The sequence below is a fragment of the Paramisgurnus dabryanus genome, chromosome 1 (genome assembly GCF_030506205.2).
Source record: "Paramisgurnus dabryanus chromosome 1, PD_genome_1.1, whole genome shotgun sequence".
NCBI classification, from domain to species: domain Eukaryota; kingdom Metazoa; phylum Chordata; class Actinopteri; order Cypriniformes; family Cobitidae; genus Paramisgurnus; species Paramisgurnus dabryanus.
This window is the reverse complement of record NC_133337.1, coordinates 5152823-5224911: the sequence shown is the minus strand read 5'-3', so window position 1 is coordinate 5224911 and position 72089 is coordinate 5152823. Positions and strand designations below refer to the sequence as shown.

The 72089-nt window shown below is 39.1% G+C and overlaps 1 protein-coding gene, 1 long non-coding RNA gene and 1 pseudogene across 5 annotated transcripts; 2 read left to right on the top strand and 1 right to left on the bottom strand.

Annotated features, from left to right (window-relative positions):
- Positions 1 to 15506: 15506 nt before the first annotated feature.
- LOC135729771 (uncharacterized) lies at positions 15507 to 35956 on the bottom strand. Of its 2 annotated transcripts, XR_010525759.1 has the most exons (7): positions 35833 to 35952; positions 17412 to 17511; positions 16997 to 17110; positions 16827 to 16896; positions 16654 to 16719; positions 16441 to 16553; positions 15507 to 16346 (listed from the first exon to the last, which is right to left on the bottom strand). It is a non-coding gene; the product is annotated as an uncharacterized lncRNA (long non-coding RNA). The 2 variants fall into 2 exon arrangements; XR_012337668.1 differs by lacking the exon at positions 17412 to 17511 and having other exon boundaries at positions 35833 to 35956.
- Positions 35957 to 39943: 3987 nt separating this feature from the next.
- On the top strand, positions 39944 to 68959 carry adm2a (adrenomedullin 2a). Of its 3 annotated transcripts, none has more exons than XR_010537326.2 (3): positions 39944 to 40053; positions 40599 to 40838; positions 51063 to 51208. XR_010537326.2 is itself a non-coding variant. In XM_065274014.2 (3 exons), exons 2-3 carry the CDS (start codon positions 40744 to 40746, stop codon positions 67177 to 67179), a joined length of 501 nt encoding a protein of 166 aa, XP_065130086.2. In that variant the 5' UTR covers positions 39944 to 40053; positions 40599 to 40743; the 3' UTR covers positions 67180 to 68959. The 3 variants fall into 3 exon arrangements, 1 of the variants encoding a protein (XP_065130086.2); XR_010537325.2 differs by lacking the exon at positions 51063 to 51208 and adding an exon at positions 47050 to 47222; XM_065274014.2 differs by lacking the exon at positions 51063 to 51208 and adding an exon at positions 66774 to 68959.
- Positions 53389 to 64298, top strand: LOC135729825 (protein disulfide-isomerase A3 pseudogene; annotated as a pseudogene).
- Positions 68960 to 72089: the final 3130 nt, after the last annotated feature.

Below are 72089 nucleotides of genomic sequence, written 5' to 3'. Positions count from 1 at the left end.
ATAAAATTCAAACAGTTATATCTCTGCATCAGAACATCATAGAGACACGGGGGTTGGACCGTTTGACTAGTGACTCAGAGTGTAATCATTATGGGATGCCAATTTTTTCCCTAGCAACCAAATACAGTACCCTAGCAACAGAGTAAACAAAGCCTTATATCTCCGCACCAGAACATCGTAGAGACACGGGGGTTGGACCGTTTGACTAGTGACTCGGCGTGTAATCATTATGGGATGCCAATTTTTTCCCTAGCAACCAAATACAGTACCCTAGCAACAGAGTAAACAAAGCCTTATATCTCCGCATCAGAACATCGTAGAGACACGGGGGTTGGACCGTTTGACTCGTGACTCGGAGTGTAATCATTATGGGATGCCAATTTTTTCCCTAGCAACCAAATACAGTACCCTAGCAACAGAGTAAACAAAGCCTTATATCTCCGCATCAGAACATCGTAGAGCCACGGGGGTTGGACCGTTTCACTAGTGACTCGGCGTGTAATCATTATGGGATGCCAATTTTTTCCCTAGCAACCAAATACAGTACCCTAGCAACAGAGTAAACAAAGCCTTATATCTCCGCATCAGTACATCATAGAGACACGGGGGTTGGACCGTTTGACTCGTGACTCGGCGGGTAATCACTATGGGATGTCAAATTTTTCCCTAGCAACCAAATACAGTACCCTAGCAACAGAGTAAACAAAGCCTTATATCTCCACATCAGAACATCGTAGTGACACGGGGGTTGCACCGTTTGACTCGTGACTCGGAGGGTAATCACTATGGGATGTCAAAATTTTCCCTAGCAACCAAATACAGTACCCTAGCAACCGAATAAACAAAGCCTTATATCTCTGCATCAGAACATCGTAGAGACACGGGGGTTGGACCGTATGACTCGTGACTCAGAGTGTAATCATTATGGGATGCCAAAGTTTTCCCTAGCAACCAAATACAGTACCCTAGCAACCGGATAAACACAGCCTTATATCTCCACATCAGAACATCGTACAGACACGGGAGTTGGACCGTTTGACTCGTGACTCAGAGTGTAATCATTATGGGATGCCATTTTTTTCCCTAGCAACCAAATACAGTACCCTAGCAACAGAGTAAACAAAGCCTTATATCTCCGCATCAGAACATCGTAGAGACACGGGGGTTGGACCGTTTGACTCGTGACTCAGAGTGTAATCATTATGGGATGCCATTTTTTTCACTATCAACCAAATACAGTACCCTAGCAACAGAGTAAACAAAGCCTTATATCTCCGCATCAGAACATCGTAGAGACACGGGGGTTGGACCGTTTGACTCGTGACTCAGAGTGTAATCATTATGGGATGCCATTTTTTTCCCTAGCAACCAAATACAGTACCCTAGCAACAGAGTAAACAAAGCCTTATATCTCCGCATCAGAACATCGTAGAGACATGGGGGTTGGACCGTTTGACTCGTGACTCGGAGGGTAATCACTATGGGATGCCAATTTTTTCCCTAGCAACCAAATACAGTACCCCAGCAACAGAGTAAACAAAGCCTTATATCTCCGCATCAGAACATCGTAGAGACACGGGGGTTGGACCGTTTGACTTGTGACTTGGAGTGTAATCACCAGTGGATGCCAATTTTTCCCCTAGCAACCAAATACAGTACCCTAGCAACAGCGTAAACAAAGGCTTATATCTCCGCATCAGAACATCGTAGAGACACGGGAGTTGGATCGTTTTACTTTTGGCTTGGAGTATAATCATGTATGGTCCCCAGAATTTTGCCACGGCAAGCACCACTCACATTTTCTTCAGGAAATGTACCTATCTAGTTAGTGGTGCTTGCATTTATGCAAAGCATCACTATTACTATCTTGCATACTTATTATTATTATTATTCTTCTTTTTCTGGACACTTTTTTGGCGCGTAACTCGTCCCGCACGCTTTGTCGTAGACCCATAAATTAGGGCTCAAATCGACCGGCTTATTGAGGAGAGGACTGCTATGACTTTTATAAGCGATCGGGTGCAGGATTTCCGAAAGGGGGGCGAAAAACCACCCAAAAAATCCCATTGACTTAACATTGCGCCCAACTTTGACGAGTCATAGCTCCGCTCGAGGATTTTGTAGAAACATGTGGGTTATAACATTTGAAGAGGGTGGTAGGCTCTTTAAGAACATGGATCACAATGGGGTGTAAGTTGTACCCCTGGGGTGTAAGAGGTGCCCAAAAGTGCCCCAATGAAAAGTCAATGGGGCAAAATCCCATAGACTTACATTGCAAAAATTTTGACGGGTCATAGGTCCGAGCCAGGATTTCATAGAAACATGTGGATTACTACATTTGAAGAGGGTGCTAGACTCTGTCAGGACGTCCCCCACAATGGGGTGTAAGGTTACCATAGCAACCATTTTGGGCACCCTAGCAACCTATACCATAGACTGCCATTATAAAATGCCTGGATAGATATCTTTGCACCACAGTGTCATAGAGACATGGGGGTGGGCTCATTTTACTCAGGCATCCAATCAGTCTCTCAGGATCCTTACAGACTTACTAAGCCACGCCCCTAGCAACCACTTTTGAGCACCCTAGCAACATAAAATACAAACAGTTATATCTCGGCATCAGAACATCGTAGAGACACGGGGGTTGGACCGTTTTACTTGTGACTAGGGGTGTAACAATTGGGCACATCATTGGCCACTCCCAAGCCACGCCCCTAGCAACCAAATTTGAGCACCCTAGCAACCGAATAAACAAAGCCTTATATCTCCGCATCAGAACATCGTAGAGACACGGGGTTTGGACCGTTTTACTTGTGACTCGGAGTGTAATCACTGGGCACATCATTGGCCACTCCCAAGCCACGCCCCTAGCAACCAAATACAGTACCCTAGCAACAGAGTAAACAAAGCCTTATATCTCCGCATCAGAACATCGTAGAGACACGGGGGTTGGACCGTTTTACTTGTGACTCGGAGTGTAATCACTGGGCACATAATTGGCCACTCCCAAGCCACGCCCCTAGCAACCAAATACAGTACCCTAGCAACAGAGTAAACAAAGCCTTATATCTCCACATCAGAACATCGTAGAGACATGGGGGTTGGACCGTTTGACTCATGACTCGGAGGGTAATCACTAGTGGATGCCATTTTTTTCCCTAGCAACCAAATACAGTACCCTAGCAACATAGTAAACAAAGCCTTATATCTCCGCATCAGAACATCGTAGAGACACGGGGGTTGGACCGTTTGACTCATGACTCGGAGGGTAATCACTAGTGGATGCAATTTTTTTCCCTAGCAACCAAATACAGTACCCTAGCAACAGAGTAAACAAAGCCTTATATCTCCGCATCAGAACATCGTAGAGACACGGGGGTTGGACCGTTTGACTCGTGACTCGGAGGGTAATCACTAGTGGATGCCATTTTTTTCCCTAGCAACCAAATACAGTACCCTAGCAACAGAGTAAACAAAGCCTTATATCTCCGCATCAGAACATCGTAGAGACACGGGGTTTGGACCGTTTGACTCGTGACTCGGAGGGTAAACACTAGTTGATGCCATTTTTTTCCCTAGCAACCAAATACAGTACCCTAGCAACAGAGTAAACAAAGCCTTATATCTCCGCATCAGAACATCGTAGAGACATGGGGTTTGGACCGTTTGACTCGTGACTCGGAGGGTAATCACTAGTGGATGCCATTTTTTTCCCTAGCAACCAAATACAGTACCCTAGCAACAGAGTAAACAAAGCCTTATATCTCCGCATCAGAACATCGTAGAGACACGGGGGTTGGACCGTTTGACTCATGACTCGGAGGGTAATCACTAGTGGATGCAATTTTTTTCCCTAGCAACCAAATACAGTACCCTAGCAACAGAGTAAACAAAGCCTTATATCTCCGCATCAGAACATCGTAGAGACACGGGGGTTGGACCGTTTGACTCGTGACTCGGAGGGTAATCACTAGTGGATGCCATTTTTTTCCCTAGCAACCAAATACAGTACCCTAGCAACAGAGTACACAAAGCCTTATATCTCCGCATCAGAACATCGTAGAGACACGGGGTTTGGACCGTTTGACTCGTGACTCGGAGGGTAATCACTAGTGGATGCCATTTTTTTCCCTAGCAACCAAATACAGTACCCTAGCAACAGAGTAAACAAAGCCTTATATCTCCGCATCAGAACATCGTAGAGACACGGGGGTTGGACCGTTTGACTCATGACTGAGAGTGTAATCACTAGTGGATGCCATTTTTTTCCTTAGCAACCAAATACAGTACCCTAGCAACAGAGTAAACAAAGCCTTATATCTCCGCATCAGAACATCGTAGAAACACGGGGGTTGGACCGTTTGACTCATGACTCGGAGGGTAATCACTAGTGGATGCCATTTTTTCCCTAGCAACCAAATACAGTACCCTAGCAACAGAGTAAACAAAGCCTTATATCTCCGCATCAGAACATCGTAGAGACACGGGGGTTTGACCGTTTGACTCGTGACTCGGAGTGTAATCACTAGTGGATGCCAATTTTCTCCCTAGCAACCAAATACAGTACCCTAGCAACCGAATAAACAAAGCCTTATATCTTCGCATCAGAATATCGTAGAGACATGTGGGTTGAATTGTTTTACTTTTGGCTTGGAGTATAATCATATATTGTCCCCCGAAATTTGCCACGGCAAGCACCACTCACATTTTCTTCAGGAAATGTACCTATCTAGTTATTATTATTATTCTTCCAACCAAATTTCCGCAATTAATACGGCTCGAACCGCTTAACTTAGAAACTTCATTCAAACTCTCAAACGTCCGGACTATTCGGGAATAGTGTGCTATGACTTTTATAAGCGATCGGGGGTACGGTCTTCGCCCCAGGGGCGAAAAAGCAGCCGAAAAATCCCATTGACTTAACATGGAGACAAACTTTGACGAGTCGTAGCTCAGACCTAGAATTTCACAGAAACTTGTGACTTGCCACATTTGAAGAGGCTGGCAGGCTCTGTAAGAACATACCTCACAATGGGGTGTAAGTTGTACCCCTGGGGTGTAAGAGGCCCCCAAATTTCCTCATAGACTTATAATGGGGCAGGAATCATGCCCATATAAGGAAATAAAAACGTCCCAGATGGGATATCTTTGCAGCGCAGTGTCGTAGAGACATGGGGGTGGGCTCATTTTACTCAGGCATCCAATCAGTCTCTTAGGATCCTTATTGAGCTATTAAGCCACGCCCCTAGCAACCATTTTGGGCACCCTAGTAACATTTCCCATAGACTGCCATTATAAAATGCCCAGATGGATATCTTTGCAGCACAGTGTCACAGAGACATGGGGGTGGTCTCATTTTACTCAGGCATCCAATCTGTCTCTCACCATCCTTATTGAGGTATTAAGCCACGCCCCTAGCAACCAAATATGAGCAGCCTAGCAACATAATAAACAAAGCCTTATATCTCTGGATCCCAACATCATAGAGACATGGGGGTTGGGTCTTTGGGTAATATTAGCTTCATGCTAGCTTCATGCTAAGTCATACTAGCTTCATGCTAGTTTCATGCTAGCTTTATGCTAATTTCATAATAAATCTTGCTAACTTGATGCTAAATCATGCTAACTTCATGTTAAATCTTGTTAGCTTCACGCTAAATCATGCTAGCTTCATGCTAATCATGCTAGCATCATCTTAATCATGCTAGTATCATGTTAATTTCATGCTAAATTCAAGATTAACTTCATGGTAATCATGCTAACATCATGCTAGCTTCATGCAAATTATGCTAGCTTCGTGCTAATCATGCTAGCATCATGTTAGCTTCGTGCTAATCATGCTAGCTTCATGCTACCTTCGTGTTAATCATGCTAGCATCATGCTAGCATCATGCTAGCTTCGTGCTAATCATGCTAGCTTCATGCTAGCTTCGTGCTAATTATGCTAGCATCATGCTAGCTTCATGCTAATCATGCTAACATCATGTTAGCTTCATGCTAATCATGCTAGCTTCATGCTAACTTCATGCTAATCATGCTAGCATCGTGCTAATCATGCTAGCATCATGCTAGCTTCGTGCTAATCATGCTAGCATCATGTTAGCTTCGTGCTAATCATGATAACATAATGCTAGCTTCATGCTAATCATGCTAGCATCATGTTAGCTTCATGCTAATCATGCTAACATCATGCTAGCTTCATGCTAATCATGCTAACATCATGCTAGCTTCATGCTAATCATGCTAGCATCATGCTAGCGTCATGCTAATCATGCTAGCTTCATGCTAGCTTCATGTTAGCTTCATGCTAATCATGCTAGCATCATGCTAGCTTCATGCTAATTATGCTAGCATCATGCTAGCTTCATGCTAATCATGCTAGCATCATGTTAGCTTTATGCTAATCATGCTAGCTTCATGCTAACTTCGTGCTAATCATGCTAGCATCATGCTAGCTTCGTGCTAATCATGCTAACATCATGCTAGCTTTGTGCTTATCATGCTAGCATCATGCTAGCTTCTTGCTAATCATGCTAGCTTCATGTTAGCTTCATGCTAATCATGCTAACATCATGCTAGCTTCATGCTAATCATGCTAGCATCATGCTAGCTTCATGCTAATCATGCTAGCATCATGCTAGCTTCATGCTAATCATGCTAGCATCATGCTAGCTTCATGCTAATCATGCTAGCATCATGCTAGCTTCATGCTAATCATGCTAGCTTCATGCTAATCATGCTAGCTTCATGCTAGCTTCATGCTAATCATGCTAGCATCATGCTAGCTTCATGCTAATCATGCTAGCTTCATGCTAATCATGCTACCATCATGCTAATCATGCTAATCATGCTAGCATCATGCTAGCTTCATGCTAATCATGCTAGCATCATGCTAGCTTCATGTTAATCATGCTAACATCATGCTAGCTTCATGCTAATCATGCTAGCATCATGTTAGCTTAATGCTAATCATGCTAACATCATGCTAGCTTCATTCTAATCATGGTAGCATCATGCTAGCCTCATGCTAATCATGTTAGCATCATGCTAGCTTCATGCTAATCATGTTAGCATCATGCTAGCTTCATGCTAATCATGCTAGCATCATGTTAACTTCATGCTAAATCTTACTAGCTTCATGTTAGCTTAATGCTAAATCGTGCTAACATCATGTTAAATCATGCTAGCTTCATGCTAAATCATGCTAAATCATGTTAACGTCATGTTAGCTTCATGTTAAATCATGTTAGCTTCATGTTAAATCATGTTAGCTTCATGATAAATCATGCTAGCTTCATGATAAATCATGTTAACTTCATGATAAATCATGTTAACTTCATGGTAAATCATGTTAACTCATGCTAGCTTCATATTTCATCATGATAACTTTTTTAAATCATGCTAGCTTCACACTAAAACATGTCAACAGCCAGGTAAACTACTAGACTAAGTTTCTTTTACATTTCTGTCAATCAACTTTTTTGCATTTTCATGCACTGGTAATTCCTTGGGAATTGCATTTCTAGTTCATTAATAATAACCATAAGTCCAGTGGCGAACCGTGGGTACTTCAGCTGGGCCTTCAAAATATGCATTGAAGTGCAAATGCCTCTCCATCCATAATACTAGGCTATTCGTATTTCGTTAAATCATATAGTGAACGTGTAAAAATTCTGAGCACGCAAAGTTAAATTACAGAATGGGCATTGTCTGCCTTTAAATGCAGTTTTAAAGTTTAAAATTACTTTAATCTAACTGATAAACACAAATACAGATTCTGCTGCTCTGTAATGACAGGGGCTCTGTAAATTTGCATTTAACAAGCTTAAATTATGTTCTTTTATTTATTTTTTATTTTTTGGAAATATATATATATTTAGCTGTAGGATACCTTAATCTTTTCCATAAGGGTAAATATAGCACCCTGCGTTCTCAGTGCACCTCCTTGTGGCTTATAAATGTTGTTATAAGATATCCAGGGCTCGCAAAATCTCTAGCCCGAGCCCCGAGGTCCCGGGGCTATTGGGAATTCTTGTCGGGCTACCAAAATGTATCTCCGCCCTGCCCATCGGGTATAGCGAGGTAAAAAATATTTGAATGTTTTCGCATTCTCTCAGATTTAGTTAGGAAATTATATTGTATGTAATTCGGCGTCGTCTGTCAGTCATTACTATCCTCACGTAACAAGTGAAACTGTCAGGAAGTAAAAGTATAATTAAACCCATTATTTTTCTCGTGTTCGCGTCATATGCACAGGCTCCTCTGCACGCGCTTCTCCCATCTGTGCTCTTCACGAGTACGCGCTTAAGTAATTTCGTTTTTACGTCAGCCCTATCAAGCTAGCCACAACGTCAATCACGTTTTCCGCCATTTACCTCAACCACTCTCACCGCAGAAATTCGGGCCATTAGACTGTATTAAACTTAATATTAACGGTCTATGATCTTCGTCTTTGGTGTTTTACGGCAGCTCGCATTCAGGCTTACAATGTTTTGTTTTTTGCCCGCCCACTTGAAATCAAAACGTGATTGGTCGATTTGCCCGTCACTCTCCACACCAAAACACATAGCTTGGCCTTCCCAGGGGGGCAGGGTTTCATATTTTATTGAAGCAGCCCTGGGCACCGCCATTAGCTAGCGGACCCCCACCTGCTCTTAGCATTCCATTGACTCCCATTCATTTTGGCGTCACTTTGACAGTGAATAACTTTACATCTGAGGCGTTTAAAGACTCAATTTGTGCATCAATTATTTCTAAAGAAACACGAAAATGTATAAAAGGCTCCATTACCTTGTATCTTACGTTATGGCCCAGTAGAAGCAGTTTTAGTAAAACTATGCTAACGATTGCGTCATAACCACGCGACTCTCTGTCGCACAGTAGAGAAATTACCATATGGACAGGAGGAGAAGCGCATGTAGAATATGGCGTACTGGCGTTAAACTTTAAAATAAATAAATACTATGCAAAATTACAAAGTATTTAATCAGAATACTAAATATAGCTACTTAATACAAAATGTACTCCTGTTCACGCTCGCCGTTTCTGCAAGATTCGGTGGGTGATTCAGATTTCTCTTGGCACCGCTATTAGAAGACTTACAATTGTCCGGCAGGTTGCTCACGTCACCAAGCTCAGTTTGAGTCTGCGCAGTACGCTCGACCCCCCGGAAGTGTGAGCTTCTAATTGGCTTCACTTGTCTCCGTTGAATCCAACGGGGTCGCTGTGTCCATTTCTTTTACTGTCTATGGGCCTTCCCTGTGATTCATGAAGTCCTAACCAATGAATGAGCCAGATAACCGGGCCTTAACAGAGACAGACGATTCTGATTGGATTAGATGTTTTCATGACATGAACCTGACAGTAAGCTTAACGTTAGAACATAGATGAGAGAAAATATATTACATGTATTGTATTAAATTGAATTAAATAGAAATTTAAAAATGTAAAAACATATTTTTATTGAATATTATTTATTTGTATTATTATAATAAAAAATCTTTTTATTAATTTCTTTAGGCCTTCTCTGAAGGCGTAGAAGGCCCTGAAGGTTCCCCACTGACGAAGTCCAATTTCGGCGGGAACATCCCGTGGACTAGTAAATTAACTACTATAACGAATACATTCGCAACTAACAGAAAAAAACCCGATTTGGCATCGTGCTTTTTTGTCATACCACTTTGTATATGTGAATAAAATAACGTTATACGTTTACATTGACTTATATTTCCTTACCTCTTCTTTCTCTGAAGCATTTTCTCGTGTGATACGCAAGATCTCGCAGACAGCCGTTAAAACAGTCCAGTCTCGTGTAATCTCGCGAGATTACCTCGCTACCTGTATATTCAATTATTTGTTACATTTTTTTATAATTTCATCAATTTTATAAAATGAGTTTTTAATTTTTTTTCTGAATGATTCACATATTATAAAACATTATTTTATTGTCTCTCTGCAAACATTTACTTCACTGTTGTTTCAACGTTGTTTCAACGTTGAACAAACAACTGACCTAATTTCAACCAAATTTCAACGTTGAAGGTCGGTCATATGCCCGCTGGGTTAGCACATGTTAACAACAGTGGCGGCTGGTGGGGGGCGCCAACACACTCAAAATCAAACTTTTACTGTAGTAATTCAGTACTCTTAAAAGCCATTTATCAGGTGATGAGTATCAGGCTACTTAGCTAAAATGCTGAAAATGTTACAGTTGAAATCAAACGCACAAAATAAATGTACTATGAATCTGTAATGAACTAATATCAAGGTAATCATTCACACACACACGCACGCAGACACACACACACACACACACACACACACACACACACACACACACACACACACACACACACACACACACACACACACAGAGGTTGCGATAGACTTTTTCAATCTCCGTCATTTTTTTGATAAACAGCGTTGTAAAGAGTCCTTCACAGTCAGTTATTATCCGTCATTTCATGTTTTATTATTTTCATTTTCGTTCACATGTCCATTTCTAATCATAAACTTACAAGACGAGCATACAAGTTAAATGTGTTTATTCGTTTGTTTAGAGAACAGATAAACGGAGACCGTGCATCAGTTAACCATCACATGAAGCAAATTAATTAATGTTTTTTTTCTCACAGTGACAGCGGAGGCAATAAAACACGGAGCTTTATGCTGAACAGGCAAATATGAACAAATCAAATAACAAAATACTACTGCGATTAAAATATCAATAAACATGTAAAAATCTGAATTGAACTAAACTCATCTGAAACCATCTTGTGTAATAAACGCATGAAGGCAGATTAATGCAGACTCTTGTCATTAGATTTTGTATCTTTACCTTAGACAGGCGTCTTGTTGCAGCACTCCTGTGGTGTTTAACTTCAGCAGCCATGCGCAGACCAATCAGTGTATGACATCAAAATATCGCGAGAATGTTTAGAAACCAGGGCGTCATTTGAGCAACACACTGCCACCAACTGGACATAAATAGGAATTACATTCTCAAGTTGAGTTGTATGGGCAATCTGCCAAAATGGCGTTCAGATTTTTCTTTATTCTGCTTCAATTTTCTCCGTCAAAGACTTTTCGTTTAACACGACACAAGCTCAAACGCGCCACAAAAGTTCATGTCCTGCACGTCTATCACGCATTCAGACTTTAAAACAGCAAACAGGGAAAAAATAAATAAAACTCAAGACTTACATGATATCCAGCTAGCCAACTCCGTTTGCCATGAGAAGTGGTGGAGCACACAGACTGCCATCATTTGACTCCGTTGGTCGATCTGGTCCAAGGTTCTTAATCCTTTATTTATTCATCAATTAAATACCTTGTATAGGGTGATTTTGTAAGAATAAAAACATATTTTTCTTCATTTCAAGATATTTCACTTGCTTTCACTGATCTGTACTGTAGCTATCAGTTAACACAGCAATCTCCAACGCGGTTATGAGACTCTGAGAACGATCCAATCACAGGAGGTAAAAAACATTAAAAGCAATATTGATTCGCTTACAACATAAGAGGGAGTGTTTGGGTCCTGCGCCCCAGGGCGGATCCGAAACCACCCACTTAGAGCTCAGCCTCAGGTCACATGTTTTTACCCTTTTTCCTGACCTACATAGACACTCATTAGGGGTGCGCCCCAGACACACAAACATGACACACACACAACAAACTCAGTTTTGATTTTTAATTGTTTTAAATAAATTATAACATGACTAACAGTGAGATAGTACAACTAAATGATTTTATTTTGTATTAATTTGCACTATATGTTTAACTTTTTGGTAACATGTTAAAGTAGCTTTCCTCTCTGGCCAGCTTTAAGGGGACGGCGCCCCAGCGCCCCCTAGTGACCAGCCGGCAAAAGCTACATATCCCAAAGTAAACGATGATGCAAGTTATTGTCTCCAACGTAAATCTCTTTTCTAGGACTACAACAAACACACGGATTTTAATATTTATTTATAACATATATTTTATATTAGCTTGGCTTTCTTTTATGTATGTTAACATTGTACACAATACTAAACCAGTAAATAAAAAAATCAACAAGTTAAACAAAAATTTTTCAGTAGACTAAAAGGAACCTCTTCAGATTGTTTTATCCATTGTGGTAGGGATGCACCGATACCACTTTTTTGGAATAGGAGTACGAGTACGAGTACTTGCATTTCAGTACTTGCCGATACCGATACGGAGTACTTAATAAAAAACATGATTTAAATTTACAGGTAACAGCTTTAGTCATATAATTTAACAAAAAAAACAAAGGACTAGTTTTCCAGTTTGTTGTAAACTCTGCCTCTTTGGACAACACAAGAGGCATTAACCCCTTACACGCCGCTCAAACATAGACATTTCTCAGACCGTGGTATCGATTCCAGGTATCGGGGGACTTTTAACGAGTTCTTTTGAAAATGTGGTATCGAGGTCGATACCCGGTACCAGTATGGGTATCGGTGCATCACTACATTGTGGTAGCCCTTGCTCACAAAAAGGTTGGAGACCCCTGAACTAAAGGATGTAAGGAATTAGATAAGCAAACCCTCCCACAACACAACTCCTTAGTTTTACTAATGTTCAACTCCAAAAAGCTTTCTTAAAACCCGAGAACCTGACTCTGTCCATTTCTAGCCAGAGATTTTGCATTTGTTATACAAGCAGAAACACTCAAAAAAAAAAAAAAAAACAACAGTGCAAAATAGTACATGTAATCATATAGGGAACAATTTTAGCGCAATAGCCAACCCAACAGCACCTATATAGCATCTTTGTAGAACCATTAGTGGTGCTAAAGCATGACTATTCAACATCTACCCAGGTTCTTAGGAGCGGTTTAGCAATTAAAATTTAATGATTGTGAGCAAAGAAACCATTTTTAGTGCTATTTAGCACCGTTTTTTAGAGTATGTCATCAGCATATTTTAATATGAAATACCATTGACATCAGACTTAATCTTAATCATGTATATGAAAAATAAATTGGTGATAGCACACAACCCTGTGGAACAACATTGCTGTATTGACAACAATGCTGTTAGAATTAAATCCAAACATTTTAACATGTTGAGGTCTTTAGGAAGTCCTAGTTCCATAGAATAAAAGCTGAATTAACCTTAAGGGCCCTATTTTAACGAGCTAAGTGCATCGTCTAAAGCGCACGGGGCACGGTCTAAATGGGCGTGTCCGATGCCACTTTTGCTAATTTAACAACAGGAAAAATGGTTTGTGCGCCGAGCGCAGGGTCGAAAAGTGTTGTACATATTTTTCTAATGAGTGAAGGGTTTGTTTTGGGCATAACGTGCAATAAACCAATGAGAGTCTTACCTCTCATCCCCTTTAAAAGCCAGTTGCGCTGGCGCTGTGCGTAATCCCTATTTAGATAACGGACCTTGTAAACTGAAAAACTAAGCGGAGGAAGAAGACCACCAGTTTAAGAATAATGTTAAATAATTGGGTTGTTTTCATTTTTATTGATTTTTTTTTAATTAAAACCTTTAAAAGCCTTTTTCTTAGTCATAGAAGTACAAATAGCAGGCTTTGAATTGCTGTCCTAAATGTATTGATATCCTACATAATCAATATAATCTCCTAAAATAATTTGCAAATATGCAAGAAAAGGTTTGTAGATAAAGGATTTACAAACGTGCAGAGAGCCGAAGCGTTTCAGCCCTAGAACAGCGCCATATGGGATTTTTTACAAAGCATTGCTTTCTCATCTTACCATATCCACAGGTACAGTGTCATCATTTACAATAAATCCGTAAGATAGCATTTAAAAACATTTAAAAATAGATGCATTTGTTTAAAGCAAAGCATTTATTTACTTACCAGGCTACAGGTGAAGCAGCTCTTTGCGCTTTCTAACGTCTCATAATTAGTCCTCATTTATGTCCAAGAAACTCAATAATAATCTTTAACATTTCAATCCTTTAATCTTTCATATTTAAAAGTGTTTTTTTGCTGCTGTGCATTCATGTATGGGATGAGCAAACCCGAGTTGTCGTCCCGTTTGTAGGCGCATATTACTAATGCGCTCTTTAAATAACAAAAAACATATTGCGCCATTGACTTTAGACCAGGTTTTTGTTGGTCAATGGCGTAGTCTATTTTAGTTGCCTCAAAATAGCAACGCGCCAACAATGTGCCTGAACACACCTCGTTTTCAGACCAGAACGCCCATGGGTGCAAAAGGGGGCGCAAATGCATTTGCTATTTAAACAACGTGGCGCTAAACGTGAAAATGATAATTGCGCAGGGTGGAAACTAGCAAAAGACACTTGCGTCACGCATTGCGCTGCATTGCGCCGGGTGTAAGGTAGAGCCCAAGGATTCTAAAGACTTTCTAGTAATAAACAGATTTTAAAAGTTTTTAAAGCACATGTAAAATCCATAAATAAAATACTGATTAGTGAGTTGGAAAGGTCCAGGTTTCTATGCACTGTGTCCAAGAGAGTAAACTGGCAACCTCAAGTTCCCTGTAAGCAAACTGTAACGAGTCCACATAGTCAGTTATACCTTAGTCCTGCAGCTTCCCTGCTTCCACCCTCTCCATACACTTACATGATCTCTGAAAATAACAAACAGTAAATACAATATATCCTACAACAGAAAGATTTATTTAATATTTAAGGACAGCAATGTTTAAGTATTTAAAAAAGTAAAAGACTTTACCTAAACAATTAAAATAAATCTAACTTCTAAAAAAAAATAAGTGACATTAACTTAACTTTTTAACAAATGTTTCATGAATTATTTAGTAGATTTTATGTGATTTTGGTAGGTAAGTTGTTTTTGAAATGAAAGCAAGTCATTTCTTTCAGTTAATATATTATTTGATCCACATTTCATAAGTTAAATTTTTTAAGTTCCTTTATCTTCATTGAGACTTGAGTTATGTCTGGAAATATTGTTTGCTTGCAGTCATACCCTAAGAAACCCACTCAACCAGACTGCTATTCACACACACAGATACATTCTGTCATTATTTACCCTCAGGTCCAAACAAGTTTATTTTTGCTTTGATAATTAATGACAGCCATATTCCCTACACTCTCAGAAAATAAAGTACATAATTGTACCTTTGAGGGTACAATGGCTTGTCACCCTTGGCAGAGGGTACAAAATTGTACCCTTGTGATTTGTACCTTAAGGGACCAGTTTTGTACCTCTGGTGACAATTTTGTACCTTTATTTAACAGTACAAATGTGGACCCTTCAAAAAGGGTACAAAATTGGCTTTGACAGGGTACACTCATTGACCATGGTTTTAAAACTTATACGTATATCTCAATCTAAGTACTGTAAACTTTAAATTATAAGTGCTTATAACTCAATATATTTGTGTTGGTTTAGCTAATTGTTTAGAGTAAAGGTAAATTTTAAACATTAGCATAAAAAATGATAACAGAAAAGATGAAATACACAGTGAGTATATTGAACAATCATTTATTTTACAAAAGGTTTAGATATAAAACAGAAGTGTACTGTTCAGTCCAAATTCACAACATTAAAAACTAATATTACATTTACACTTTACTTATGAAATATATCAACCATTCCTTTATGACTTTAAAGCAACACTATGTAGTTTCCATGTAAAAATGACTTACAGCTCCCCCCTGTGGTTGAAAAGCGCAACAGTGCCTGGTATCAGACACTCTTCTGCAGGCAGGGGGAGGGGCGGGGCTGTGTTTCCTACCCTCCACCGCCACTTTCAGAGTGTGCTTGTAGCAGCTAGGAGACTGCTCAGGTTGCAGCAACAGTACAATTTGTCCAGTTAAAAGTTGTTTTATCACTGAAATAATTTTAGAGACATTATTTAAAAGGTAAAAAAAACTACATAGTGTTGCTTTAACAGACTGTCCAAACAGGAATATTTTAAAACAAAATCAGTGTGCTGTTCCTTAAACCAAACAACATTTAAACATTTTTAACAGACCACATCTGTCCTTGCCAAGCAGTGAGAAAACACACAAATATTTTTTTTTTCACTGATAGAACTGTGGTGTACTCATAGCATAATGAGTAAATGAATAGGTCCATATGGAGTAACATTTCTTTAGTTTTTGTTGTGTTAATAACGGGTGGTAGAGGATAGTCAGTCAGCCTCCTTAATGGTAAAGATCGAAAACTGCTCTGGGCACGTTCATACTTATCTGTGAGAAAACATAAAAATATAAATACATTTTCCAATGACAGAACTGTGGTATACTCACAACATAAATAAATGTGGTTCCTTTAAAGTTTTTGCGTGTGAATGATGGTTGGTCGAGAACAGTCAGCCAGTCTCCTCAATGGTAAAGATCCAAACTTGTGCTGGAAACTTGTGCGCTAAACTTTGAGAAAACACACATAAATAATTTTCCATTTAAAGAACTGTGGTGTACTCACAAAACATAATACATAAATTAATAAATGTGGTAATGTTACCTTTAAAAGGTTTCTGGGTAAATGACTGTTTGGTGGCGATTAGACAGTTAGTCAGTCAATCTCCCCCCTCACTGAGAGAGATTCAAACTTGCGCAGGAAACGTTTGCGCTAAACTGTGAGAAAACACACAAATATGAATTTAATTTTCCACTTACAGAATTGTGGTGTACTCACTTAACATAATAAATACATTAATAAATGTGGTAACGTTACCTTTAAAAGGTCTTGAATGACTGTTTGGATGAGAGCAGACAGACAGTCAGTTTGCGTTAGTCCTTACTGAGAGAGAAAACACATAATATATTATTAATTTTCCACTTAACGTTACAGAACTGTGGTGTACTCACACAACATATTAAATGAATGAATAAACGTGGTAACATTACCTTTAAAAGGTCTTGAATGACTGTTTGGTTGAGAGCAGACAGACAGACAGTCAGTTAATATGAGTCCTTACTGAGAGAAAAACACACAAATATAAATAAATTTTCCACTTACAGAACTGTTGTGTACTCACACAACATAATAAATTAATGAATAAATGTGGTAACGTTACCTTTAGAAGGTTTCAGGGTAAATGACTGTTTGGTGGTGAGTAGACAGTATGTCAGTCAATCTCCCCCTGACTGACTGAGAGATTCAAACTTGCGCTGGAAACGTTTGTGCTAAACTGTGAGAAAACACACATAAATATAAATTAATTTCTCACAAGAACTGTGGTGTACTCAAACAACATAAAAATACATTAATAAATGTGGTAACGTTATCTAAAAAAGGTTTCTGGATAAATGACTGTTTGGTAGAGAGAGTAACGTTAGACAGTCTGTCAGTTAATCTCCCCCTGACTGACTGAGAGAGATTCAAAGTAAACTGTGAGAAAACACACATAAATATGAATTATTTCTCCACTTACAGAACTGAGGTATACTTAAACTACAAAATAAATAAATTAATAAATGTGGTAACATTACCTTAAAAAGGTTTCTGGGTAAATGACTGTTTGGTGGTGTTTAACGTTAGACAGTTTGTCAGTTAATCTCCCCCCTGACTGACAGAGAGATTCAAACTAAACTGTGAGAAAACACACATAAATATGAATTATTTCTCCACTTACAGAACTGTGGTGTACTTAATGCACATTAACCTGCTCATAAAAATTAGTCTGAGGCAATAGTGCTGTGTCAATGTCGCGTTGTCTCGTCGTATACAACTTTACACAAATTACTGTAACCAAATCAGTTTTAAAATGAAGAGTCACGACAAACAACACATTTTTAAAGTTTAAATATAGCTGCAAAGCAGCGATGGCGGGGTCAAGCCAAAAAGGGCACAGAATGAAGTATCAGTAATGACTGTCTTGATTTTAGATCTAAGTTTTCAGTAGATTAAGGCAAAAATAGCAATTTTTCAAATCTTGAGACCACTTGGTGGCGCTGGACCGAAACAATAGATGGTGCCTCGGGTCATGATTGTGATGACACCCACCAAATTTGATATACATATGATTAAGCAATGTTAAGATATAGCCTCAAATGACTTGACCACTGGGGGCACTGCACCGAGACAATAGATGGTGCCTCGAGTCATGATTGTGATGACACCCACCAAATTTGATATACATATGATTAACCAATATTAAGATATAGCCTCAAATGACTTGACCACTGGGGGCACTGCACCAAAACAATAGATGGTGCCTCAGGTCATTGTGATGACACCCACCAAATATGGTGTACACACAATAAAGCGATCTGGAGATAAAGCCTCAAAACTCTTAACCACTAGGGGGCACTGAAAAGTTTACAAGGGCTTTCAAAAAATGTTGCTGATGAAATAGGTGGCGCTGTAACAAAACATTCAATTCACCCTCAATTTACATTTACAAGTTATTAAACATTCACCTATTCATACAGTGTCAGCCATGCGAGAGCCATCCAGCTCATCGGGAGCAGTTGGGGTGTAGATGTCTCACTCAAAGATACCTCAACACTTGGTCAGGTGGAGCTGGGGTTTGAACCACCAACCTTCCGATTTGTAGACAACCTACACTAACCACTGAACCACTGAAAATACAGAAATCAATATGCAAAACTTTTGCAAATATAGCCTCAAATCCATTTCGGCGTGCTCGCCATCATATTTGTTGATGCGCTATACAATAACTGACTGGTCTATCAAAATCTTTTTATGACTTTTTGTCTAGAGTCTAGATTGTGTGTACCAAATCCAAGCCAATCAAACAAACGCTGTAGGAAGAGTTTGAAAAGTTGGTATGCTTTGTAATTGAAAATGGCAAAACGTTTTGGTATCGTTTGACTCGGCATGCCTCAAGGAATCTAACAATAACAATTTCATGATTTTAGACTCAATTTTGCAGTATATAAGCAAAAACAGTCACTTTTCAAATCTCGTGACCACTAGGTGGCCCTGTAACAAACCATTCCATGCACCCTCAGTTCATGACATATAACAGTTGGGGTTAGATGTCTCACTCATGGACACCTCAAGACTTGGTCAAGTGGAGCTGGGGTTTGAACCACCAACCTTCCGATTTGTAGACAACATACACTAACCACTGTACCACTGGCAATGCACACATTAATGTGCAAAACTTTTGCGAAGATATAGCCTCAAATCCATAAATTTGTAATTAGATATAAGCAAAAATAGCAATTTTTCAAATCTCGTGAAAACTATGTGGCACTGTGACGAAACTGTGCACGCACCCTCATGTCATGACTGCCATCAAAACTATTTTGGCAAAGATACAGCCTCAAATCTGTTTGTTCGCGCTCTACGTAAAATGTTATGACGCGGTATACGGAAACGGATTGGCGAATCAACACGAACTCCATAACTTTTTGCTACGAGTGTCTCTAGATGCTAAACACCCATTCTTTATGCAAATTGGACAAAAGCTCTAGGACGAGTTCGAAAAAGTAGGTTTTACAAACAATTCAAAATATCAAAATAATTAGCATAACGGAAATTACGTCATATAGTGCAATCGAATCGGCATGAGCCAAGGAATCAGAAGAAACAATAATTGCATTTCTATGACGTATGGGTCAGCAGTTACAACCAAAAATGCAAGTGAAAATTTGGACTGTTGGTGGCGCTATCGGGTTTGACAAAGACACTCCAAATTTGTTGTCGGGACTATTTGGAATGTCCTCTTTGAGTGTGCCAAATTTCATAACTTTCCGACAAAAAAAGTTCAAATTCAAAATGGCCGACCCCCAAAATGGCCGACCGAAAACATTTTGGTAACGTTTGACTCGGCATGCCTCAAGGAATCTAACAATAGCACTTTTATAATTTTAGACTCAAGTTTGCAGTAGTTATAAGCAAAAATAGCCATTTTTCAATTCTCGTGAACACTAAGTGGCGCTGTGACGAAACTGGGCATGAACCCTCAGGTCATGACTGCCATCAAAACTATCAAGTGTCGTGGGAATACGTTCAACTTTGGCGAAGATACAGCCTCAAATCCATTTTTCCACACTCTATGTAAAATTCGTTGACGCGGAATACGGAAACGGATTGGCGAATCGACACAAATTCCATAACTTTTTGCCATGAGTGTCTCTAGATCCTACACACCCATTCTTTACGCAAATTGGACAAAAGCTCTAGGACGAGTTCGAAAAAGTAGGTTTTACAAACAATTCAAAATATCGAAATAATTAGCATAACGGAAATGACGTCATATGGTGCAATCGAATCGGCATGAGCCAAGGAATCAGAAGAAACAAGAATTGCGTTTCTATGACGTATGGGTCAGCAGTTATAACCAAAAATGTAAGTGAAAATTTGGACTGTTGGTGGCGCTGTTGGGTTTGACATAGACACTCCAAATTTGGTGTGATGACTATTTGGAATATCCTCTTTGAGTGTGCCAAATTTCATAACTTTCCTACGTACAGTTCTATGGGCTGCCATAGACGCAATGGCGGAAGAAGAAGAATAATAGATCAATATAGCTGCAAGCAGCAATACCGGGGTCAAGCCGAAAAGGGCACAGAAGGGTGTAAAGTTGAGTTTGGATAAGAACACTAAAGAACCTATGTAAACCTCATGATGTCAAATGAAAAAAAAAACGCAAAAGTAATCAACAAAAATAATCTATGTTCTTGTCTACTGCAATCATCCTTCTGTTATTGACAATCATGGAACATTAGAGCACTGAAGGACATGTGAGTGATGTTTGCAGTGGCATAAAACACAACATGTCACAACATGTTACAACAAGTTAAATCAGTCAAAAGAGACCATCCCCATGTCTCTACGATGTTCTGATGCAAAGAAAAAGCTCTTTCAAAAACGGTTGATAAGGTATTCTCATTGGTTGCTAGAGAGTAAATTCACATCCACCAGTGATTATAGTCCAAGCCATATGAAATGAAGAATCCATGATGACTCATGGTTTTGGATGTGTTGTTGCAGTAGTTTTAGGCAAATATAGATATTTTCTATCTCCAAACCACTAGGTGGCACTATGACAGAATCGTGCATGCAACCTCAGGTCATGACTGCGTTACATCTAGCTAGTTTCATGACTATACACTTTAGTTCAGTAAAGAAATAGTTGTATGACCATAGGGCTTTCTTGATATGAAAGATTATGTTCAATTATTGGGCCACCTAGTGGTTCAGGCATACCAATTATCAATACGCAAAAGTTTTGCGAAGATACAGGCTCAAACACATTTTGGCGTGCTCGCCCTCGCATTCTTTGATGTGTTATACGACAACTGATAGGTCTACCGAAAAGCTTTTGATAACTTTTTGTCTAGAGTGTCTCTAGATGATGCGTACCAAAAATCAAGCCAATCAAACAAGCGCTCTAGGAGGAGTTCGAAAAAGTAGGTGTTCAATATAATTCAAAATGGCCGACAGGAAGTAGGTTTGACTCAGACATATTTGGTACCGTCGGACTTAGCACGAGCCAAGGAATCAATAGAGTGAAGTCTCATGTCAGTGTGGCAAATGAATCAAATGCTATAAAGATTTTAAACAATTTCTTTACATATCCTGACCACTAGGTGGCGCTGTCCTAAAGATTTATAGGTGCGCTCAGAACATGTCACTGATGAACCATGCCAAATTTCGTAGCGATACGCCATTTTGTTTGTGAAATACTGAACTTAATGAGAAAATTCAAAATGGCCGACACCCAAAATGGCCGACCGAAAACCGTTTGTTATCGTTTGACTCGGCATGCCTCAAGGAATCTAACAAAACCACCTTCATGATTTTAGACTCAAGTTTGAAGTAGTTATAAGCAAAAATAAGCATTTTTTGAATCTCGTGACCACTAGGTGGCGCTGAGACGAAACGTTGCAGGCACCCTCAGGTCATGACTGTAATGACATATACCAAGTTTCGTGTCGATACACAAAAGTTTTGCGAAGATACGGCCTCACGTCCGTTTTGGCGTGCTCGCCGCCTTATATGTTGTCACTGTATACGAGAATGCATTGGTCTATCAAAAAGCTTTTGATAACTTTTTGTCTGGGGTGTCTCTAGATGCTACATACCAAATGACATGCAAATCGGACAAACGCTCTAGGAGGAGTTCGAAAAAGTAGGTTTTACGGAAAATTCAAAATGGCGGAAAGATGTGCATGACACAAATGACATCAATGTGTGCAATTGAATCATCATGAGCCAAGGATTCAGAGGAAACAAGAATTTATTGTCTAGGACTCACGGGTCAGAAGTTATGAGCATGAACATAAGTGGATTTTTGGACTGTTGGTGGCGCTAGAGGGTTTGAGTTAGACACACCAATGTTGCTATAGTAACTTCTAAGACTGTCCTCTACATGTGTGCCAAATTACATAACTTTCCTACGTACGGTTCTATGGGCTGCCATTGACTTCAATGGCGGAAGAACTAGGATGAATAATAATAAGAAAACTAACAATAACAATAGGTGTCTACGCCACTTCGTGGCTTGACCCCTAAATATAGCTGCAAGCAGCAATCACCGGGGTCAAGCCAAAAAGGGCACAGCATAAAGTAAAGTTGACTTCGGATGAGCACTTTAAAGAACCTAGGAAAATCTCTTGATTTCAGACAAAACAATATAACAGTTATCAGCAAAAAAGCTGTGTTCTCATTTAGTGAAATCTCTCCCTCTCTTTCGACGAGCATTGATAACTAGAACACTGATGTAAAAATAAGTGGTGCGTGCAGTGGCAATTCTCAGCTCACAAAATGTTACAGTGGTGTTAATGAGTCAAAAGAGCCCACCCCCGTGTCTCTACGATGTTCTGACGCAGAGTTATAGCTCTTGCAAAATGGTTGATAAGGTATTCTCATTGGTTGCTAGGGAGTGAATTGGCATGCACCAATGATCTCCAAGCCATGAAAGGAATAATACATGATAACCCAAGATTTTAGATGTACTGTTGGAGTAGTTTTAGGCAAAAATACCATATTTCTATCTCAAAACCACTAGGTGGCGCAATGACAAAGTTGTGCATGCAACCTCAGGTCATAACTGTGTTACATCTAGCTAGTTTTATGACTATACACTTTAGTTTAGTGAAGAAACAGTTGTATGACCATAGGGTGGCTTAATTTCAAAGGTTTTATTCAATTATAAGGCCAACTAGTGGTGCAAGCATACAATTTTTTTTGTGTAGCCTCAGACTGTGGTCGTACATCAGCGTATCAAATATGGTGAAAAAATCTCTTTGCGTTACGAAGTTATAACCATTTATGTGTAAAAACAGAAAATTTAAAGGTAATTTTTCGTTTTTTGCAATTTTCGGCCATTTCTGATGAAAATTTTAATACAACGCCAATAGAACTTTTTGTTCAGAAGGTAATGCAATATTCTTCCTATGATGTTTTCGAGTCGATCAGAATTACGCTCGCGGAGATATTCGCGCGTGTTTTTTAAGTGCTGTTTTGCTGCGCAGGGCTAACCGTAAGGCGAAATCTGGCATGTTTGGTAAGGTTGGACTCGGCAACTATTCTGGACTTCAGCGAAACAAGTCCCGTGAAAAAACACAGATCAGAGCCAAAGTTATAAGCATGCACAACATTCGTATGACCACTAGGTGGTGCTGTGACGAAACTCTGCATGCCCCCTCAGATCCTCACTGGCATCACAACTACCAAGTGTGGCGTCAATAGACATAAGATTGGCGAAGATACACACTAAAACCTGTTTTTTGGGCTCTACGTAAAATTTGTTGACGCGCTATACGAAAACGGAATGGTTTATCAAAATTCTTTTAATAACTTTTTGCCCTGAGTGTCTCTAGATGCTACATACCATTTTTCGTGGCAATTGGGCAAAAGCTCTAGGACAAGTTCGCAAAAGTAGGTTTTATGAATAAATCAAAATGGCGGAAAATTTTTCACGACGGAAAATGACGTCATAGGGTCCAATCGAATCGTCTTGAGCCAAGGAATCAGAGGATACAAGAATTTAGTGTCTAGGACTTACGGGTCAGAAGTTATAGGCAAATACATAAGTGCAAATTTGGACTGTTGGTGGCGCTAGCGGGTTAGAGATACAGACTTCAAATTTGCTGTGGAGACTTTTTGGACAGTCCTCTATCAGTGTGCCAAATTTCATAACTTTCCTACGTACGGTTCTATAGGCTGCCATAGACCGCAATGGCGGAGGAAGAAAAAGAAAAAGAAATATAGCTGCAAGCAGCAATACCGGGGTCAAGCCGAAAAGGGCACAGAAGGATGTAAAGTTGCGTTTGGATAAGCAGACTGAAGAACCTAGGTAAACCTAATGATTTCAGATGAAAAAATGCAAAGGTAATCAACAAAAATAATCTATATTCTTGTCTACTGCAACTGTCCTTCGGTTATTGACAATCATGGAACATTAGAGCACTGAAGGACATGTATGTGATGCTTACAGTGGGCAAACATGGGTCACAACATGTTACAACAAGTTAAAAGAGTCAAAAGAGACCATCCCCATGTCTCTGTGATGTTCTGATACAGAGAAAAAGCTCTTGCAAAAACAGTTGATAAGGTATTCTCATTGGTTGCTAGAGAGTAAATGGACATCCTCTAGTGATTATAGTCAAAGCCATGAAAGGAATAATCCATGATGACTCATGGTTTTAGATGTGTTGTTGCAGTAGTTTTAGGCAAAAAATGCCATATTCTATCTCAAAACCAGTAGGTGGCGCAATGACAAAATTCGTGCATGCAACCTCAGGTCATAAATGTGTTACATCTAGCTAGTTTTATGACTATACACTTTAGTTTAGTGAAGAAACAGTTGTATGACCATAGGGTGGCTTGATTTCAAAGGTTTTGTTCAATTATAAGGCCAACTAGTGGTGCAACCATACAATTTTTTTGTGTGGCCTCAGACTCTGCTCATACATCAGCGTATCAAATCTGGTGAAAAAATGTCTTTTCGTTGCGAAGTTATAACCATTTATGTATAAAAACACAAATTGTAAAAGGTAATTTTTCGTTTTTTGCAATTTTCGGCCATTTCTGATGAAAATTTTAATATAACGCCAATAGAACTTTTTGTTCAGAAGGTAATGCAATGTTCTTCCTATGGTGTTTTCGAGTCGATCGGAATAACGCTCGCGGAGATATTCGCGCATGTTTTTTAAATGCTGTTTTGCTGCGCAGGGCTAACCGTAAGGCGAAATCTGGCATGTTTGGTATCGTTGGACTCGGCGACTATTCAGGACTCCTAAAAATCAAGTCCCGTCAAAATACGTTGATCACAGCCAAAGTTATAGGTGTAAAAAACATCTGTCTGGCCACTAGGTGGCGCTGCGACGAAACTGTGCATGCACACGCAGTTCCTGACTGGCATCACAAGTACCAAGTGTCGTGTCAATAGGTCTAAGTTTGACGAAGATACAGCCTAAAATCTGTTTTTTTGCGCTCTACGTAAAATTTGTTGACGCGCTATACGACAACGGATTGGTTTATCGAAATTCTTTTGATAAATTTTTGCCGTGAGGGTCTCTAGATGCTACATACCAATTTTCGCGGCAATCGGGTAAAAACTCTAGGACGAGTTCGCAAAAGTAGGTTTTACGAATAATTCAAAATGGCGGAAAAATTTTCATGACGGAAAATGACGTCATAGGGTCCAATCGAATCGTCTTGAGCCAAGGAATCAGAGGAAACAAGAATTTCGTTTCTAGGACTTACGGATCAATAGTTATAAGCAAAAACATAAGTGCAACTTTGGACTGTTGGTGGCGCTAGCGGGTTTGAGATAGAGACTCCAAATTCGCTGTGGATAATATTTGGACTGTCCTTTATCAGTGTGCCAAATTTCATAACTTTCCTACGTACGGTTCTATGGGCTGCCATAGACCGCAATGGCGGAAGAAGAAGAAGAATAATAATAATAATAATAATAAATATAGCTGCAAGCAGCAATCACCGGGGTCAAGCCGAAAAGGGCACAGAAGGATGTAAAGTTGCGTTTGGATAAGCAGACTGAAGAACTTAGGTAAACCTAATGATTTCAGATGAAAAAATACAAAGTAATCAACAAAAATAATCTATGTTCTTGTCTACTGCAACTGTCATTCGGTTATTGACAATCATGGGACATTAGAGCACTGAAGGACATGTATGTGATGCTTACAGTGGGCAAACATGGGTCACAACATGTTACAACAAGTTAAAAGAGTCAAAAGAGACCATCCCCATGTCTCTGCGATGTTCTGATGCAGAGAAAAAACTCTTGCAAAAACAGTTGATAAGGTATTCTCATTGGTTGCTAGAGAGTAAATGGACATCCACTAGTGATTATAGTCAAAGCCATGAAAGGAATAATCCATGATGACTCATGGTTTTAGATGTGTTGTTGCAGTAGTTTTAGGCCAAAAAAATGCCATATTCTGTCTCAAAACCAGTAGGTGGCGCAATGACAAAATTCGTGCATGCAACCTCAGGTCATAACTGTGTTACATCTTGCTAGTTTTATGACTATACACTTTAGTTTAGTGAAGAAACAGTTGTATGACCATAGGGTGGCTTGATTTCAAAGGTTTTATTCAATTATAAGGCCAACTAGTGGTGCAAGCATACAATTTTTTTTGTGTAGCCTCAGACTGTGGTCGTACATCAGCGTATCAAATATGGTGAAAAAATCTCTTTGCGTTACGAAGTTATAACCATTTATGTGTAAAAACAGAAAATTTAAAGGTAATTTTTCGTTTTTTGCAATTTTCGGCCATTTCTGATGAAAATTTTAATACAACGCCAATAGAACTTTTTGTTCAGAAGGTAATGCAATATTCTTCCTATGATGTTTTCGAGTCGATCAGAATTACGCTCGCGGAGATATTCGCGCGTGTTTTTTAAGTGCTGTTTTGCTGCGCAGGGCTAACCGTAAGGCGAAATCTGGCATGTTTGGTAAGGTTGGACTCGGCAACTATTCTGGACTTCAGCGAAACAAGTCCCGTGAAAAAACACAGATCAGAGCCAAAGTTATAAGCATGCACAACATTCGTATGACCACTAGGTGGTGCTGTGACGAAACTCTGCATGCCCCCTCAGATCCTCACTGGCATCACAACTACCAAGTGTGGCGTCAATAGACATAAGATTGGCGAAGATACACACTAAAACCTGTTTTTTGGGCTCTACGTAAAATTTGTTGACGCGCTATACGAAAACGGAATGGTTTATCAAAATTCTTTTAATAACTTTTTGCCCTGAGTGTCTCTAGATGCTACATACCAATTTTCGTGGCAATTGGGCAAAAGCTCTAGGACAAGTTCGCAAAAGTAGGTTTTATGAATAAATCAAAATGGCGGAAAATTTTTCATGACGGAAAATGACGTCATAGGGTCCAATCGAATCGTCTTGAGCCAAGGAATCAGAGGATACAAGAATTTAGTGTCTAGGACTTACGGGTCAGAAGTTATAGGCAAATACATAAGTGCAAATTTGGACTGTTGGTGGCGCTAGCGGGTTAGAGATACAGACTTCAAATTTGCTGTGGAGACTTTTTGGACAGTCCTCTATCAGTGTGCCAAATTTCATAACTTTCCTACGTACGGTTCTATAGGCTGCCATAGACCGCAATGGCGGAGGAAGAAAAAGAAAAAGAAAAAGAAAAAGAAAACTAACAGAAACAATAGGGGTCTTCGCCCATTCTGGGCTTGACCCCTAATAAGAATAAGAAAACTAACAAATACAATAGGGGTCTTCGCCCCTTCGGGGCTTGACCCCTAAATATAGCTGCAAGCAGCAATCACCGGGGTCAAGCCGAAAAGGGCACAGAAGGATGTAAAGTTGCGTTTGGATAAGCAGACTGAAGAACTTAGGTAAACCTAATGATTTCAGATGAAAAAATGCAAAGTAATCAACAAAAATAATCTATGTTCTTGTCTACTGCAACTGTCCTTCGGTTATTGACAATCATGGGACATTAGAGCACTGAAGGACATGTATGTGATGCTTACAGTGGGCAAACATGGGTCACAACATGTTACAACAAGTTAAAAGAGTCAAAAGAGACCATCCCCATGTCTCTGCGATGTTCTGATGCAGAGAAAAAACTCTTGCAAAAACAGTTGATAAGGTATTCTCATTGGTTGCTAGAGAGTAAATGGACATCCACTAGTGATTATAGTCAAAGCCATGAAAGGAATAATCCATGATGACTCATGGTTTTAGATGTGTTGTTGCAGTAGTTTTAGGCCAAAAAAAATGCCATATTCTATCTCAAAACCAGTAGGTGGCGCAATGACAAAATTCGTGCATGCAACCTCAGGTCATAACTGTGTTACATCTAGCTAGTTTTATGACTATACACTTTAGTTTAGTGAAGAAACAGTTGTATGACCATAGGGTGGCTTGATTTCAAAGGTTTTATTCAATTATAAGGCCAACTAGTGGTGCAAGCATACAATTTTTTTTGTGTAGCCTCAGACTGTGGTCGTACATCAGCGTATCAAATATGGTGAAAAAATCTCTTTGCGTTACGAAGTTATAACCATTTATGTGTAAAAACAGAAAATTTAAAGGTAATTTTTCGTTTTTTGCAATTTTCGGCCATTTCTGATGAAAATTTTAATACAACGCCAATATAACTTTTTGTTCAGAAGGTAATGCAATATTCTTCCTATGATGTTTTCGAGTCGATCAGAATTACGCTCGCGGAGATATTCGCGCGTGTTTTTTAAGTGCTGTTTTGCTGCGCAGGGCTAATCGTAAGGCGAAATCTGGCATGTTTGGTAAGGTTGGACTCGGCAACTATTCTGGACTTCAGCGAAACAAGTCCCGTGAAAAAACACAGATCAGAGCCAAAGTTATAAGCATGTACAACATTCGTATGACCACTAGGTGGTGCTGTGACGAAACTCTGCATGCCCCCTCAGATCCTCACTGGCATCACAACTACCAAGTGTGGCGTCAATAGACATAAGATTGGCGAAGATACACACTAAAACCTGTTTTTTGGGCTCTACGTAAAATTTGTTGACGCGCTATACGAAAACAGAATGGTTTATCAAAATTCTTTTAATAACTTTTTGCCCTGAGTGTCTCTAGATGCTACATACCATTTTTCGTGGCAATTGGGCAAAAGCTCTAGGACAAGTTCGCAAAAGTAGGTTTTATGAATAATTCAAAATGGCGGAAAATTTTTCATGACGGAAAATGACGTCATAGGGTCCAATCGAATCGTCTTGAGCCAAGGAATCAGAGGATACAAGAATTTAGTGTCTAGGACTTACGGGTCAGAAGTTATAAGCAAATACATAAGTGCAAATTTGAACTGTTGGTGGCGCTAGCGGGTTAGAGATACAGACTTCAAATTTGCTGTGGAAACTTTTTGGACAGTCCTCTATCAGTGTGCCAAATTTCATAACTTTCCTACGTACGGTTCTATAGGCTGCCATAGACCGCAATGGCGGAGGAAGAAAAAGAAAAAGAAAAAGAAAACTAACAGAAACTATAGGGGTCTTCGCCCATTCTGGGCTTGACCCCTAAAAAGAAAAAGAAATATAGCTGCAAGCAGCAATCACCGGGGTCAAGCCGAAAAGGGCACAGAAGGATGTAAAGTTGCGTTTGGATAAGCAGACTGAAGAACTTAGGTAAACCTAATGATTTCAGATGAAAAAATGCAAAGTAATCAACAAAAATAATCTATGTTCTTGTCTACTGCAACTGTCCTTCGGTTATTGACAATCATGGGACATTAGAGCACTGAAGGACATGTATGTGATGCTTACAGTGGGCAAACATGGGTCACAACATGTTACAACAAGTTAAAAGAGTCAAAAGAGACCATCCCCATGTCTCTGCGATGTTCTGATGCAGAGAAAAAGCTCTTGCAAAAACAGTTGATAAGGTATTCTCATTGGTTGCTAGAGAGTAAATGGACATCCACTAGTGATTATAGTCAAAGCCATGAAAGGAATAATCCATGATGACTCATGGTTTTAGATGTGTTGTTGCAGTAGTTTTAGGCCAAAAAAATGCCATATTCTGTCTCAAAACCAGTAGGTGGCGCAATGACAAAATTCGTGCATGCAACCTCAGGTCATAACTGTGTTACATCTTGCTAGTTTTATGACTATACACTTTAGTTTAGTGAAGAAACAGTTGTATGACCATAGGGTGGCTTGATTTCAAAGGTTTTATTCAATTATAAGGCCAACTAGTGGTGCAAGCATACAATTTTTTTTGTGTAGCCTCAGACTGTGGTCGTACATCAGCGTATCAAATATGGTGAAAAAATCTCTTTGCGTTACGAAGTTATAACCATTTATGTGTAAAAACAGAAAATTTAAAGGTAATTTTTCGTTTTTTTTGCAATTTTCGGCCATTTCTGATGAAAATTTTAATACAACGCCAATAGAACTTTTTGTTCAGAAGGTAATGCAATATTCTTCCTATGATGTTTTCGAGTCGATCAGAATTACGCTCGCGGAGATATTCGCGCGTGTTTTTTAAGTGCTGTTTTGCTGCGCAGGGCTAACCGTAAGGCGAAATCTGGCATGTTTGGTAACGTTGGACTCGGCAACATTTCTGGACTTTAGCGAAACAAGTCCCGTGAAAAAACACAGATCAGAGCCAAAGTTATAAGCATGTACAACATTCGTATGACCACTAGGTGGTGCTGTGACGAAAGTCTGCATGCCCCCTCAGATCCTACCTTGCATCACAACTACCAAGTTTGGCATCAATAGACATAAGATTGGCGAAGATATACACTAAAACCTGTTTTTTTGGGCTCTACGTAAAATTTGTTGACGCGTTATACGAAAACGGAATGGTTTATCAAAATTCTTTTAATAACTTTTTGCCCTGAGTGTCTCTAGATGCTACATACCGTTTTTCACGGCAATTGGGCAAAAGCTCTAGGACAAGTTCGCAAAAGTAGGTTTTATGAATAAATCAAAATGGCGGAAAATTTTTCATGAATATAGTGTCTAGGACTTACGGGTCAGAAGTTATAAGCAAATACATAAGTGCAAATTTGGACTGTTGGTGGCGCTAGCGGGTTAGAGATACAGACTTCAAATTTGCTGTGGAGACTTTTTGGACAGTCCTCTATCAGTGTGCCAAATTTCATAACTTTCCTATGTACGCTGCTATAGGCTGCCATAGACCGCAATGGCGGAGGAAGAAAAAGAAAAAAAAGAAAAAGAAAACTAACAGATACAATAGGGGTCTTCGCCCATTCTGGGCTTGACCCCTAATTATAATAGGAAAACTAACAAATACAATAGGGGTCTTCGCCCCTTAAGGGCTTGACCCATAAATATAGCTGCAAGCAGCAATACCGGGGTCAAGCCGAAAAGGGCCCAAAAGGATGTAAAATTGAGATTGGATAAGCAGACTGAAGAACCAAGGTAAACCAAGTTTAATTAGTCACACAAGGTAAACCAAGTTTAATTTGTCAAAAGAGCCCACCCCCGTGTCTCTACGATGTTCCGATGCAGAGATATAACTTTTGCAAAAACGGTTGATAAAGTCTTCTCAATGGTTGATAGGGAGTGAATTGGCAACCACCAGTGATTATAGTCAAAGCCATGAAAAGAATAATCCATGATGACTCATTGTTTTAGAAGTGTTGTTGCAGTAGTTTTAGGCAAAAATAGCTATTTCCTATCTCCAAACCACTAGGTGGCGCTATGACAGAATCGTGCATGCAACCTCAGGTCATGACTGCGTTACATCTAGCTAGTTTCATGACTATACACTTTAGTTCAGCAAAGAAATAGTTTTATGACCATAGGGCTTGCTTGATATCAAAGATTTTGTTCAATTATAAGGCCACCTAGTGGTTCAGGCATACCAATTTTCCTGTGTGGCCTCAGAATGTGCTCATACATTAGCGTATCAAATCTGGTGAAAAAATCTATTTTCGTTGCGAAGTTATAACCATTTATGTGTTAAAAACACAAAATTTAAAGTTAATTTTTCGTTTTTTTTGCAATTTTCGGCCATTTCCGATGAAAATTTTAATATAACGCCAATAGAACTTTTTGTTCAGAAGGTAATGCAATGTTCTTCCTATGGTGTTTTCGAGTCGATCGGAATAACGCTCGCGGAGATATTCGCACATGTTTTTTAAGTGCTGTTTTGCTGCGCAGGAATAACCGTAAGGCGAAATCTGGCATGTTTGGTATCGTTGTACTTGGCAACTATTCAGGACTCCAAAAAATCAAGTCCTGTGAAAATACGTTGATCACAGCCAAAGTTATAAGCATGTACAGCATTCGTATGACCACTAGGTGGCGCTGCGACGAAACTGGGCATGCACTCTCAGTTCCTGACTGGCATCACAAGTACCAAGTGTCGTGTCAATAGGCTTAAGTTTGGCGAAGATACAGTCTCACATCCGTTTTTTTAACGCTCTACGTAAAATTTGTTGATGCGGTTTACGAAAACAGATTGGCGAATCGACATGAATTCCATAACTTTTTGCCTCGATGGTCTTTAGATGCTGCATACCGTTTTTCGTGGCAATTGGGCAAAAGCTCTTGGACAAGTTCGCAAAAGTAGGTTTTATGAATAAATCAAAATGGCGGAAAATTTTTCATGACGGAAAATGACGTCATAGGGTCCAATCGAATCGTCTTGAGCCAAGGAATCAGAGTAAACAAGAATTTAGTGTTTAGGACTTACGGGTCAGAAGTTATGAGCAAATACATAAGTGCAAATTTGGACTGTTGCTGGCGCTAGCGGGTTAGAGGTACAGTCTTCAAATTTGCTGTGGAGACTTTTTGGACAGTCCTCTATTAGTGTGACAAATTTCATAACTTTCCTACGTACGGTTCTATAGGCTGCCATAGACCGCAATGGCGGAGGAAGAAAAAGAAAACTAACAGATACAATAGGGGTCTTCGCCCATTCTGGGCTTGACCCCTAATTATAAGAAAACTAACGGATACAATAGGGGTCTTCGCCCATTCTGGGCTTGACCCCTAATAATAATAATAAGAAAACTTATTCTGGGCTTGACCCCTAAATATAGCTGCAAGCAGCAATTGCCGGGTTTCGAGCTTTAAGCCAACGTCAAAAACCTCACACGTTGCTTACCAGGCTGAGCAGTTACACCCGAACACAGCCACAATGAATGATAGACCCCCTTGCTCCAGAAAAACGAAAGAGATGGTCAAAAAAGGATCATACAGACTATGTATGCTTACACACAGGTGCACCTATAAGACAAACATGTAATGTCCTTAATGTGACGTTATGAGGATAATTTGTTAACGAGAATTAGTTTTTCAGATTTATAACGTAACATACAATTCAGAAATGGCCGTGTTTAGTTGAACTACAAGGCCATTGAGTCATGGTAAGGTGCAATGGTGTAAACAGACTGCACACGTGTACATAAGACACAAACACAGCAGCGCATCAGACCGCAAGGACCTACAGTGAACAGCAAACACAGCTGGAAAGATAATGCTTGACTTATTTAATGTCCTCCTGAATTGTGTTATGATATCCCCAGGACTAAGCATAAGGCAAACCGGGCATGTTTGGTATCGTTGGACTCTGCAACAATTCAGGACTCCTGTGAAAAAAGTCCCATGAAAATACAGTGACTGCAGCCAAAGTTGTAGGCGTGTAAAATATGCGTTCGAAACTGCAGGCTCCCTCAGGTCCTGACTGCCATCAGAATTACCAAGTACCATGTCATTACGCATACGTTTTGTGAAGATACAACCTTAAATACATTAGTTATCAGCAAAAAAACGGCTCTCTACTCACTTTTAAGTGAAAATAACAAATAACCACAGGGTGGCGCTACGACGAAATTGTGCATGCAACGCCAGGTCATGACTTTGTTACATCTAGCTAGTATCATGGCTAAACACTTTAGTTTAGTGAAAAAACAGTTGTAAGACCATTGGGCTCGCTCAATGTCAAAGGTTTTGTTCAATTATGAGGCCAAGTGGTGCAGGCATATTTATTTTTTGGGTATTGCCTCAGACTCTGCTCAGACATCAGTGTATCAAATCTGGTGAAAAAATGTCATTTTGTTGCGGAGTTATAACCATTTATGTGTAAAAAACAAAATTTTGAGGTAATTTTTCGTTTTTTGCAATTTTCGGCCATTTCTGATGGAAATTTTAACATAACGCCAATAGAGTTTTTTGTTCAGAAGGTAATGCAATGTTCTTCCTATGGTCGTTTTGAGTCGATCTGAATAATCCTCGCGGAGTTATTCGTGCATGTTTTGTAAGTGCTATTTTTGCTGTGCAGAACTAACCTTAAGGCGAAACCTGGCATGCTTGGTATCGTAGGACTCGGAAACAATTCAGGATGCTAAAAAAACAAATCCCATGAAAATCTCTTGACCACAGATAAAGTTATAGGCGTGAAAGTTGTAACCATTGCATAATCACAGTATTTAGTGCCATTTTCCCAGTTATAGCGCCATCTAGTGTCCGATTGGTGAGCTTTTTATATCACGACCTTAGACCGATGGCCTACACATATGATTCAAGCCCCATGATGATATATCAAACTCCTCTCGAGTTATGGCCGTTTAAATGTTTTAAGCTCCGCCCAGTTCGGTTTTTGGCCACTCCTTGCATGTTTGAATACAAATGTCAACTTTTTTTCTATAATTATTCATATTCACACTCCACAGAATCAATCAGCCTTGGTTAGGTTCGGATCGGGCGAAAAACCTAGGACTAGTTCGCAAAAGTATGTTTGAATGTTATCGTCAATAACTAACAAACCGTTTGATTGACAGCAATGCTTCAAGAGGCAAAGTTTTTCATCATGAGACGATCTATTATATGATGTCATGTTTGTGTGTGTATGTCAAACGTCACGTGATACAGGCACCAAAATACGATATAATGCCCCCCTAGCGGCCAAATGACACCATAATTCTTACAAGCCTTCAGGAGCAGTACACAAAGAAGCACAGTGCGTTTCGTTCCAATCGACCTCTGTTAACCCTGTCAAATCAGTCCTCAACCTTCCTTGGCTGATGACGACCATGTTTTTGGAGATATGCCAATGTCCTTCTAGACCCTCATGGTACATTGCACAAAGACACACCATACCAAATATTAAGTGTATCGGGCTAACGGTTGTGTAATAATAGCCATTCCCGAACTCGAGCCTGTTATAGCGCCACCTAGTGGCCAAAATCGGCATCTTTTGTACTGTGACCCCGGAGTGAGCTGGTACACATGTGTACAGTGCTGGACTGGTAATCTGGCATACCGGGCAAATGCCCGGTGGGCCGACGTCCTTGGGGGCCGGTGAATATAATATATTTTTTTATTGGCCAACGACCGGCCCATAAAGCAGGGACAGCGGCCCATTGGTTTTTTTTTATACTGACACTGGGCTGGTCCAATCATCTCTTAACAAGCTCCACCCCTCTGTTTCTTGTGTCACATGGACAAAGCGATGATCTGACACAAGAAACAGAGAGCGAGTATCATACAGACGTATCATACATCTGACACTATTTTTGTCTGACCAGCCCATAACACTCGTTCATCGCGCAACGCAGCCCGTTGCTTTCTTTCTTTGTTTTAATGTAATTCATTAATGGCGCAAAAAGGCGCAGTGGCAATGTACTGCATTTAAAAAAAAAGTTAGCGTAAGATGGGTTTTTTTTTCCGGGCAGACCGGCCCAGGAGACACCTAATCAGCAGCCCATTGTTTCTTTTTTATTTGACATTTGGCTAGCCCAGTCACAACTTTTAGGGCATTTTATGAAGCATCCAGAGTTAGTGTGCGTCTGTCAAAATAAGAGACGACTGAGAACCGAGTGGATGTGTGGTAAGCAGAACTGCATCTAAACACTGTTGTTAGATATCCTCTTGATAAAACGTAGTCAAAAACACATGTGATAGACCTTTCTGGGCTTGACCCCTAAAAATGCTTTAAAGACGATGAAGGAGTTTAAGGAGTTACCTGTTAATGCTTCATGTCTGTTATGTCGTCTTCCTGTTGCGCTGCTCTGTGAAGCTCGACTCCGACCGTGAGTCGTGAGATGTGGGGAGATGGGCGCATGTCAAAATAAAAGCGTGTTTCTTTTGGTGTGTGTGCGAGGGATTCAGTTATTCAGTATTTATTCAGTGTGTAAGTAATGGTTAATCAATTACAGTTTTTGAGTTCATATCACAGTTTTTATTAAGTGAAATTAATTTTTAAATTTAAAATTTAAATTTAAAATTAAACACATCGTCAATGAGCAGAAGAAAACTAATACTGCTTCAAGACCCATGTGGCCAACTAAAGGAAACAAAAATTTGACACAATGGTTACTAACTTTATTGACCAGATTTACAGCAGTTGTCTAGAACAACAAATAAAAAAAATGGCTAGAGGCTGTCTCTTAAAATTGTAACTTAACCTTTAAAAGAAATGGTACAAATATGTACCTTTTAATGCTTGGGAACAAATATGTACCTTTTTGACCCTCAAAAAGGTACATACATTTACCTTGAGGTCCAATAATGAGCCCTATGGGGTACTTTTGTGTAGATTGTACCTTGGGGGACAGAAATAGACCCCTATACTGTACCCCTATTTCTGACAGTGTGTTCACTTTCATTGTATGAAAGTAACATTCTTCTATGGTTCATCTATTTTAGTTCTGGAAGGAATTAAAAAGGCTATATAAATGTGAGTACATGATGAAAGAATTTTTATTTCTAAGGTGAACTATAGCTTTAAGTACATCACATAGATGCAATGGCTTATGGGTAACTGTGACATAATACTAAAAGAAACAAACATGACTATAAACTTTCCATCACTAAGTAATTGGCAGTGTTAATAAACAGTGTAAACACAACAAACCAAAGTAAACAAGCTTAGTGGGGGGGAGTACATTTTAAAGTACATTTTTGCACAGGGAATTACCATTTTTTTCTAAATGGGGGGCAAAATTGATATATTATTAAAGGGAATTGAAACTAAAAAGTTTGTTAATGTTTTAAACAACTAAGACACATTGTTTGTGTGCACTTTAGACACAATAATGATTTTCCCATAGGAGATCAAACCTAAAAACCTAATATTTTCTTGATACTTACTTATTCAACGTGGTTGTGATAATCTTCACTAGGGGGCAGAATACATATCACTTTTGCTGGTATACTTCTATCTGTCATCATACACAAATATTTGCACCTTTTTAATTGTATTCCCAATTAAATTCCTACACTCTACGAATAAATGTGTTGTCCCAGAATCCATCCATCTCTGTGTAATTATTGAAACACAACAAATTTTGTTATATTTTAACACAAAATCAACACAAATGCACAAAGTTGTGTAAATCCTTTTAAGAGTGTACACTCTAAGAAAGGATGTGTTAATTTTAACACATAGTTTTGTGTTATCCTATTTAACACATTATGTGTTTTTTGTGTTGTCACTTATTTTAATACATTGTGTGTCATTTCATGTTGATTTTAAGTTCAAATAAATAAAAGGGAAAGCACAATATGTGTTAAAACTACACAAAGTGTGTTTAGATTTCATTAAATGTGTTTTTCTAGACACAAGATGTGTTATTTGAACACATTCGTTTTAAGAGTGTAATTAAATGTATTATATGGCCTTAAAAGCTGTTTTTTACCAGCAAAGCATTTCAATGAAATACTAACTGTCTTGGCCATTGTAGATAAAAACAATCAGGTCATCATCTTCTGCTTTTGGAGAATGACCACAGTCGGTGAGCTTGTGTTGCGTTTTGTGCCGGATTCACCAACTACAGTGTGCAGTTCTTCATGTTCATAACTAATTGAGACAAAAAACACAAATTAAACACAGATTGCCACAATGGATTAAAGATCACAGACTGGGCAATTGTGAATTGGCTTAACCTCACAGTTATGTTGTCACATGATTCTTTATGATTATGTAAATCTGTGCCCTCACTAGCCTGGTTATTTGTCAAACTACTATATACATGGGTTCTAGTCTCTGAAAAATAATTTATTAATCAATCTGGTTTATTAAATTATATATTGTAACGTTGGTGAAGATACACGCAAATGCAGCAGATCCAAGTGCAGACATTTACTAAAATAAACACAAAGCAAAGCAGGCAAAACTGAAACAAGATAATACACAAAGTAAAAACCACTAGACAGGACAAGAAAACCAAGCATTACACAAGAACTGACAAAAGACAACTGTGACATTTGGGCTATATATACACAGGGATAACAAGGTAAACTAGAAACACATGGGGAAACAATTAACGTGGGAAGCAAACAGAACTACAAACTGACTACAAAACAGAACAGGAAGTGGAAACTCAAAAATACAAACTAAAAGTCCAACGACATAGAACAGGGCCGGGTTTCCCAAAAGCATCGAAAGGCTAAGTAGATCGTTAAAACGATCGTACGAATCATCTTAGAATTACGGGCTGTTTCCCAAAAGCTTCGTAACTTAAGTTGCACTTGAAAATCATCGTAGATCTACGAGTGGTCTGGAGTACAAGGTCACCTACAGGACAACCAGCAAATTGCACTCCTGCAATGACGATAATGTAATGTTTTAAATGTAGGCTATATTTATTTATTGGGTTCTTCTTTGTTTATTTTATATTAAATATATAATATAATATATTTAAAATTCAAATGAGAAATCAAATTTAAATGGCTAAACATACATTTATAAAGAAGGAAAACGTATTTTGTACAAGTTGGTAAAAGTTTTTTGTATTTTGGTAAAAGTTGGTTTAGCAAATTGATAAATGGTTCATACCGATTGCTGCTATAATTCATCTAAACATTGTTTTGAAGGGAAATGGCATCTAATTAAAGAAACCAAATAAATATTTACGGTAAAATGCAATAATCCATAATAATAAATAAACATAGATAATAAACAACAAATAATAATAATAATCTAAACTATAATAGAAACGCAGAAGGCATTTCGCAGTGGGACGAGTCCTAACTAAACACGGAAAAGAATATTAAATAAATTATTAAAACATTTAAAAAGTCATTGAACAATAATGAAAATATATTATTAAAAATATTACTGCACATCGGCTGAAGATCATTAGCCTAAACAAGCTTCAGCTACAAATTCAAGTAATTCTATTGGTGACATTTCAGCACTTGACAAATGGATAGCGACTCGTATGTAGCACTTAAAACCCAGCTGCGAGCGATCGTTTCACGTGCATCTTTGGGAAACGCACGTAAATGAACAACGAATGTTCGTTAAGTAGCTCGTAGAAAGCGCTCTTAAGTGCTAAGTTCAATCGTTATCGGGAAACCCGGCCCAGGACCGTAACTGAATAAAAAAATAGATAACTGTAATATACTGCATTACCCTACACTTTATTCAAACAAAAGCTTTATGTAATCTCACAATATCTAATCACACAATATCTTCATTAATACCAAAGAGTTATGACATTCCCATTTGAAAAACTCAGTTTAAATTGACAAATACTGCAAAGAAAATTTTTCTAATTTGTGTACAAATGGAAGGACTCCATTATACCCAATTATCAATAAACCACACAAATGATTAAAGGGTGTGAATTTCTGGGGAAGTTGTGAGGTCGTCTCTGCATCCACTACTCACACTCGACCGAATAGTTAGAGAAGAGAACGGTATTAATGACAGTTTGCTTAATGTAAGTGTATCTTGTTACACAAGGTGAAATTGGCTTGCCATTTATTGCCACTGTTACTAAATGATTTTAATATAGCAAATACGTAACAGATATGTAAACAATATATTTATCTATTTTAAAGACAAGCCTACAATATTTAAGCCGTTAAACTGCTCCTATAAAAGTATAAAATACATAAAGTAATCCATAATTTGGCAAGAACATGCAAGCAATATAAAGTCAATTAAGTTGAATGTCTTGATATCAAATAAGGAATAACTTTTATGCATTTGATTCTTACTAGTGTGCCCATATCACATGAGTCATAGTTGGAGGCTGATCAACGGTAAACACAGCACAAGATCATTCGACACACCTTTGGTTTGTACGATAGCCCCGCCTAGTCCATATTTAAGGCGTCAATGTCATTTGAACCTCAGCCTTTATGAGAACTTGGTCTTGGACAACGCGTGCGCTCTCGTGGGAAAATTCTAAAGACGATTTTGCGCGAGGCGCTCAATTTTCACCCGAGAATAAAGGTCAGTAAGATACAATATACATAACAGTTACTATAAAATTAAATTGCTTTTAGATGATAAAATAACGCATAAAGTAAAACAGGACACATTACCGGCATCATAAATTAACAGTGCTTAAAACTGATAGAAAAGGCGGTAACTAGTTGCCAACTAATCTAAACTGATTCACTAATAAACTTTATCTAATATTTAAACATTTTATTAAACATTATATTATATTACATATTATATTATATAGGCTTATCATCAAAACAAATTGTTAGTGAACTAAAACTCTCATCTAGCCAAATATCTGCACTCCCAGGCAAAAAATTAGCAAAAGTTATCACTGGAGGTGTACCTTTTATGGACCATTGTGTACCTTTGAGGTACCAAAATACACGTTTTAAGTAAAAAGTGTACTTTTTAAAAATGGTACCACCCAGTGACTTCTGCGAGTATGATAAAAGCAAATGAGAGTAATAATGTAAACATATTAACTTTTGTGGTAAAAATAAACTGGCATGCATCAATTAATGTATTGCTTCTCTTTATTTTCCTTACAGGAGTTTATTGATTAAAACGCCGGTACCCTTGCGCGGACTTTTTGAACAGCTTGCAAACTTCTAAAACCGGATTCTGAATATTGAACAGGTGCTTTGCAAAACCCCCTTCTGGCCCGGGGGGTGTGAAGAGTATTTTTCGCTCACGATGAGATCATTATTCACCGTAACCGTGTATTGCATCAGCCTCCTCTCTTCGCATCTGCTGGCTGTGCCGGTTAAAACCCCGCTGGAGATGAACAGGTAACAATCCGTCTTTATAAATGCACAGTCCATCTAACTTTGGTTTGCATGTTCACTGTTGAATGTAGGACGTTTTATTTGGGTGGAGGGTGATCTGATCTAGCACAAACTAAGGATTTCTCAGAGTAAAAAAAGGTTGAAAATGAATTGTAAAAAATAATAAGCTATTCAGTAGCCTATTCAGATTAATTTGGGATTATTTCCTGTATGCATGTGACGTTATAATTGTTTTCTAAAACTGTCTTTAACTTTTCTTTACTTAAAGCGGAAGTCCACCCTAAAACAACATTATGCTCCAACACTATATTTCATGCCATATATGTAGTTGATTGTGCTGCCATCAAATGTACTAACTCCATAAAAAAATTAAAGCTTAACTGCTACAGTAACGGTGATTTGACGCGTCATCAAATCACCGGAAGAAAAATGCACGACTACATTAATTCTGAATGATCTAAATGGGGGCGGGTCTTGAGGCGAGATGATTGACAATAGATGATAACGTTTTTGATTGAGCTGCACAGGAGCTAACGTTAGCTTGCTTTGCTCGTGTTTATAATAACAACAACATGATAATAACTTTCTACGTAGTATGTTTACCGTAGTTACACAAAACAAGCAACAACTAAGCCAAATGATGTTTTAGATATTTTAACAATTTTACATTACCTGAGTCCGCGGAAAAACTGGGCTGAAAACAGTACTCAAAATCTTCCTGACGAAAGTGCTGGCTGCATATTCAAAGTAGTGTAGTGGTGGGTCAGCTGAGGGTCGCGTTGATGTCAACCACTGATCTATATAAACAGTGCCGCTGCTAGCCATTTTGGTGCCCTAAGCATAATTCCTTTTTAATGCCCCCCACCCCGACCCTGAGTTTGTTTTTGCCAGTTTAATTTTTTTATTACCAAACATATATCATAATAGCAAAAAGTAAAATCTTTACAGCTTTAGCCAACACACATTACACATTTGAAAGTGCAAACTTTTATAAAATAGCAAAATAGAAAAAATTACCAAACTTAAATTATCAAAATAATCCAGACATGTTTTTCCCATGCACAATGTCACTTTAAATAAATTACATTAAATAAACATCAATAAGTAAACAAGAATACTCAATATTCTTAAATAAAACAATGATTCAGAGAACTAAGTGTCACAGTAATGTTTGCCTCATATCATATATAATGACGTTTTATATTTATATATATTTAACTGTCAGGAATTGTTAGCCTAGCATGTGCACTGACTGCTAACGTTAACTTTTACTGAGAAAGTATTAGCCACCATCACGTCAAAATAAACCACAAAATAAACTACTGCTCAATATTTAAAGAAACGTAGTAAAGAAAGTAACAGCTGCGTCAGTTATTTGTAAAATGCATATGCATAGGTAATGTTTTACAGTAATGTTTCTCAATTTAGCTTGCACTGAGATTATAAATTATAACAACATAGTTTGTCATCACAGCAAGTTCGAGGCGCATTACGATTAGCAGCAGCTGCAGCCCATGCGCATTTCCCTTATTTAGGAATGATTAAACATGATGGACTTACCTGCAAGTGATGCACGGGCATCATCCCGCAGTTTCTTCTTTTTTTATTTTTTCCGATCCTGACTCCTGCTGTGTTTTCGGGGCCATTTGCAAAAGTTGCCTACTTGTCCGTTTCTCAATCCGAAGGCTGCATCCTGCGCGAGGTCGCAGGCTGCATACGTCATCAAGCCTGGTTTATTTCAGTTAACTGAACATTACATTAGCAAGTCATAAGCATATTACAACAATTTAAGATTAACTAAGAATAATAGTCAACTTTATAATCGTTAATATTACCAAATAAGAACGTTTGATGACGTATGCTAGATATGTGACCTCTGCAGGCTGCAGCCTTCGGAGTGAGCAACGGTCTCTGTCAAACTTAGTCAGGCGCCCGCGCGATCAACCGGCACGGACCATCAAAGGCTGGGGGCATACTTTCTAGACTAGAGCAATTAAATTATTTCGTTCCCCCTTTTTTTGTAACATATATACATGGATAAAAAGTGCCTAATAATATTTCTATAGGGTAATGAAATAATTTCAGCATTATAATTTTTTTTCATTAGGCTATTATTTTTGGTGCCCTCTCAGCACGTGGTGCCCCACGCACAGCGCGTGATGCGCGTTATGGGAGCGGCGGGGCTGTATATAAATGACTGGATTGCGCATGACGTCACACTTGTGAAGCCACTGCGCCGCCATGTTGGTATACCCAAACGTTCTATTAAATCAATGGATGTTATCAGATTTTTATGATAAAACATCACTTTACTCGTCTTCGTTTTTATATGTGAAGTTACCCTGTACATTATTACAACACAAACGTCCAAAGCATGTAAATAGTTATTTACTGAAAGTTGTACATTTTGCGTTTTAATCCGTTATTATACATTCATCTTTATTACAGTATCAGATCAGCAGACAGACCGCAGCATATTTAGTATTAATGACAATAAACGTGCTCATTCTGAAATCTATATAAATAATCATGCTTTGTACCGTATGTGCATGCAATAATTTGCTAGTTTTGTAATTATGTTATCTAAACTTACAAGTTACCTAAACTTATTTAGAGAAATAACACTGACTGTCACAGTGTAGCTGAATGTCAAAAAAAACTTTATTTATACCCGTGTCATTAACAAATGCAACAGACACACTCACCTTAACGGTTTTTTATAAATCCATTATCCTGCCCGATTAAAACATAAACATTACAAATAACACCAGAGTTAACAAATAATTAACGTACACATATCCTAAAATGTAACCTTGTGTAACTGATACGCTGTAAAGGGGGTACATTTTTATCATGATTTTGAATGGAAGTCAATGACGCTCTCTGCCGGTTGGGTATACCAAGATGGCGGCTCGAACTCTGCGCTGGCTTCACCTCACGCAGTTACGTCAAGCGTTCTATGCGCAATCCAGTCATTTATATAGATCAGTGATGTCAACAATAAAAACTCCCGGTGGCCTGAATTTGTTGTCCTTACATCCACATACTGCACCAGGGCCGTGCAGAGACCATTGGAGGGACAGGTGCTCAAAGAATAAAAAGGGCACTTTGCTCGCCGACACGCAAGCACACAATTGAAACAAATAATAAAGTAATACAGAATAGAAAGATGATAAGTCTAACGTTTTTCTTTATTTTTCTTGCAAATAGAGTGAGACAGAAAAATCTATATAGACTGAGTTTTATATCTATATATTTATGCATTTGGCAGCAGCTTTTATCCAAAACGACTTACAGTACATTTCATTTAGTGTTTGTGTGTGTCAACACAGTATATGCAGTTTTGAAATTATATGATATTATATATTGCATTGTGACATTAAGATATTATTAAGTTTACAGGCTTGTGTTTTTGTTGTCATATTTAAAATATAATTCTATTCTATTCTAATCCTGTTTGAAATTTGTATACAAAGAGAGTAGCCTACATATTTTAGTTTTGAATTGTGTTTGTGTTGTGTTTTTGCACACTTTGATGCCTTGATGACAGGGCAATAAAATAATGACATTCATCTCTCCTTTCATTCATTTCATGAAGCCTCTAGTACTTTCTTTATTTTCAGGTAAACTTAAACTGGTTGCAAAGCTGGAGAGTTTTTGACTGAGTTAATAATTTAGCACGAGTATGGCTATATTACCCAACATCAGCTCACATTGTCTTTTATCAAAGGCGAGTCCAGGAATCGTAAATTCAATGTGATACAAAAATTAAGAGTTTTTTTTACCGTATTCATCGGATCTTGCTCCTCCAACAAACTCCGCGTGACAGGTGGATGACATTAGAACAGCGCGAGAGCGATTTGAAATCAAACTCCTCCGTATGATTTCCCGAATATTTCTCGCGGTACTTTGATGTCATGTGCGTTTCGGTTCTTGCATTGCTGCGTGAAGTTGAGCACACCTAAAAACTCGAGACAGCTACCTGTATGAACTTCCGGCAGAGAACGTCCCTGCCTTTGCCTCATCCATTGTTTTTATATGGGAAGAATGTTTTATTTTCAGCGTGAAAAATACAAGGTGTGGCGTGTGAAGGCTGAAATGGGTGAGACTTGAGAGCCCTGTTTGCATCTAACGTTCTAGAGATGTTAATACACACAGACAGCAATAAACAAAAGCTGTGCATGCTCTCCTCACGTTGTTCTTGTAAAATAATAATAATATAACAAGCATACCGCTTCGGTTCAATGCCGGCTCGAGGGGGATCCTCCCTGTACTGCGCACCGTGTCGTGCACGTGTGGGCGCTGCTAGCGCTGTGAGCTTTCCCTAAAGAGATTGTCCAATAAAAGGTCAATACGTCATCATGTGACTAATTTTATTTGCGGCTAAATTATTTTTTATTAATTTTACTAATAGTTAGATTGGGCAGGCCTTCACAAAAGGGCATTTAATTTTCAAAAAAATGCCTTGACAAAAAGGGCACTTTGGTCATCCAGGGGTAAAGGGGCAGGTGCTTGGGCACCCGCCGCCCCCCCCTCTGCACGTGCCTGTACTGCACAGGTTCTAGTCATCGTTTATCGAGGGCTTTGGTGATTTCCCCCTCAGAGACGGTTAAAGCGGAGTTACTCTTTGGATGGGTTCGTCTGCCGGCTAACTTCAAGTTGACTTGAGTTGATTTGAGAGCTAGTTGAGCGGTAAAAGAAGTTATTAGGCTTGTTCAACTTCATGTGGCGTTGCAAGAATCGACAGCGGGATGACGTCAAAGTACCGCGAGAGCGATTCGCGAAATCATACGGAGGAGTTTGCTTTTAAATCCCTTTCGCGGAACCTTGACGTCATCCAGCTGTCGGTTCCTGCGGCGCCGCATAAAGTCAAACAAACCTGACGACTGCATCGAACAGTGGTTAGTGGGTGGAGCTAATGACTCAGTTTCGCGCAGTGCATTCTGGTTAATTGTGTCCATTAAAGACCGTTACGAAAATTCCGCTTCAATACACTATCAATCTAATAATCGAAATCGTGCAAATTTATTTATTTTTCCTCATGTATAATGCAAAGTGGACATAAATTACCCGTGATAAACAGGCTAAAATGTCTAGATTGGACTTCCCCTTTAATAAACATCTGGTGTGCCACATCACGCGCTCTCACAAATGTTAAAATAAATCTTTTTAACTTTAAACAGTTTTGACCATCATTTAGTAGAGCTAGACTGACACAAGGATATTTTTTTAAAAGACAAAGGGAGTTTAAATTCAAAAAGAGGGTGCTGTGTCGAGTCTGATAATGATTGCAGTGAACAAGGTCAGTGTAGATGGTAGACGTGACAAAGTTAAGTAAACGCACGCATTCCATTTCACTGGACGCAAACTTTTGGCAACAATATATTTCATGAACATATATTATTAAGCCATAAATAAAGAGTATTATAATGCTTAACACGATAATCAGTTTAGATGTAAATATAAATATTTATGAAATATTTATCAATTAAAACGTAGTGAGTTTGTATACTGTATTCATGTGTGCTAGATGAGCATTAGCCTAAAATACAAAAGTTGTCACTGGGATGGTACCATTTGATACCTTTGAGGTAATATGGACCTTTTAGGTACAAAAGTGTAGCTACTGTTTAAAGGTACCGCCCCAGTAACAACTTGTAAACATCATAAATCATTGCAACATCAATTTGTTGGCTTCTGAACAGACATTAGCCACATCCAGAAATACTATGAGACTTCTAATAGCTATAATCATTTGTTGCAAGTCTAAATGACTGCAGAAGTCAACGAACAATGAGTTTTTGCGCAGTGATATAAAATTTGCTTCACTTTTGTGAGTTAAGGTTACACGAATATGAAACCTCTCTGACAAATGGGTAATTTGTGGTAAACCTATTTTAATAAATTTGGACTATTCAAATAGGCTTTTTAATGTTATTGACAGATTGTTAGTTGTAATATTTTACTTTTCTTTTGTTTTTACGCCAACATCTGAATAGAAAAAAGTGAGTCAGCTCTATACCAGCTTTTTATATCACTTATATTCTGGGGTTTAACAAAGGTGCCTTTAAAGAGTGTGACATCCAGAGTGTGCTACAATAGTAGCACTTAAAAAAATGCCCCCATGGACACATAATATGCAGCAAATAGGAGACTGGAGTAGTTGTTCCTGAAATTGGCTAATACTATGCTCATTCATGTCTTTATTGCTTAGTGATGATGGAAGACTACGCAGAATGGTAGGATGAGTGTCTGTGTGCCCTCTACTGGCTGAAAGTGTTGTGATCACAAAAGCTTACTAAAGATTTGTTAAAATGCTCAATAGCCTTCCACTGATGTAAGAAATAAACTAAACAAACTTAATAAAAATCAATTATTTTGATATGTTGAAACCACAGGAAACCAGTTTAACCCTTAAGAGTTCCTAGGGACATTTTGTGCCATTTTGATTTTTGATTTTTAAATGGTTGAATATTGCCCAAACTTGCCAAAGGTTAATCATTTTTGATACATTTTAGAATTTTGGTTTCAGTTTTTTAAATTAGCTTAAAATGGCTAAGCTACGCAAAAACCGATTAATGTGTTCCTAAGGACAAAAACTGCCCCATTGAAAACCATTATAACTTTTTTTGACCCCCCATTTATCTTAACTTAAACTAATACATACCTTTATGTCAATATATCATTTTAAACTACTGGCCTTGAAGTTTTAATTTTTATACTTGTCCACCAGGTGGCGCTACTTTTTACCATTTCATGCATTCATCAAAATGTCACAATTTTTGCTGTTTTCTGCGGACCGCATAGCTGCTGAAAAGATAAAGCTTTAATGTTGAAAATTGGTGTGTGTGTAAAATAAGTGTGTCTGAGTGGTAAGGGGGTGGTGGTGATGTCGGGGTGGAGTCGGTGTTGAGTGGGGCAGGGGGGCATATTCAACATATCCAAATTCTTCTCTCTTTGAAGGGCACATTCTGGGTTATAAACTAATTCAGTAATAAAAACGATGAGAGGCCAGAACCGAAACAAAATCAATGTTGGAAGAGGTGGAAGTAGACCAGCTGGAGTCTAATTCATTAGAGGGATCTTCAGAAGACTTCTCAGAAGGTGAGAGTGGAGAGGAGATGGATGAAGTGGCGGCAGGATGGATGTCAAATATGGAAAAATCTTCTGGTCTCCCACAAACATGGAGACACTCCGCTACTTCCCAGCAGCCAGAGATTTGATTCCAGGGCTCACACACTATGCCACTGCCCGAATCAGTGCCCTGACTTCAAGCTTTTCATTGATTCTGATTCATGAAATCCTGCAGCATATTGGGGCCATGACAAACCTTCATGGGAGACAATCATAGACTGGAGAGATCTTGAGACAGAGAAACTGCAGGCTTATGTGGGGCTTCTCATTCTGAGCGGTGTTTACAGATAAAAAATGAATCAGCCCTCAGTCTCTGGAGTGAGAAATCAGGACAGGTCACTATCTGGGCTACGATGTCCCACAAAAGGTTTCACGACTTCAGCCAAACACTGTGGTTCGATTATTGTTAACATATTGGCATTTAAAGGGTTAAAATTTCCACAAATTGTATTAATATTTGACAACATGTTTCAGGAAGAAGTAGTGTTAAAACATTAATAGTTTAAAGTGGAAAAAATTATTGATGTATGATCTTTTTAGAGCAGTTTTTGGGAAGGTGTCATTTTGGCCTTAGGATCATTTTGGCCTTAGGAAGTGTGAGTTTTGTATAAAATCTGACCCTGTTCAAAAAATAACAATGCATCAAAATCAATGTTGCTACCAATCTTTGACCCATCCTAGGGTCTAATAACAATTATAATCAAATGGTAGTTCAAATGTTTTTTTGGGATAAAATATTTAGTTTTTTTGTTTTTTCTGTTAAAAAACATGGGTTAATGTAAACAAACTGGCATGTAAAGGGTAAAAACTTCCACAAATTTAATTAATATTTCATATGTATGTTTCAGGCAGAAGTAGTTCTAAAAGACTGCATCGTTTAAAATGAAAAAAAATATTGACGTATGATATTTTAGAGCAATTTTTAGGAAGGTGTCATTTTGTGGCCTTAGGAACACTTAAGGAAGTTTTTTATAAAATCTGATATTGTTCAAAAAATAACAATGCATGAAAGTCAATGTTGCTACCAATCTTTGACCCATCTCAGGGTATAATAATAATAATAATCACATGGTGGTTCAAATGTGTTTTTTGGAAAATATTTAGTTTTTTTGTTTTTTCTGTTAAAAAAAACATGGGCTAATGTAAACAAACAGGCATATAAAGGGTTAAAATTTCCACAAATTTAATCAATATTTGATATGTATGTTTCAGGCAGAAGTAGTTCTAAAAGACTGCATCGTTTAAAATGAAAAAAAAAAAAATATTGACGTATGATATTTTAGAGCAATTTTTGGGAAGGTGTCATTTTGTGGCCTTAGGAACACTTAAGGAAGTTTTTTATAAAATCTGACCGTGTTCAAAAAATAAGAATGCATGAAAATCAATGTTGCTACCAATCTTTGACCCATCTCAGGGTATAATAATAATAATAATCACATGGTGGTTCAAATGTGTTTTTTGGAAAATATTTAGTTTTTTTGTTTTTTCTGTTAAAAAAAACAAGGGCTAATGTAAACAAACAGGCATATAAATGGTTAAAATTTCGACAAATTTAATCAATATTTGATATCTATGTTTCAGGCAGAAGTAGTTCTAAAAGACTGCATCGTTTGAAATGAAAAAAAAAATATTGACGTATGATATTTTTAGAGCAGTTTTTGTGAAGGTGTCATTTTGTAGCCTTAGGAACACTAAAGGAAGTTTTTTAAAGGACATCTTGAGGGTTAAACAAACTGTAAAAGCTTAGCTGTCACAATATCCTAGTCTCTGAATAGTGCGGTACTTAAGTCCAATTGGTTTTCCTTCAGTTTATTCTTTACTTTCCAGCTGCTCATTAATATCTCATGACAGTTTTCCACCTATCCAACAATGCCACACCTGACAGCAAACCAAGTGTAAGGGCGATGCAATGTAAATGTTTGTAACTTACAGTATTTTCAGTAAGTTTATTGTTTACAGATTATTCAATGCTTTTGTGATAGTCATTGAGAAATATTTAGAGAAATCATGGGCTGATATCAAAATTTAGTAATGTAAGTGAACTCTTACACAACAACAACAAATACATCTGATAAAAATCGGATACAACTATTTTTCATAACTATGTCACAGACTCAAACAAATCTTTTATAGATCTCATTCAAAAAACAAAAGGACTGTCCACTTTAGTTTGTAGCCTTAAAATGTTTAGGGTGTAGAGGAGATGTTTTAACAATGTAATTCAGGGTATAGCATCTTCTTTTGCTGTTTAAATTTAGTATCTCATTGTTGACATATCTTGTCTCTCTGTGATGTACTATATTGTCTCACTGATGTCAAACTTTGCGTACTTTACATGGACTTCTCAGTGTTAATTTGATAACTGGCCACTTACACAACATGCAGGAGTCAATGTGATGTCAGCAAGGGATTTTTATCATTTGACATGCCACGCTGTCCCTGATTTGTATAAATAGAGGAGTTAGTGATTACCACTGAAGCCCATTCTGAGGGTTCAAATATGATCAAGGGGCCTCTGTAAATAGCTAGCAATACATAGCCTAGTTTTATTTGTTACATAATGTCTTGTGGTTATGTTTATGAGAGAATATTTTAAGCCAGGAGGCGACAGATTCAAATATTGGTTTAAAAGAACAGCAGGAATGAGGACTGGCAGACTGCAGCATGCTTTTTTTGAAAAACAGTGTACGATCCATGGTTTAGATCATCAACATACTGTATGGATATATATGACAGTGATAGACAAAACACACACTACCAGTCAAATAGCTGCTTATTTTTATTATAATTAATCTCCACATATAGAAGTGCTGAAATAATTTTCATTTATAAAGTGCAAATAAACTAAAAAATATAAGTTGTAGTGCAAAATGTAAAAAAAATCCTTATCTAGTATTACTGGATCACAAACATCTCAAGTCATGTTAGAAGCTGTTTGGCTGCAAAGGTTATTGAAGTAGACGATTCAAGTCAAGCAGCTATTGGATTTTTAGCTTTCATTACAGGAGTTTCAGAACATTGAATTGTTACATTGTAGGTGAATGAATTTTTTTTTCCCCACTCAATGGAAATTTTTGGACTTTGTTAATGCAGGCCTCCGTTTACAACAAAAACAATACTGTTTTACACCAAGCTGTGTGCTTATTATTACCCATGGCGAGTGTTGAGAGAGTTTGAAAAACCCATTCCGCTTCAGACAAACTTGCTGCATCCTCAAATGGCTGGATCGTTCTGTCACGTCCCCGGAACAGGTAGGAGGATGCAAGTGCAAAGTTTGAAATAAATAACATTTATTAACTGAAATGACAAAACAGGCAGGAACAGGGACCAAGACATACACTGTAGTACTGACACAAACTGAGGCAACGATCCAGCAACTGAACATACAGGTGACCGGGATATATACACGAAGACTAATTGATAACAGGTGTGATGATTGGTAATCAGTGAAAAGTCCAGATGACAACAATCAGAACAGAGACAACAGAAACACGGTTGAAACCGTGACAGAGATAACCATTGGCATGTTTACAGTTACCCCAAAGCCTGGTTCATTTGACTAGTGTTATCTCTCTTTAGTGTACTTGGATCCTGTTTCGTTAATTGCATCCTGGCTGGCTTGCAGATGTGGGCTTGGACGCGATTAACTTGGGTTCAGGCATGGAACGCACAGTGTGATCGCAAATCACGCCAGAGCGTGGTTCAAAAAGCTAGACGTCAATTGTGCAATCACTCACCTTTATCTGCCTTCGTAAATACTTTCTGATGCGTGAAGCAGGGTTACATGAATGACTAAGCTGCACACAAGACAGATCTACCAAGCAATATGATAGACATGTGAGAGGGCTGTGTGTCATTGTGCAGCAAACCACTTAGAATAAAAACATCACAATGGGGTCCCTCTCAGAGGTGGGTAGAGTACCCAAAATCTGTACTCAAGTAAAAGTACAAGTACTTATACAAAAATGTACTCAAGTAAAAGTAAAAGTATCAATCTAATTATTAACTTGAGTAAGAGTAAAAAAGTGTTAGATGAAAAAACTACTCAAGTAGTTAGTTACTCGTTACTTCCGATCTGAAAAAGAAGTAGCGCAAAAGCACTGAATTTCAGACTACTTGGAGGGTTTTCACAAACCTCTCCTTAAAAGTCTCATTGTTCTGCTTATATACAAGTAAAGCAGCCTATCTCAGTCCTGCAATGGGTACATTAACATGACATAACGTGTCATTTGAGAAAAAATCTCAAACACACACACACACACACACACACACACACACACACACACACACAGATGTTTTTCTGACCGTTAACTCTGTATTTAATTTCATGTTCACAACACAAACTTGTCAGCATCTGCCTTTAAACATGCAAGCAGTAAACAAAAAAGAACGTGTGTGTCTGTATGTTATCATGTTTTTATATGAATAGGTTATTTTCATTGCCATTAAAGTGCAATTACTGAACATAAACAGGAGCTTAATAAAAATTATCATTTTAGAATTTCATATGGAACTTCTGTTTGGGCAAATCAACTATACATTAAGTTTAATATATAATACATGTTTCTTTAAAATCAAACTTTATTATTTTATTTTTATTAATTAATTCTTTAGGAAGGATTTTAATGAAACACAATCCCGTTTTTATTTATATGTATTTTCTACACATTAGTGAGGGGTCCGGATTTGTGTATAAATGCAAGACGTCCTTACATTTTGCTGTTCAGTTTGTTTAGTTGTGGGGAAATGATACGGAAATGTGCAGATGAACGTGCTGTTTGTATGGTTTAACTTACACTAGGTTTAGTCATCGCTTGCACAAGAGTGCATATGGCAAAAAAACTCGGACAGTGTGTCACATAATAGTGTTCAAATAGACATTACTGACACTTACTTCAGGTTGGAGCTTGAATTCCTGTACGCTGAGATGTCAGCTCGTTTATTGAACACAGCATGCATCGCATTATGAAACTATTCTTTTTGACCTCTTGGAGTGAAAACATAGACCGAACTTGAAGCCGCCATGCATGATCCACCTCTGATATCTCGCCAACGCACACGCGCCCTCATCTGCTTCTCCTATCATCTGGGCGCGGGCGCGCGCGCCAAAGGGTGACCGCGCGGTCGCGCGCGCTAAAGGGTGACACAGCCTGTCTCGCGAAACTTTCGAACACGCCCTATAAACTTTTAAAAATATATATATTCATTAATTATTACCATTAGAAAGTAGCGCAGTAACGCCGCCGAATGTAGCGAAGTAAAAGTACAGTTTTTTCACTAGAAATGTACTTGAGTAAGAGTAAAAAGTACCCATCCTTAAATTTACTCTAAAAGTACTAGTTACACAAAAAATGTACTCAAGTACATGTAACGAAGTAAATGTAATTCGTTACTACCCACCTCTGGTCCCTCTGCGCTTTCTTTTCACTGAGTGCATAGCTAGAGATCCTGCGGGCCTTGTCTGAGGCACTCTTCAAACAGCATCGCCTCAAAAACAAGCACTTAATAGAGAGCTGCTGGGATATTACCATCTCCCCTCACTTTTGCACTGAAGTCTACAGGGCTAGAAACCATGTTAAGATTGCTCTTTATCGTCGCTCTCAACGGCCGCGAGGGCAAGCGATGTGCTCGAGTTCACAGATGACGATTTTGACAGCAAAATCGGAGACCACAATCTTATTCTGGCTGAATTCTTCGCACCCTGGTGTGGCCATTGCAAACGTCTTGCACCTGAGTATGAAGCAGCCGCCACTCGACTGAAAGGCATCGTTTCCCTTGCTAAGGTGGACTGTACTGCCAATTCTAATGTGTGTGGCAAATATGGTGTAAGCGGATACCCGACTTTGAAGATCTTCAGAGGCGGAGAGGACTCCGGTGGCTACGATGGTCCCAGGACAGCCGATGGAATTGTTAGCCATCTGAAGAAGCAGGCAGGTCCAGCATCCGTGGAGATCAAAAGTGAGGCAGACTTTGAGAAGTTCATCGGGGATCGTGATGCCAGTGTTGTGGGTTTCTTCGCTGATGGGGGAAGCGCCGCTCAGGGAGAGTTTTTGAAGGCTGCCAGTGCTTTCAGAGAGTCCTACTGGTTTGCTCACACAAACGTTGAGGACTTGCTGCAGAAACTTGACATTAATGGAGAGGGCATTATTTTGTTTCGGCGACCGCACCTCAGCAACAAATTTGAAGACAGCAGAGTGGAGTTCGCTGAGCATTCGTTCACAAGCGCCAAGATCAAGAAGTTCATAAAGGACAACATTTTTGGCATCTGTCCCCACATGACGGATGACAACAAAGACCAACTGAAAGGAAAAGATTTGTTGGTGGCTTATAACGATGTGGACTATGAAAAGAACCCTAAGGGATCAGACGGAGGCGATCGCCCAGATCATGCCCCGGCGCAAGCGACCTGCATCTCGCCCTCCAGCGCCGGCTGCCCCGTCTGCTCCTTGCCGAGGGCGCCCTGCGGCGGCTGCCTCCACCCCCCCTGCTAGAACATCTTCCAGGCCACGGAGGGGGACCAGCCGTCGGCAGCCCGCCCCGCCCGCCCCACCCGCTTCCCGTGGCAAATGGAAGTCGAAGCGGCCCTAAGACGGGCGACCTGGGGTCGAATGGGATCACTCTACGGGAGACGGTGATGGCATCGCTCCCTCCACCGGTAGAGGGCCGTGTGGAGAATCTTTGGTTTCGTTTTGTTTCTGTTCCGCCGGCTTCTCAGCCGGCACCCACAAAACCACAAAAAGAGTGCATTCCTATTCCTTCTCCAGGTCGCCAGAGGATCGAGAGAGATGTGAGCGGGCATTCACATGCTCTTCCTCCCTCTCCTCTATCGCCAGCGGGTGTCCTGAGGAGTCCGAGCTCTCCGCTGAGGAGACCAGACGACCGTCACCCTCAGCGGGCTCAGGTCAGTGTCACACACACACATACTGTAGATACTTATGCTGTCACAGCAGACGTACCGCAGACGTACCGGCAGTACCACCTGTCTCGCTTTGCCGCCCCACCGCGGGTACACCGGTAGTGCCGTTAATTCCCCTCGTACGTTCCCTGGGGGCTTGGCTTCAGCTTCCCAGCCCGTCTCGTTGGGTTTTACGCACTGTCCGCCTCGGTTACGAAATACAATTCAACCGGCACACACCCAAATTCTCGGGCATTGGTTTCACCACGGTGAAAGCGTCCGATGCACATGTACTGCGTGCAGAGGTCGGAGTCCTGCTGGCGAAGGACGCGATCGAGCCGGTCCCTCCAACCGAGATGAGGTCGGGTTTCTACAGCCCGTATTTCATAGTACCCAAAAAAGGCGGTGGGCTACGACCGATCTTGGATTTGCGCGTTCTGAACAAATCTCTGCAGAGGAGGTCTTTCAGGATGATAACACCGAAGCAAATATTAAATTCAATTTCCCCCCAAGATTGGTTTGCGGCAATAGACCTGAAAGACGCGTACTTCCATGTGTCCATTCTCCCTCGTCACAGACCGTTTCTCCGGTATGCATTCGAGGGCCGGGCATACCAGTACAAAGTTTTACCGTTCGTAAAGCGGTGTTCACATATTGGCTTACCTCGACGATTGGCTTATAATAGCGCATTCTCGGCGGACGCTTTGCGAGCGATTTATCGGCGCGTTTGACAGAAGAGCGCGTCCAGTCAATTCTGACTTGCCTCGGTTCATTTCGAGGGAAGAATGCGGTCCTGCTGAAACAATTTCAGAAGCTCCTGGGGCATATGGCAGCAGCAGCGGCCGTGACACCGCTCGGTCTGTTCCATATGAGACCGCTTCAGCGTTGGCTTCACGATCGAGTCCCGAGGAGAGCGTGGCGTGCCGGCATACATCGTGTAGCTATTACACCTGCGTGTCGCCTAACATTCCCCCCGTGGTCGTACCCCGCGTTTCTCAGGGCCGGTGTGTCCATGAGACAGGTCTCTCGGCATGCTGTTGTCCACACAGATGCGTCCGACACGGGCTGGGGTGCCACGTACGACGAGCTTACAGCTTCAGGGGTGTGGATAGCACCCCAGTTGCACTGGCATATCAATTGCCGAGAGTTGTGGGCGGTATATCTGGGACATGTACGCTTCGCTACGGAGCTGCGAGGGAAGGATGTACTAGTACGCACCGACAACACTGCGACCGTTGCGTATATCAACCGTCAAGGCGGTTTGCGCTCCCGTCACCTGTCGCATCTCGCTCGTCATCTCCTCCTTTGGAGTCAGAAGCATCTGAGGTCCCTTCGTCCCATTTACATCCCGGGCTCGCTCAATACAGCGGCAGACGCGCTTTCTCGAGCTGCGCGCCCCGGCGAATGGCGACTCCACCCCCAGACGGTCCAGCTAATTTGGAAGAAGTTCGGTCGTGCGCAGATAGATCTGTTTGCGTCGCCGGACGATACCCACTGTCGCCTATTTTATTCACTAACCGAGGGCAGCCTCGGCGTGGACGCATTGGCACACAGCTGGCCTCGGGGGATGCGCAAATACGCATTCCCCCCAGTGAGCTTAATCGCACAGACACTGTGCAAAGTCAGGCAGGACGAGAAGAGCCTTTTACTGATCGCCCCATACTGGACGAGCAGGAATTGGTTTCCAGAACTAATGCTCCTCGCGACAGCCCCTCCCTGGCGGATTCCCCTGAGGAAGGACCTTCTTTCTAAAGGAGGGGGCACATTATGGCACCCGCGCCCCGACCTGTGGGATCTCCATGTGTGGTTGTTGAGCGCGCGCAAGGTTTAGGTGATTTACCACAAGCGGTATCTAACACAATCGACGCGGCACTAGCTTCGTCCACAAGACGGGCTTACGCGTTTAAATGGAACCTTTTCGTCACCTGGTGCTCTTCGCAATGCGAGGACCCCAGAGAATGCCCTATTAACATCGTGTTTTTATATCTTCAACATAGGTTAGACGGTAGGCTGTCACCCTCCACCATTAAAGTTGATATCGCTGCTATTTCTGCTCATCACTCACTTATCAACGGCAGATCAGTTGGCCAGCATGATTTGGTTATTATATTTTTAAGAGGCGCTCGTAGGCTAAACCCCTTGCGCCCTCCTTCTATTCCTCCCTGGGACCTGTCCATGGTGCTGAAAGCTCTTCAGCCCCCCCCCGTTCGAGCCTTTGCAGTCTGCGAGTCTGAAGCTTTTGTCAATGAAAGCTCTGACCCTGCTAGCATTGGCCTCAGTGAAGAGAGTAGGGGATTTACATGCATTCTCTGTTGACGATTCGTGCCTTCAGTTTGGTCCTGCTGCCTCGAGTGTAACATTGAGGCCCAGACCAGGCTACGTGCCCAAAGTTCCCACCACTCCTTTCAGAGATCAGGTGGTGAGCTTGCAAGCGCTGCCCCCGGAGGAGGCAGACCCAACCATGGCTTTGTTGTGCCTCGTACGCGCACTGCGATTCTACGTGGACCGCACGCAAAGCCTCAGGACCTCAGACCAGCTCTTTGTTTGTTATGGTGGCCAGCAGAAAGGGAAGGCTGTCACCAAGCAGAGGATGTCTCATTGGATAGTTGATACTATCGCCCTGGCTTATAATCTTCAGGGTATTCCTTGCCCACACGGAGTGTTGCCTCATCTTGGGCTCTCGCTCGTGGTTCCTCGCTAACAGACATCTGCAGAGCTGCTGGTTGGGCGACACCTAATACGTTCATTAGATTCTACAGTGTTCGTATCGAGCCTGTATCCTCTCATGTTCTTTCCTCATCAGGGGGAGCACGGAGAGCAGTCTCGCAGGTCGGCTTGCAGCCTCCAACTGATGCTTCATAACTGTGTCAGTATGGAAGGCCTTCAGAGCAAAAATGCATAATGGTTTGAATGGTTCTTCCTCCGTTGCCTTGGCAGCCTTTGTTGCGGAGCATTGGCTGTCAGCCTTCACTAGCTGCATCCTCGCGAACCTATGTGTTGGCTCGGGCTCCACATTGTGTCCCACCGGGTTCCTTTGTGAGTATTTTTCCGTGGGGTTAATCCTACCATCCCACATTTCCCTTAGCTGAGCACTGCTTTGCTTACACAGCCACGGCTGTCTTTATTTCTATCGTCCACCATTAGCCCTTAAGAGGGGCGGTGGCTTCCGCAGCGTTCCTATCCCGCTCAGGTAGGGCACCTCCCAGTCGCTGGCACTTCTGTGGGGTTAAAGGAACATCTAGTGCCCGGCCTTTCTGCCCTATCCTATTTCTCCATTCCCTAAGGGGATTTGGAGGGTTTTTCTGCAGACACTGGAAGAGGTCAGCCCCTAGTGGCGTTTTGGTAGGGATTCCCAATTCGTCGGTCACGACGTGACGTCGTAGTGACCGACTGAAAGGGAACGTCTCGGTTACGGATGTAACCCTCGTTCCCGGAAGGAGGGAACGGAGACGTCACGTCCCGTCGCCACTGGTGCTGCCACCTGCTGTTACGGCCGGTCACACTTTCCGGCTTTCTCAGCGAAAAAGAAGCTAATTTCCCTATTTGCACCTGCTGCTTATATACGCACCTGGCGGGGCGGCGCCAGCATTATGCAAATATCTCAATGCCAAGTTCATTGGCGTTTTAGTAGTATTCGAAGCAGATTGGTCTCTCTAAGCGAGTTCCCAATTCGTCGGTCACGACGTGACGTCTCCGTTCCCTCCTTCAGGGAACGAGGGTTACATCCGTAACTGAGACGTTCTCCAGTCATCTCAATGACTTAACATTATGCCTGAATATAAATCACCACTTTGATATCAAAAGTGGGTCACACAATGGTATTAATGAAACAAAAGATCTTAAAGTCACTGGAGAAGGTCACTAGTTTGTTGACTTCTAGTCACATTTTCCATTAAAGACCCCAAGGTCCAAAATGACTTCTCCTCTGGTCAGCTAAATATAATCATCTGATGACTAATTCACAAATGAATTGCAAAACTGCCCAAAGCTTGAGGATTACTACCAAAAACAAACTTAACTAATGAATATTTTTTTTAATATCTGACCCTGATCAGGGAATAAATCTAAATTAAATTTAAGATCACTTTATGTGTGCGCAAAGAAACGGTTTCCACAGGTCATCACTTGGTTTTCATGGCAGTCAGCCAGTTCCAAACCAGACGAATAGGGTGAAAGGCTACAACCGCATTAAACATGAGACATATTGCATTACAAAAGATTAAATCCCTCAGACACAAAGCCCACCACCAAGCTTTTACGTCAGGGCATGTGCCTAGAACAGTGCCAAATGAAAGGAATCAGAATAACTGCTCTTTTAATAGAGCCTAATGGTAGATTATATGTTTTAATCGACCTGACATGTAAGCATTTAGAAAAATTTAAGCCTGAGCAGTACCTCTGGTCTCTTGGAGTGTTTTGTATTTACACTGTACTGCAAATGAAATTACTGCACAACATGATTGGACAGATTGAATTTCATGGAGCAGTAGCTAATTTTCTTAGCTGGATGTGCAGATTACATTTCACTGTGGTCTGTGTGATAAAGATTTCTACGTGAGATTTATAATTAAACAGAAAGGCCATTTGGATGTGAATTATGTAAACAATGTAAGTTCATTTAGCACAGTATAACAGATGGATCACAACATGATGAATAAACAAAAGAAACAACATCTGCTACTTGCAACATAATCTCTGCAACTATTGCATTTATTTTGCATTTTTTATGAAGACAGATTTATAAGAGACTCAGTTGTATATGTAAGAAATGGAGAGCTGCAGGGATGACTTTTAGGCAAAACCCAGAAATGAGTTAGCATTTTAGCATTTCTCTTGGTTCTATTATTCTAATATCAGTGGGTTTCTTGAATGGGGTTTACACAAACTCAAGATATTTTAATTCTACAAAATAAAACACCCACTCTAAAGTTTTTAGGTGTCTTTAAAAGGGCGGTTGCTATAACAAGTTGTTACATGTTACTAGAATTGTTGGGAACTTTGAAAGTCATTAAACATGAAATTAAAATCTCAAAACAATGCAACTTGGGCACAAGCCCCAACAAAGATTCATCCACCGAGTATTTTCCTATCAGGGAAGCTTGGTGATGATATTGTCGGAGTCAAGCTACTATGGTCTAGTTTGCTTATAGTCTAGGGCAGGGGTGCCCAACCCTGCTCCTGGAGGGCTACCGTCCTGCAGACTTCAGTTCCAACCCAGCTCCAACACCTCTGTCTGCTTCAGCTGTGTTTGATTGGGGTTGGAGCTAAAATCTGCAGGACGGTAGCCCTCCAGGAACAGGGTTGGGCACCTCTGGTCTAGGGTTAGCTTTTTTCCCTAGTAAATGCATTTAGACTTCAAAAGTTTATTCGTGAATATTTTCTTGATGGACAAAATGTATAATTATCATTACTTTCTGTTTTATCACAGAGCTTTTGTTGTGGAGTTAACTTCCGGTTTGGATTAAAAAAATAAATCATCCATGCACCATCAAAAGTGATTTACTTTAACATTTGTTATAAACTTGAATGATATCTAAAAAATTATGAACAAATTTACCAAGAGGCAAAGCTCAAAGTGGTCTAGCAGAACATTTTAAATAACTTAAGGAGCATTTACGTGTGTTAAATTTTAAAGATGGATGTAATATATGCATAAATTATCTTTTCTTAAACATGTAAATGTTATAGTTCCGGATAATTCTCAAAGCCAGTGCTCTGGGTTTACCTGTAATCATTTACTACCCATCAATGTTGGGTTGAATGTAACATTATCAAGATTCACCCAATACCTGCTTATAAAAATCAACTTTCTGCGGAAATAAGACATAAATTGGTTGTCACACTAATATTTTAGACTGACATATTACGTGTCCAAACAATCCTATAGTGACTTTTATAAGGTGTTTCGTATGACTAAGCCTATGCCGACTAGACTTTTAGAACCATATCATACTTTAATCATAATTTATAACCTATATAATCACAAATTCAGGTTTCATATTGTTCAAATGCATATCATTTACAAATCAAAACTTCTACCAAAGAGATATGATTGTAACTAGGGATGTCAAATTATGTAATTTCCCATATTCGATGATCATTTAAATTAACAATCAATCAATCGAATAATCGTTAACAGTAATAGTGTAATAAGCCTTTACAGCAGTGGCATATTCACCTTATTCCGCCACGCCCCTTTTCAATTCTTCGCTCTTCTGCATTTTGTCAACCGACTTCCGCTGCTAATATGGCACAGTGCATTCGGTAGCTAGTTTGGTGGTTAGAAGATTGTTTGTAGTTTACTATAACTTTAGCGAAATGACAAATATCGCAACTGCTGTAAATGTTTTAAATTAGGAGCACGGAGAAAACTTCATGCGACGCTCGGATAGTCTTATATTGTCCCATCAATCGTCTCGTGGTTAGACGATATGAAGCAGCCGCGGCAAGTAACCTATTGGACATATTTAATCACCTCGTCCTGTCAGAAGGAGCAGCATTGAAAATTATTAAAGTACTTATGCCTACCAATATTTACACAGTGATTTCGTCTTTTTTAAAAGCAAATGTGCACCTTAGCCAGTCCAATAACTATTTCGTTTTTATGTGGTAATGTACCATGATAGAATTCATTTGCAAACTTGCCAACACTTATTCCTTCAAATCACGAGACTTATCCTTTTAAGTGGATCAGCTCACATATGGTTTAAGAAATAATATCTGATCACAATGTAAAGGTTTATATAAATGCATGACAGGTAACATCTGATCACATTGTAAAGGTTTAATATAACTGCATGGCAGGTAATATCTGATCACATTGTAAAGGTTTAATATAAATGAATGACAGGTAACATCTGATCACATTGTAAATGTTTAATATAACTGCACAACATCTGATCACATTGTAAAGGTTTAATATAACTGCATGGCAGGTAATATCTGATCACATTGTAAAGGTTTAATATAAATGCACAACAGATCACATTGTAAATGTTTAATATCACTGCATGACATCTGATCACATATGAAGGTTTAATGTAACTTTACAACAGGTAAAATCAGGTCACATTGTAAAGGTTTATAAAAATAACTATAGACTAAGAAATAACTAATTTTTTAGCAAGACCACCCTGCAATGAATTAAGACGCAGCTTTATCAGAGTCATCAGGAGCTGATCCCAAGTGTTTATCTGGAAGCTGTTGGTGTATGTACTGGTGATGTGCTTAGCGACTGTGTAATGCATGCAATATCAACCCTGTGTAAAGCTGACAAAGATGGTTTTTCTCAGCAGAGATATGTACATTTGTGCCAGCTCAACACATGAAGCAGAAGCATTGAAGCAGTTTCTCGGACAGGGTTTACAGGACTAGGCCTTAATTATATTAGGACATTTTAGTTTTTACAAACAAACCACATCTTGTGACAAAACAATGGCACTCATATATGTTGAGGTATGTCAGTACAAGGTGTTTTTAAATTATCGTAGCTCAAATAAGCATTTTAGCCTGGGACCAGCATAAGCCCTGTCCGGGAAATTGCAAGGTTGTTTTCCCATATCAGATGTAGGTTGCTTCAGGTTGAGTTGTGATTTTAAAGTGTAGTTGTATTCAGAGACGGATTGATCCTCCCATTGTGTTTCTGCATCACAGTTTAGGAACACGTTGATGTATCATCCTCACAGTTGTCCACTGCATCAATAAACATCAACGTATCTGTGAAAATAATATAACCATAAACATTTTTATGTTAGTATTTAAAAGAAACTTGCATCATGACAATTAATATATTAATGACACCCATACTTAAACAGAACAGTGTGCAGAGATGCATTAAAAAAAGACAGTAACGTTATACACACAACCTCTAACTTCAGTGTTAAATAATATGTCGTTTAATATGTCATTATCATCAATATCTGAATGAGAAATGAGCTGACCTTCTAACGTTAGCATCTGAAATCTCGGTAACTTGCATGAATCACGTGAGCTATTGTAAGAATGTAATGTACTATAATATATTGTTGTCTTATCTTAAATATTAAAATATAGGCGGGCAATGAAAATCATTCAAAATAATTGCATTTTATAAACTAACGTTACTGATCATAAGTGTATTCGTAGAACGGACTTCACAAGCACATTTAGCTAAGATAGCTTACCTGAAACTGACCACCTTTTCAACACCCGGCGTGGTTTAAAGTTACCGGAACATCGTAGTCGAACCATTACTTGGGATTAGGGTGTTCCTCAGTCGGCTTCCCGTCCGTTAAAATTGGTAAGAAACAAACATATGCGTTAAACTTACAAAGCTCACTAGCTTTGTAAGTTCAACGCGTCGCCTTCAGCCACTGCCTCAGCCTCTCATCATATGCAGCCGGAAGTACGTTGACAAAATGAGCGCAATGGCGCCGCCCTTGTTGTCGTGAAAAATAAGGTGAATAGGGAATGTTAATATACGTCACCGCAGTGTTGCATTATGGGACGTGGGCGCCATGTTTAGAGGCACCGCCGACCGCTATGCCATTTAATTGTGGGTGTGTTAAGCTAAAACTAGGTAAACTTGAAGAAGAACCGAAGAAATTGAGGAGTTTGAAAGAAAAAGAGAAGGGACCCTATCAGGAGAAACTAAGTGCTACTGCCAAAAAACTTTATTTGGACAAATAAACAACAGATCCATATGATTTAGCAGTCCATGACTGGATTACGGATCCAGACGCACTACCTCCGCTCAAATATCTGTTATTATTACCTTGTTTTTGGATTGAGAGCATACACTTTGCAGGAGTTTAAGAGCTATAAATCCCTTCAAGCTCATAGTAAGATGACATTCTTCTTTCGGAGTTTTATGACGGTTGGCAAACCAGCTAAAAGAAATATGCCATTTACTTACAATGTATTAATACCTAAGTATCTTAATGATTCTATAAAAAAATATCCGTTGTATTCTGTGCAATGAATCAACACATGTTCATAAGAAGTTATTAAAAAAAAAAAAAAGCTAAATATTTAGCTAACGTTATGTCATTTAAAAGAGTCACAAGCAGTGGGTTTGAGCAATTGCATTTAATAAAAAATATTTGTTATAATCGTCAAAATTGTCTAAAGATTTATTTTTATAAATCATGTGGTGAGGTTGATCAGAAATGAATAAATAACTTACATAATTTACATTTACAAGTTAGTTTGACAGTGTTAGCATAAAAACAAGACAAATTAAGTGGTTCTGCTTTTATTAATCACAAATTACTGAATGACTGAAAATGCAGCAAACACACTCTCGCTGATGCAGGGATTTTTTTGAAAATTAAAAGTTTTTCTCCTGATTGCGGCAGGTAAACCACGCGATCCGGCGTCTTTTCGTCAGCTCCTCCACCGGCTTCCCCCAAATAAAAGCTGAAAAAACGTATTCCGTTGTTCAGTTTCCTCCCTGAACGATCGTGTGACCTGCTGTGGCAGTTCTTGATCGAGCAGTACTGACCAAACATATCGAAGTTTATTAAAATCTCGACAGAAAATACAAAAACAACCTCCAACACACTAACTCTAATACAGCGGGATAGGAGACGATCCTGCAAATATGACGGATTACTCATAATGCCACACGGCGTGACGTCAACTCCACATTCCCTATAGCCAATGACATAAATGTGTGCGTAAAAATGCCAGCTTCCTCACGCGAATTAAAAGATTTTATTTTGTCTAAATAACATGCTAGTGGGATTGTGAAATGAGTGAATGTAGTTGGTGTTTTGATAAAAATCATCAATTGAATCTCGTAATGAAATATAATGACTAATAGAAACAGTATAACTCCGCCTCATATGGGCACTCCGCACAGTCGGATAAGAGTCCGTGCGTCCATGACAAAATAAAAGTTTCATTATCATCAAGTGTTATTTTTCTAGTTGTTCACCTTGCTTTCCGAGTCGTTGATACACCGTTTGTAATTATATCCAAGAAGCACACGAAGAGCACTTTTCCCGTTGTCACCTCAGCTCAGGCTTGCGGCGTACTTTCAGCAAAGATGCTTAAATTATGAAGATAACCCGCAACAGTGTTTAGCGTGTAGCAATAATGATGATCAATGATATATATTTCGGGCGTTCAGAGTGTAACGACAGTCAGTTACAGTTTACATTTAACAGTTTCTTGCCAGACTTTAAGATTACATTTTAATTTGTTCATTAAAAACGGCTTCTAGTCTCCTTTCCTGTGTATAGCAGCGTTGCTATGCTAATCTTGCAGGCTTCCCTGAAGAGGGTCTTTGCTTTCAGTATTCTAACCATATTTGCATTTTCGGCATTGGACCTTCTCAGATCCACTAAAGAAGCCATTTCGTTGCCTTAGCAGCCAACCTCGTCTCGAATAAGGTTAAAAAGCCCAGGTGTGTGATTGGGATCGAGCATCGTTGTGATCATGTCTAGTTTAACTTCTTGTTTAATTTTTTCACCGGCTTTGTATGTGCTTTGCCCAGGCGCCGCACACACGTGCTTGCTTTTTCGACAATCGTTAAGTTTTATCGATTTAATTCTTATCGACAATTAATCGAAGATCGATTAATTGTTAACATCCCTAATTGTAACCAACCAAAAAGTTAAGCCTGCTATTTGTCTTTAGAGTTTTTTTTGTAAACTGGGTTTCTCTTGTAGACATCTGAATAACCAACTAAAATTTAACAATAAAGTTAAGAATAATTGTGTAACAGATTAATTTTATTCAAAGCAACTTTATAAATACAATAAGGTATTTTTACAAATCAGACATCTTGCTGATGCTAAGTTCAAGATCTGAATTAATGCCCTGTGCAAGCACAGCATAAAAACCAGGAGTAAATTGAGCATGAGTCTACCATCTTAACAAACAAAGAACAGATGGCCAGCACATCAAAACCATTATGAATCTATTGTGTTTGCTGTACGCTCTATTCCAATGAGTCATAAACTAGTTGAGCTGTAAGAAGTAGCTTGAGCGGTAATAAGTAGCATATGTTTGCCTTACACATACATTCGGTATCAGTAATAACTGATAATAAATGATGGATAATACACTATAAACATAGCAAATGCCCATTTAGATTTGGAAAACTAAACATCATGGTTATCATGTTGGGTAGTAATTAGTTACTAGTAATATTACTTTCACTGGTAACTGGTAGTGAATCTAATTACAAAAAATGTAATAAAATTACCATACCATTACCATTAAAAATGGCTAGTTACTTTTTGTCACGTCACCAACGCAGGAAATTCTCTTTTTTCGTTCTGCCACCATGTTTGGTCGACCTGCTCGAGCCCTTTTAGTAGATATATTACTGATTTATTAAAGTACAGAAATTGTTTAAAAAATAGTTTGAGCTAATTGTACTCTTCATTTATATGTAACTTTCATGGATTTTCAGACTGAAAAAAATGCAATTGTCAATTTTTAGCGTGTGATAGAAATGTAACTAGTAACTAATTACTGTTGGCTGGGAGTAATGAGTAAACTAATAATATTATTTTTGAAAGGAGTAACTAGTGATGAGTAATATATATATTTTTTGAGTAACTAGCTCAACACTGCTTATATGCACTTATTGCTCAAAACTGTACTTTTACCTGACAGTGCAAGACCTCAGTGCCAGCAACAGGAGGTTTGTTTATCAGGGATTAACTGGATTCATTAATTATAAACTTTAAATGCAAAATTAGTTGTTAGTATGTAAGAGTAAAGCTATGGTGCAGAAATTGGATGCCTTTACACATATAGTTTGTATTTATGCATAAATATTTGTCTGCAGAATGCTTTAATGTCGAATTAGATGGTTTAGAGAGTAATAAATTAACATAAACAAACCTTTTAGCCTAAACTTGAGTTTATTATGTAAGTGAAATATTTGTGAAGTTAAAACCACATCTGTTTTACAGGTTGAACTTCATGGCAAGACCCCATCAACAAACTGTAGAAGTTACCATATCTCCAGACGTAAAAGAAACTGACCGTGGCGTATCCATCGACCATTCCATTTTGTGGAAAGCCATTCTCTCCAGACCACCACCTTCAGCACTAAGTAACCCAAGCGAAATCCATGTCAGTCAGCCAATAGAAGGAGAGTCCAATAAAGGGGGCGAAGCCCCACACCAAAGAGGTCGTCGCCATGTGTACTCGCGAAATCATCACAACCATCACCATGGCCAGCTGATGCGCGTCGGATGCATCCTCGGTACCTGCCAGGTACAAAATCTCAGTCACCGCCTCTACCAGCTTGCGGGTCAAACCAGGCGTGAAGACTCCTCCCCCATTAATCCCCGCAGCCCACACAGCTACGGATGAGATCCCGGCAAAAACGAAAGACCAGATAAAATAGCGTTTCATACCTGTCCTGTTGTTTATTTTATTGCGATAGCTCTGCTGTACTCTTTCTCTCTGCTTTATTTCCAGTTTCTGTACTGTGCCTGTATTTGGACCTGAATTACTTGATAGCAACTTGCCTTAATTCCTCCATCCAAAACGTTAACTTTAGCTATGATGTTCTCAGATAGATTCTTCATTTTGATGTCTTGTTAGAATGATATTTAAATCCCCTCAGATATGAGGTTAGTTTGGACGATGTCACATTATTCCCCAACTCATCAGAGTCTGTTAACTTCACACAACTGATCAAACCCTCCTGTGGATAAGATAAGATATGCAATTGGATTCCTTTCAAGCTGAGACTTCTTTTTCCCAAAAGACTCCAAAACACTTTTAAACCAACAAACTTCTAAAAAAGAAGAAAAACAGTGATTAGTAATACATTTCAAGACCACTGTCTAGTAGCTTGCATGCACTCTGGCAGTCAACAACCACACTCCTCGTTACTGCAACTTTTAGGATTTGGAAACAGTCGTCTTTGTAAAACCAGTTTGAAATACTCAGTGGTCACTCGGTTGAGATTACATAGAAATGCAGAAAAAAAAATCTGGATTATTGCTTTGCTGCTTTGTCGTGCACCTTGTGGTCTGGCATCTGAACTATTATGCTTCATGTGATTCATAAATTCATAAACATTACAACAATGGCCATCTGAAGTATAAGGGATCATTTCCAAGGTCCAAGGTTTTAACTCTGAAGGAATCCTACTGGGTTTTGCCACATTTCATAAACAAAAGCAAACTCATTTTCTGGGCATTTCTTAAAAGATGGTTAAAACACACCCATAAATTCCCATAACCTAGGTTACAGCTCCAAAACAGAACCAAAAGACCATTTATGCTGTATCCATAGACAGTAAAATGACAGCTATTGCTTGCTAGAAAACGTATTCCAAGCACCAGTGACTGAGACGTCTTTTTGTTTGGGTCATTTAAGTCAATTTATAAACTCATTCTTGTTAACCTAATTAAAGATTGCAGTTATACCAAAATTCAAGCCTTTCAGTGATATGGCCTTCCAACGGCACCCTCTATGAGTGTCATATTTTAAGAATTCCCTATATTTATAATAAACAGTTCTGAATTTGTGGGTGGATATGCACTCTAAAAATACTCAACAATCGTAAGACGAACAGCGTTAAAACTTTCAGAAACTTTCTTTGGCTTTGGGGGTCTATGAATGTCCGGGAATGCTTTGAAACATCAAACAGCTCTATGTGTTGCATGTCTGAGGATTAAATAGCAGAAGTAATCCTTCTTAAACATCAAAAACTGACTTTCAGATGAAGTGAGTATCCAGGCTATGAATCTCTTAGAAATCATTTAAGATTTGCTATACATAAAACTCTCTTTAAAAACATCTTTCAAACTTGGTCCAGAAGGCAGAGATCTACCAAAAATCCTGATTTTACTTGATAATTTTCTGTGCATTTACACTATACTGTAATTTAATTGTAATTTATTTTCACTGCCAATATTGATATTTGTCTTTGAACGCTTACATTTAATTTCAGTTGGATTTGATAGACTTTATAATTGCAAAAGGTCTTTCTCTCTGTCTTGCCTGATTTTTGTGATTTTGTCATCTTTATCATCTGCTCAAAGGCTCTCTCTCTCTCTCTATATATATATATCCAAGCTGTAATCAACCTGTTTACTGATTCATTTGTTTCTGATTCATTAAAAGGCTTTTAAACTGCTATGAGCCTTGTTACTCTGTAGTTTTTGTGTACATGCAAAGGGAGAGCCTTATTTGTCTTATGTTAACTTATATATGGATCACATTCCTGTTTTGTTTTATATTTAACTATTTATTTATTTAACACTGAGTTGTTGTCGTCAACATCTTGGTGACATGGGTTGAGCGTAACTGTTGCGTCAGTACCCTGATATTTTTTGTATATGTGTGTTTTTTGGAAACACTGTGTCATGGCCTACTGCGGCTTATTCTCGTGAACTTTGTCCTCCTTTGAAACCCCAATTGGTTCATTAAGGAGAAAACATTCATATTTTCATACTAGTGCTGAAGGAACACACACAGAATAGGAATCTGTGTTGTACGGACTTTAAAAGTTCTTAATAAGTGTATATGTTTGTGTCACCCTGACCATGAGGCCACCCGAATATCGAATGTTGTAACAGATACTAAAGGTCAGTTCTGTTGTTAGAGCCCTACAAAGCACTTTAAAGGACGAGCGTGTTTTTGTCACTTGAACTTTAGATAATTGAGTGTGAGAGTTGTATATCTGTAATCTGAGTTGAATATGTATGAATGTATTTAAAAGGTGCACTGAATTGTGGGAAATTTGGTGGATGCAGTTAGAATCATGTAAGTATTATTATTAGTGATAATATTTAAGTTATTGTATTTATAAATTCATATATCTATGTCAGCAAAGACGTTATTTATAGCATACTGTGTTTTCTCACAGCTCAGAGGTGAATTCTGGGTAGGAAGAGTATTTTTTAATGAAAGACAATGATATCTGTTACTCCTATACAATGTTCATTTTCTCTGTGAAATAAAGCACTACAAAGTAGTGAGATGAAATCTGGTGTGTGTTGTTGTGTTTTTATATCAGTGGCATGTTACTGTATATACAATTCATTCAATACTGAATACATTTAATTGAGATTATTTTTTTCATAATGTTTTTTTATTTCACATAATAAATGTATGTACTGAATATAAAAAATATAAACATAAATATCAATTATATCATTCAAATACAGTATATTAGCATATTGTATATACTGCAATAGATATGCAGGACAAAATGTTTAAAGTTAATGGAAAGCTTTTTCTCGAGTTATGAAACACACCAATGCTAAGTACAGCAAATACATATATTTTTGTCTAAACTATTGGTCAAGACTCATCCATATCTGTGCTGGACTTAATTTACATCTGAGAATTATATTCCTCATATTCCAAGATCTGCAGAGAACTCACACGTGCTAACTGGCTAAAAGTGAAAATTACCTTCTAGCATCAAGTTAAACATTAAACCAACAGAAGTTGCTGGCTGGTTCATATTTGGAATAATACAATGTGTTCGCATGGTTTATGGTTCAAAAACTTCTTTCATTCCTTTCCACATATCATATTTTTGTAGCTCCAGATATCCTGTCTTCCTGAAACACACTGATTTTGTACAAAACGTATCAATTTGAAAAGCTCTGTGTCCCTGATTGGCCAGCTAATCTGTATGTTGTGATTTGCCTGAATACCTCTGACATCAGCCAGAAATGTGACGCTCCTTGCCATGTTCGAAAGATTTCACTATAGGCTTGTTTGATTTCATGCGGCGCTGCGCAGACCGATCGGCGAGGTTTGCCGCTTGCATTCGAGGGAGGAGCAGAAGACGGAGGTGTCAAGCCGTAGTGTGTGTGCGCAGTGTTTCTTTTTTATCACGAATGAAGTGAATTAGATGGTGAATTTTTTTTAAATATAAACCTTTTAATAAGAAATTGCAACCAGAAACATTTATCAGTGTTGTAGTACTCGAGACTCGGTCTTGGACTCGGTCTCGAGACCATATTTTAATGGTCTTGGTCTTGTCATGGACTCGTGAGCATTTTGACTCGGTCTCGACTCGTATTTGAATACATTTGGAATTATTTTTGAGTCCACCCGAGTCCCTTTTAAAATATATATTACTGTTTCTTTAAACTGATATAAGATTGACGTGAACAGTGATTGGTTGATTTTTTTGCGGGCATCAGACTGGGTTTTGCACTGCCATGGCCACCTCATGGCCACCTGTTTAAGCATTAGATAAGCTGCTGTTACCCAAAATAATAAGGAGGCAGCGCTAAAACACAGAGTGGCACTACACCACGTCTTAGGCCACTATGTCAGAATTAGATTTGTTGTTTTTGCAAATGCAATGTTATAGTGATTATATTTAATTATTTCTCAGTCTCTTAAATAGAATACATCCAGAATATAAAGGAAATGTGTATACATTATTAAAAACTGTATAAAAATAAAAAAACTGAAGTGTCAAGTTTTTAGAGTACAACTTCCACTTCCGCTTGAGCAATAGCAGGAAATTGCAAAATCTCTTAAACCTAAATAAAATTAAATCCTAATTTCTAATTTTAAAGAAATTAGTCTTTTTACTTCATTCTGCTCAAAAAAGCTCAAGATGTGTTTGACAAGAGAGGTCACACTAAACAACGACGATGCCTAAACAAGACATTTAGTCCTGAATTTTTTTTTTTTACATATTTAATGTATTTTCTGTTTGTATCTTAATAAAATAGATTAAAAATAAATATGGATGGACATTAAAACTTCTAAAACAACAAGTCTGGTGGTGGTGGCCTAAGACTTTTCCATAGTACTGAAGCTTATTAGCAATTATCTTTATTTAAAGGAACAGTATGTAAGAAATTTATATCAATTAATCATAAAATGGCGCTGATATGTCACTAGACATTAAGAAATCATTTTCATTTCAAATACTTATATCACTGATAACAGTGGTCTAGCCAGGATATTGTCATGATATTGTAAAAAGTGTAGTTGCAGCCCTCAACTGATGTTTATGTTGTCGTTTTGTGTATTGCCACCAGCTGTGTGATTGCAGTGCCAGTTTTAGCCACAAGTTTTGTGATTGCAATACCAGTTTTGGCCACAATCCTACATACTGTTCGGATTGTAGTAGGATGTCCTTTCTATTAAACAGATTTTGTTGAGGGGGTTGTTTTACGTAGGACAGGACGTATAACTGCGGGCCGGCACTTAAATCGGCATCGTCTTCCCCGTTCTGTGGGAGAGATGGCTGAAGTGTCACTTCAGCAAGTGCGTGGTACAACGGCAGT

Excerpts from the sequence above, each read along its gene's own strand:
- adm2a (XM_065274014.2), top strand. The coding sequence starts at position 40,744 with ATGAGATCATTATTCACCGTAACCGTGTATTGCATCAGCCTCCTCTCT. Across the intron at positions 40,839-66,773 it reads ACCCCGCTGGAGATGAACAG|GTTGAACTTCATGGCAAGAC; the intron begins GTAACAATCCGT and ends TCTGTTTTACAG.